The sequence below is a fragment of the Apaloderma vittatum genome, unplaced genomic scaffold (assembly GCF_000703405.1).
Source record: "Apaloderma vittatum isolate BGI_N311 unplaced genomic scaffold, ASM70340v1 scaffold10031, whole genome shotgun sequence".
In the NCBI taxonomy this organism is placed as follows: Eukaryota; Metazoa; Chordata; class Aves; order Trogoniformes; family Trogonidae; genus Apaloderma; species Apaloderma vittatum.
In genome coordinates, this window is record NW_009698495.1 from 1 (window position 1) to 61,213 (window position 61,213).

General features: G+C 37.9%; 1 protein-coding gene across 1 annotated transcript; it reads right to left on the reverse strand.

Annotated features, from left to right (window-relative positions):
- Positions 1–3,554: 3,554 nt before the first annotated feature.
- On the reverse strand, positions 3,555–50,167 carry GPR64 (G protein-coupled receptor 64). The gene is made up of 27 exons (XM_009878038.1): positions 50,053–50,167; positions 44,565–45,182; positions 33,165–33,206; positions 32,341–32,373; positions 29,617–29,649; positions 28,646–28,687; positions 28,306–28,353; positions 27,043–27,116; positions 25,669–25,736; positions 24,606–24,645; positions 24,440–24,474; positions 23,013–23,095; positions 22,307–22,367; positions 21,129–21,847; positions 20,137–20,338; positions 19,642–19,798; positions 17,201–17,350; positions 16,855–16,977; positions 15,652–15,697; positions 15,448–15,551; positions 14,753–14,877; positions 13,648–13,916; positions 12,758–12,857; positions 12,131–12,405; positions 11,264–11,365; positions 10,174–10,326; positions 3,555–3,730 (listed from the first exon to the last, which is right to left on the reverse strand). The coding sequence occupies exons 1-27, from the start codon at positions 50,165–50,167 to the stop codon at positions 3,555–3,557; spliced, it is 3,993 nt and encodes a 1,330-aa protein (XP_009876340.1).
- Between the last annotated feature and the right edge of the window lie 11,046 nt (positions 50,168–61,213).

The following is a 61,213-nucleotide window of genomic DNA, read 5'->3' on the forward strand; positions in this document are numbered from 1 at the left end:
AGCCCGCAGGGACGCTGCGGAGGTGCCGGTGCCCAAGGGACTAGGCAGGAGCAAAGGCCAGGCCCAGCAGCCTGAGTGACAAGTCAGGCCAAATTGCCCAAAATAACGGCGATTTCATACATCCTATGCATTTTGTAAGACACAATGCAAAAGACCAGAACTTTTGTTGCAAGGTTTTTTTGGACCTAAAAATCACCATTTTGAGACCTGATAGAACAAAAGGCAAAAATATACAAGACGCTATCAGGTGTCTTCATGCCCCAGCTGTAGCTTTCCAAATAAAGAAACAAGATTTAGAGGTTTCTGATGGAAATGAACCTGCTATTCCAATAGGCAAAGAGCGCTTTTGATGCCGATGTACCCTCGCACACCTTGTGAGAAGCACGTGCTTTTCATGCTGTAGCTCCCAAACACGGATCGGGCAGGAGCAAGCAGAAAGAAGGGAAGTTGGGCACAGAGAACCAAGACTTGAGAAAGATTTAAAGAACAAAAATACATACGGTTGCAAAATCTTCAAGTTCCTTCTGTGCACACGACTGTCCCCAAAACTATACAACCTTCCTGCTCCGGGGCACTGCTTCTGACAGAGAAGATTGCATCCACTTAGGGAGCAGGTTTGCTGAGCAAGGTGGTGCCAGCTGCATGCATGTCACTGCTTATCTATGACCAAGCTTAAAACCTTCCCAAGTCAGCTGCGCAGCCACAACCTGATGCACAACGCTGTGCTCTGACGCAGGGGTTCATAGAATCATAGAATCACAGAATGACCTAGGCTGGAAGGGAACATAGAGATTATCTAGTCCAACCTCCCTGTCATGGGCAGGGACGCCACTTCTCAACTAGACCAGGCAACACATGGGGACCAAGCAGGAATCGAACCCGTGACCAGTTGCATCTTTCATTGAGCTGTGGGTTGCTATGCCTAAACTACTAGCAGTGTGCAAGAGACCAAGTACCAAAAAGGATACTACAACACTCAACATGTAAACACTTTTTCAGCTACTTTAAAGATGATAATTATCTACTGAGCTAAAAATGGGTGCAAAATTTTACTACAATATGTGTATGCTTTTAAGTGGCAATGTCAGAAAAGACTTGCCACCGCTAGAAGTATATTGGATAACAATGATTAAAAGAATCCTGGTTAGCTCAGTCAGTTGAGCGTGGCGCTAGCAACGCCAAGGTTGCGGGGTTCGATTCCCGTTCAGTCCCCATGTGTTGCCTGATCTAGTTGAGAGGTGGCATCCCTGGTGAAAGGGAGGCTGGATTAAAATGATCTCTAAGGTCCCTTCCAGTCTAGGCCATTCTATGATTCCATGATATGTTAGTGTGCAAAAAATAAAAACAAAAGAAGGCTCCAGCCAGGTCAGTGACAGTAGAATATGCTTTTTCTCAGGGAGTTTAATTACTGGAGACGAACTCAGCTATGTGCTTCTGCTCACAGCATTCTTGTGGAAGAGCTTCAGCAGACCTGAGGGCAAGTATCAGCCAGACAAACCTCTGTCAGGGTTTTCTCTGCTGAAAAACAGATCTGCTAGAACCATAAAGCGTAAAATGTGTGGAAGAAAATACATTTAAGGGCTAGGACAGCATTTTCTCCAAGAGGTTACATATTGCAGCTCATGTAATCTGACAATTGTCACAGAGCCAAGCGTAATGATACATTTATCTAAAAGACAAAGTTTATACATTTTACATGTGGTACTTGATGTAAATTTATTACTTATTTTTACAGTTGAAAATATAAATACAAGAACATTAAATAAATTTACAAGAAACAGTGCAAAGGCAATTAGCCGAATAGTTAAAGCATTCACAGAAATGTCTTCCAGCTACTAGCGTTCCAGTACAGTCATTTATTAACATGCAGATAAAACCTTGTGGATAAACACAACAAATACTTTAAATTCTCACTTTAAAAGCATATTCAGAGTAGTCTTAGACACAGATGACCAAAAGAACCCATGCACTGCATATAGAACCACAAGAGGGTTGAGTACTGAAGACGTTCCATTGCTGAACTACAACACAGACCCAGACAGGAGGTATTTAACTGATGCTTCTTGTCTAAGAGTGTTTCCAGGGCTCCCTACTGAGTCCTCTAGGAAAAAAAAAAAATGCTTGCTTCCCCGCAGCAAAATTGCCTTTACAGGGTCTGAAACGCTGCAGCGTGGCACCAGTTTGCTCTAGCTCTTGCTCCAGGAGCATCCAACCTTTTCCCAAGAACACAAGGGAAAAAAGTAATGGGCACAGCTGCACACCTCTGTGAGCAAGAAGCGGCACAACCAGGGCTCAAGCTAATTTCTCTTCAGGAAGAATCGTCACATTATTGTATGGGCTTTCAGCTGTTGGGCACGAAGAGCCAGAATCTAGCTTTTTCAGACAAGTATCACAAAGGGAATGAAATTTTTCACCAAGAGTTACTGAGCTAGGGCCTCAGGATTTGGCTTGCCAACCAAGGGCCAATGTACAAGCAGAAATACTCATTTGAATAGCTCAAGAGCTGCTCCTTAAAAAATAGCCACCTAAGGAAACAAACAATTTCTCAGCTACTAAATATAGCAGCTAACATTTACTTGCTGTATTTTTTCTTCAAAAAATAACATTATCTACTTTTTTTTATCCTTCCAAATGAAAAATGGCAGTGTGTTTAATCTCTGGAACCACCACTCAAGATAAAATATTGACCCCGCTGAAATCAGTGGCAAAAGCTCCCATTGACTTACTCGAGCCACTAACATAACTTAGTTGTATTTAATAACCTAATCACTCCCTCATTCATAGCACTTTACTTTGATGATATGCAGTTTCTATCCCTCTCTGATGTACTAAGAGGTCACTAAAGGTTCAAGATCGATAGTGTTTTTATTTACAGTTCTGTATCTAGTGAATACATTTAAACCACTGTTAAGTGATTTCACTTACTGAACAAATTTTGTGTCATTCTATGTTAAAGTTAATTATCTCACTTAAAGAAAAATGCAAACTTACAATAAAAGTTAAAACAAAATACAAATTACTTTTCTATACACAGGAATATTTAAATTTATATTACAAGAAATAAATATGAAGTATCGTTAAGATGCTTAAAGGCTGATATTTTTCTGTTCATGTACAGAGTTTGCTACTACAACACACAAAAAGCTGAAGACAGTGTAGCTAATATTTTTAAAGCCAATATCGTTTGTACACACAAGTTGTAACTTCCTACATTTATACAATACTACTATGCATTATATCCAGATAAACTTTGTTGTAATGAAAAAAGTCTAAACAAAACTTTCCTTTAAGTGTAAAAAAACAACATCAAAAACCCTCTAATGAAGAATCAAAATGAAAACATGACAGCTGTAATCTGACATCCAAGATACCTTGTCAAAATAGTAGCTTCAGGTTTTTTGTTAGTAATTGTCCTTGCCAATCCATTGCATGGCTGCCTTGAAGTTCCAGTACAATATATTAAATAAAATCAGTTCTTGGTCTGCTCACATTATGTAAAACTGTTAAAGTAAATCTCTACTCCACACTGCAAAACAATGTGCTGTTTAGGGAAATCACATTTTCTCAATGAAAGTTAGGCTTCCCCTCTTTGAAGTCCTTCTATGGCTTTTTTGGCTCCCTGTATCATCCTTTTCTTGAAGCACAAGTTGTTTGCCTGAAAAGTCATGGAGACACACATCACCATTCTGTACACTGAAAGAAACACCATTCTTCTCACTGGAAAGATGGCCTGTTGAAACAAAAAAAGGGCATCCCCTATGAGAAAGGTTCAGAATCAAGTTTCCCATGTTTTTTCAGTCACTGTAGGGAGTTAATGCACTCTCGTTTAATCCCTGCAATGATTTCAAAATGTGGATTTCTCTGTACATATTCTGTATATATTTCTTTTCCTGCATGAAATCAGTAAGAGATTTCAGAGATGTTAATATATTTGTATGCATTAGGATTCCATACTTTAAGCAGTGAAGATCACAATCCTCCGAATGTAGACTTTGACATGGAATAAGTATCACTAGATAAGATGCAAAATACTTCTCATTGGAATGGACTGCCCAGGGAAGTGGTGAAGTCACCATCCCTGGAGGTTTTAAGGAGAGGCTGGATGTGCCGTGGTCTGGCCAGTGGGGTGGTGTTGGGTCATAGGCTGGACTTGATGACCTCAGAGGTCTTTTCCAGCCTCAACAATTCTGTGATTTTGTGATTCTAGTTTTGCTTTTACAAGTTAAGTTTAAAAGGTTTAAAAGGTTTGCCATGCACCTGAAACAAGAAGGTGTTTGAGAGAACTTCCTTTGAAAGATGCTCGACTTGCAGCAATTACTTCTGGAGGATAATCAGAATATGGCCTAGGTCTAGTCTTTGGCCTAAACCATATTTAGACTGAGAATCTTACACATTCAGGTTAATCTACACTGAACATGTACAAGGCATTTGCTGCTGTCCCACACAACATTCTTGTCTCCAAATTGGAGAGACATGGATTTGATGGATGGACCACTTAGTCTTGGTGGATAAGGAATTGGCTGAATGGTCACACTCAAAGACTTGTGGTCAACAGCTCGATGTCCAAGTGGAGACCAGTGACAAGTGGTGTTCCACAAGGGTCAGCACTGGGACCAGTGCTGTTTAACATCTTTGTCAGTGACATGGACGGTGGGATTGAGTGCACCTTTGGCGAGTTTGCTGACAACACCAAGCTGTGTGGTGCGGTCAACATGCTGGAGAGAAGTGATCCCATGCAGAGGGACCTTGACAGGCTTGTCAAGTGAAGTTCAGCAAGGCCAAGTGCAAAGTCCTGCACCTGGGTCCGGGCAATCCCAAGCATGATGAGTGGATAGAGAGCAGTCCTGCAGACAAGGACTTGGTGGTGTTGGTGGATGAAAAACTGAGTATGAACCAGCAATGTGTGCTCAGAGCCCAGAAGGCCAGTCACATCCTGGGCTGCATGAAAAGAAACATGGCCAGTAGGTCAAGGGAGATGATTCTCTTCCTCTACTCTGCTCTGGTAAGACCCCACCTGGAGCACCGTGCCCAGCTCTGGAGCCCCCAAAGAAGGACACGGCCTTGTTAGAGTTCAGAGGAGGGCCAGAAGATGATCAGAGGGCTGGAACTGTACTAATGCTATTGGAGGGCCTGGAACTGTACTGGAACTGAACATCAGAGGGCTGGAACTGTACTAATGCTATTGTTCCATAATAAATAACTGTGAAATTGCCAAATATGCCTGAGCTTCCTCGGTGATAAACAGAGCTATCTGGTAATAAAGAAGGCAATTATAAAGAAATTCAGACCTTGGATGTGTATGAAGCAGAAGTCAATGTTTGCTGCTTCAGTTTCATGCCATGTGTAAGACAGGCTAAGCCAGTGCACCACATCTGCTTTCTTCCAGCTGCCCATCTCCATGGTTCCTTCTCCCCTTTCCACATTATGTCCTGCTTTGTACCAGCACATCTACTTGTGTGCCCACACAGTGACCTGGGGTTGCTTGCAAGGGTGGCTTTCACCTGGTTTTGTGACTTGGCCCAGGGGATGACAGACCACATGGGATCCTTTTGCAGGCTGAGAGAGTTGGGTTGTTCAGCCTGGAAAAGATAAGGCTCTGGGGAGACCTTACAGTGGCCTTCCAGTACCTAAAGGGGGCCTACAGGAAAGCTGAGGAGGGGCTGTTCACAAGGGCTTGAAGCAACAGAATGAGAGGCAATGGTTTTAAACTGGAACAGGGTAGATTTTGATTAGATATTAGAAAGAAATTATTTTCTGTGAGGGTAGTGAGACACTGGAACAGGTTCTCCAGAGAGGTTGTGGACGCACTCCCCCTGGCAGTGTCCAAGGCCAGGCTGGATGGAGCTTTGAGCAACCTGGTCTAGTGGGAGGTGTCCCTGCCCATGGCAGGGGCAGTTTGGACTGGTTTATCCTTATGGTCCCTTCCAACCCCAACTGTTCTATGATTCTATAACACCACCACTGACTGAAGTCTATTAATGAAATGCTGCACAAATGCTCGTTTCACTGAATAGCATCTCCTACCTCTATGCATCACATTATAGATAATTTTGATGAGAATAAGGTGGGTTTTTTTACAGTAAGTATTTGTGAAAGTGTTTCTGATTGGATTTTTTTTTTTCAAGTCAGGTTTAAAAGATCTGCCAGGACCCTGGCACCATATGTATCATATCAATAGGAGCAAAATACAAGGAATACCATGATGGGGAAACAAAAACCAGAACTAGTATTTCTTTTAGTAGGGGATCAGTTTGTTAAACACTAAGAAATGAGTTCACAAACACAGATGCAGAGCTGTCATTTATCATTTATACCAGAAATAGAATTAATAAATACATAAAGCATCAAAGTTTGCTGTTTGTGTTAATATTCACAACACTTCATATACAAACATCATCACGATTCAGTAGATTTCAGTAAGTCTACTGAAAAGACATAACAGTGAAGGTAGAAACTGCTTGCAGTTTATGGTTTTAGGAGGAAAAACACTGATGAGAAACCTCTAGGCATTGAAAGATGACTCTTATTACAGGGATCAAAGTCTGAACCTCTCTAGTACACCTGGATTCAGTCCATCAAATACCTCAAATATCTTGGAGCAGCTTTGGCTCTGTCCTGCCCTTTTACTCTCTCACTACCTCAAGCTTCTGAACCCTTCCCGAAGGAGCAGGACCACATTATAGGATGCTATTCAACTGTTTCTTGTTGAGGTCACCACAGGGAGAAGTATTTGGTGACGTCCCTTCCCTGTACTTAATCCCTCTGCAGAAAGGATCCTGCTGCTTGAGTGGCTGGGCTGGACTACTTTTGGGCCCAAGCCCACAAGTACACAGGTTTACTATCAGTTTACCCAAACACTTCCTCTAGAAACTAATTCTCCACTGTAGGCAGACTTCATACCGTTCAGCAGTTATCCTGCTGATTCAAGCAGATGTCAGCATATCAGCTGCATTCAAGTCTCACTGGCAAACTTTTCTTTGGAATGAGAGATAGTGGGTTTTTTAATGGGATGCAAACATGTATTTCTACCTCATAAAGCTTACTACAAGTTTGAAAATGTAATGAATATAACAAACATCTCAGCATGGTAGTTTAAGGTAGTGGGTTTGTGGTGATGGCTGTCAAAACAAAACTCACAAATTCCATGCCAAACTACTGAACTGCCACTGAACTTTCCACAAAATGGAAGCAATGACCCAACAAATTTTGCAAAATCTCTTAAATATAAAGTCTAATATTTAATTATTAATCTAAAAGGCCATCAAGGACTTTATGTAAACATGATAGGATAAGCAGAAGAGCTTTGTTAATCAATTCAAATCAGACAAAGACGGACGTGACAGAAAATAACCATACTTGCTGACACTGTAACTGTGCATATATAGTTGTTTAACTCCCTGCCTGACTACAACTGTATTATTTTAGGACTGTTCAAAATAGCTATGCCCTAGTGTCAGGGCAAAATCTGAGAAGAAAATAAGGTTATTCTGTGAACAAATTCAGAAAGGTGGTTTCTGTTCCTCAGTGAGGAAATCTGCAGGTTCGGCCATGTGATACCTAATGGCAGTTTCCCAAACATGCAAACCTGTAAGAAAAAACCCGAAAACAAGGGAATATTAGTATGCCATATAAAGATAAAGTTACACAGTCCAGTAGGCAAACAAAGCCACAGGCTATGTAGACACTCCAAACCTGACCATGGCAAGTCATTCAGTGCTGCATCTGGAATAACATTTCAATGAAAGTAGTGAGGCCCAAACCATTAAGTTTGTACAGCTCAGCACATTTATGACATAGGTTTAATCTCTAGAGCGTTTTCTTTTTGGATCTCTTTTTAAAATGAAGCATTACAGTGTTATTTCGAAGTTCTAGCTGTGAGAGCAAGGAAATCAGGTACAGCAAATTAGGTGGTCTCATGCTTCCATCTAATATGAGTCAACTACCTTCTGGAGGCATTTGCCCAGCTCTTCTGAGATATAGCTATCTCATGTTTGGAAGATGTGTAAGGAAGAAGTATAAGGAATTGCCCCAAAGAGCTTTAGTGTAAGGACCAACTTGATCCCAGCGTAAGTTTAGCCTAATTTTGTGGAGATGCTGGAGACCCAGAAGAATTATTTAGTGAAACTATGTAGGGAAGGTATCTTAGAATCCTTTTGAATGAATGGAGGATGTGGTACAGGTTCACAGCATTCCAAACATACAATACAAGAAGAGATGAGGTGGGTCATCGAAGACATGAGTTCATGAGTGCACAGGAACAAAGTTCTATCTAAGTTCTTTCAGCTTCTTTGAGAAGCTGTTGGAACAGGCTCACACTGGAAAGTTCTAACTATGTGGATAAACTAGCACCAAACTAAAGCACATCTCACAGAACTGGCATTGCTCAATGGTTTAGACCATCAATTTTGCATCTCATTCTAAAATACTACGCAAATCAACAAAAACATGTTCCAGAAAGCCACAACAGGACCATTCCCTCAGTTTCTACAACAGACAAGTTCAATAGAACATTTCTCTTATCTTTCCTTCTGTTGAGGAAAGTAGCCAAAATGCTTTTGTAGCTGTATATAAGCAGAGGTGTATATAAGGAGAGGTGGCATTTTTCATCAAAGTAACTAACATAGCTGGAAAAAACCCCACAACACATGCAGGCTTTTGTGCCTGAAAATGTCTCTCTTGGAAAGGTATTACTTCTACCTAAAAAGACTGCTTTGCTTTGTATCTGATGACAGTGAGAGTTAGTGGATTCTGGTTCTCAACTGACCTGTTAGAAAGCCATTCAGGGCATGTCTAAATGACATTTTCCTGAAGTGTTGTGATTTCTTTACAATATGCAGCCAGTATATCCCAACAGACAGTAACCTACTAGGGAAGCAGCCCATATGATTTCCATAGCTTTTACTCAGTACATCTGAGAAATTATCTGCTGAGAGTATCCCACCGATTACCTGATGTCTTCTGTCAGCATATGCCACGAAACAAAGACAACATAGCCTCTGTGAACGTGTTCTACAACTTCATATTAAACATTCTAGCTGATGGCATGACTTCTTAGCATCAACTCCTGATCAGTTGGGGAAAATACCTCAGGCATACAGGAGCAATGTCCTGTAAATTTTGCTCAGTTTAGGCTTTTATAAGTTACAGATTTAAAAGTTATTTTTATCTTTGAAAAACAGGTGGTCTTTATTGAGAGCTCAAATCAGCAGCATGACACATGTCCAGCGAGACTGTGAAAAACTAGATTATGTCCACTGAAAAAAAGTAACTTTTTAGTAAGCACATTCAGTGGCGATTCCTATCTAGTTTCCTCAGTAGACAAATAGGTCACACCAATTTTCAAGTGAAATCGATTGGAGTGTTACATACACCTGCATTTCAATGTCCCAGGACAGAGCAGAGGGCAACAGTTCAGAGGACAGTACTGCATTAGAACAGGAAAGATAGAGAATGTTACTTCTGAAGAATTGTTTCCTGCAACAAGGATATATGTCTGTTCGGCAATATTGGCCTTAGAAACCCCAGAGGGGAAATACAGAACTCTAGAGAAATACAGTTTCAATAAGTACTCCATAGTCAACAGTGAGGCAGCCCTCTCAGCAGCACTCTCTCTTCAGTGAGGAGACTTTATAAGTTACAGTCTCTATTTTATCTTATTTCTCCTCTCATAAGCAGCTTCCATGTGAGCATTCTATTAATGTTCTTTCTCCTCTCATAAGCAGCTTCCATGTGAGCATTCTATTAATGTTCTTCCTCATATTACCTCCTACATGATTTCTTTCATACTTTCAAACTATATTATTATCCTGCATTTCTTTCTTCTTCAGGCATTGTTTGTTTTAAGAAGATTTAAAATATAAAGTGTTTTAAAACATGCTTGAAGTTTATTGTCATATATCCAGGTGACAAGAAAAGCGTTAATGGCAGCTTTTGGTATGTTATTGCTCTAATAACAAGTATTACCTACTATTTGATATATAAATCAAACATTCCTACTGAGTAGGAGAAGCCTAAAACAGATGTGTGTTACTATTTGCTGGGACATTCTAAAATATTCTGACCCTATACTTAGGAGTAGTATTTTGTCAGCACTTAGCATGAAAGAGTATAGTACTTCTGTTTTAATACATGAAAAAAAATAGCTTAAGAAATAAAGTTTTCCATTATACATACCATTTCCATTCGCATGCAATGAATAATCATTATTCATTAGCAGTGTTGTAGAGTTAGTGGAGTTACTGTTTGATTGTAAGGAATTGGAAGAACTGGATACTCCTTGATTTACAGTCTGCTTCTTTAAACCATTAGTAGCAGTCCTACTCCAGTCTACAATGCATGTTACAGAAAATAGCACAATTCATACAGGCAATATATAAAAATGTAGTTAATAATGCAACTGAACTAAAATAAAACCAAGGCTTTAGCCACTATCCTCACAGTATTCTAGACAGAATTACCTTCTCCTAAGAACTGCATGATTCTTGATTTTTAAAAATATTTAAATCTAGTTCTTTTTTCTCTTGTTGCTTTTTTAATATAAGCAGCGAACTATTAGTTTTACAACTGCAGACCAAATCAGAAAAAATAACTAAAGTATACTTGATACTCTTAAGTTAAAATGTATACAGCTTTATGAGGTCAGCTATTGAACAACAAAATAACATAAAATCTTTTTTTTTTTTGGTTTAAACTATGCTTCACCTTGTTTTTGTGAAAGTCACTGGTAAAACTACTGTTGACTCAGAAGCTGGAACAAATTTTCCAGCTTTTTTTTTTTTTCTTTTTTGAATGGCCTAGGCTGGAAGGGACCTTAGAGATCATTTATAATCCAACCTCCCTGTCATGGGCAGGGACGCCTTTCAACTAGATCAGGCAACACATGGGGACTGAATGGGGATTGAACCCACAGCCTTGGTGTTATCAGCACCACACTCTAACCAAGTGAGCTAACTGGCCCCCTCATCAAAAGTCTTCTGCAAAGACAGGCCTCTATACTGCAGTGTAAGAGATCAAGTGCAGCTAACAGCTTCATGCAACAGCACATAAGCATGTAAGAACTGCATCAATTGTCACCTTTAAAGAGTATAGTAATTGTGGAGGTTTATTATACCTTGGATAATAAATTAGAACTGCAGCAACATGATTTATTATTGTTTTTTTTCTTTTAAAGTATTACAAAAATACGAGGAACTTAATACCGGGTATAAGTATTCGGAAGTAAAAAAAAATAAAAAAAAATAAAAAAAGAAATATTCATACTTACCAGAGTTTTCAGCCAGCCTGAATTTCCCACAACAGAGATACCTTCTCCACTGTTTACGGACATTTTCCTTTGTTACACAATAGAAAATAAAAATGAAGAACCCTGCAAAACAAAGCCGTAACGTTAGAGAATGTTGCAAAATTGACTTTTACTACTTCTCAATGAACAATGTTTTGGTTTTCTTTCATTTCTTTTAGATTTCTAATCAAAAATAATGACACCTTCCTTTGGTGAAAAAGTTTACAACTGCAAACACTGAGGAGTACTTTTCCCTTACACAGATAAGAGGTATCATGCACACAAACACAAGAACAACACATATAACCAAATCAACAAAGTGCATATAGTTTCCTTTACACTAAGGGTAAGTTTTTCACTACATTAACTGCATTATTGTATGTACAATTACAGTAGCTGAGTATTTACAACTGCTCTGTTGACTAGAGAAATACAGTCACTTCCAGTGCTTTCTGGTTTGCATACATTTTTAAAATTTTAATATTTATAGATGTCCTAGTTTGAGCTAAAAAGAACCAATTATGTTCAGTGATTGCACTTTTCAGCTCAGTCTCTTCTAACATGCTACTAACTTCAGAAAGTGCAGCCTCTTAGATGATTGAGCTGAAAAGTAAAATCACTGAACAGTACCATACAGAACTATAACTATAAATAGTAGCCAGCTTTCCTGTGCCTTACTGTAGCATCGCTGTAACTTAAGACTAAGGTAGAGCAGTATCATCTCTAGTTTGACATGTTAAAGCACACATCAAAATTACATCTTTATTGCTGAATCAAGAAAATGCCATTTCCAAATGTTTTGTTCATTTTATTATATGCAATGGGCTGCCAAATGAAGGAAAAACTTACCTTGCAAAGTGTTGAAAATGGTAAAGAGGTAAGTAAATACCTCATTTACTGTGAAGAACGCAAATCCCCACGTAATTCCCAACAGGAACGTGAGGCCGGCAACACTCCTAAGGTCCTGAATACTGGTTTTCCTTTGAGCACCAAGCTGTTTTTTCTTTTTGATTCGACAGAGCTGGATCAGCACAACAATGAACATGCTGATGTTTATCAGGAATATCAGGCAGAAGTATCCCACAGCGGTAATATAGAAGACAATTCTATTTTTAATCCAGCAGCTAGAACACAAGAACAGTCTGTCAACCATTATCGGGAACAGAAATTAAGTAATATAAACATGAGATAAAGATGTGGCTTGTTGCAAAGATGTAGCTTGTTGCACATGCAAACCATTTTTCCTCTTCAGTAAAATGTATTTTTCTGCCAAAGCGTAAGAGCTTTCATATAGGCAATAACCACAAAATATGTGACATACCAACCTTAATGATTCTATATTTCTGTACTGCAAAGCTACATCATTTCAAAGCTCTCCCACTGCGTCCTTCCCTTCCCCACCTCTACTTTAAAGAAAAGCAATTTTGTAGGACCTCCCTCCATCCACCCCCCAGAAAATACCTCCCTTTAACTCACAATTCATCAGGTCTGCTTATTGAAATCTTTCCAGTGGTTATAAGGCCGTAATTATCTGGTGATATTGCCAAGACAATGGACACAACTACTGCTGGTAAACCTAAAAGATTATGAACATACATGTAGGTGAAAATCATGACAAAGACAGTACTATGAGGACTTGAAATAATTATGTTTTTCTGTGAAATCTACAGCTTGTTTCTGAAATTTGTCAAATTCTGTTGACTACTAGGTGTCTGAAAGAATCTAAAAACTGGAGCAATAGGACTGCCCAGGAGCACAACTTGTAACAAAACAAGATTTCTCCACAGCTAGCTCCAAACCTTTCTGAATAAGGCAACAAATTGTTCAGGATACCTGATTTTTTTTCTTACATCTACTTTAAGAAAACAAGTCTCTTGATTTTAGTCCCTTCACTCATGTTTACTAAAGTGGCCAGAGAGAACAATCAGGTCCAGAATCTCTTCATCCCGTATCCAGCTAGATCTGTTTTAGTGCTTTTTGTTAGCAACTGTGCTACCCCAGAAATGGAATATATATACTTATTGGCATTTATTTTCAAAACACAACATGGTGCCATCCCTTTGGTTAATGGAAATGGAAATATGAACATTCAAAACTGGTTCTACTGTCCTTGCACAAGGAAAATTCATTATAAATTTGCACTGAAGCAGCCTCAGTGCAGCAGTTAGCAGGGAGCTCCCTACCTCACAAAGGTGGAATATATAAGATCAGGTTTACTGAGAGTTAATACATGTCCACTGTAAGGTCATAACTTTTAATGACTGTGCTTCATATTAATTTCTGAACTGTGTTGCATTCACTGAAATACATCGTAAGAGGATTTATCTATTTAGCATTCAAAAAGAAAAAAAAACCACAATACATACCCCAACCAATAATGCAAAATTTAAGAATGTATTTCCGTACATAGGTATTAAAGACTTTCACAAGGGCCAGATACATGTGGAAAGCTTCTAGGCCCATCCAGGTGAAGGAAACCAAGAGGAAATAGTGAAGAAATACTGCGACTGCAATGCACAGGCCTCGTGTATCATACAGTGCAATCCATGAGTCAAGCAGGAAAACTAGGTTGAGTAGAAGTAATGCAGCACACAGCTGAATAAGGATTTTGGAGGGGTAGTCTCTCCGGATTTTCCTCAAAAAAAAAACCAAATTAGTGAGATGACATCAATTGTCCATGGATTCCTGGCTTACTTCCAAAAATGCCAAGAAAAATATTATTTAATGTATTTTCATTCGTATATGATGCTTCATATATTGCATTTGTGCATGGAGAGAGTAGTTTACAAAAGATTTCCAAATTAACAGTCTGTATGAATACAGTTAGTTATAACAAGGTTACATAAATTCAAACAATAACTTAGATTCTTAGAGTTTAGTACCATGATTATTTTTTTACATTGTATGTTGGACTTCTTGCTATGGTACTTTCAAAAAACAAAACATGATTGTTCTTCATTGCTGAGCTAGACTAGGCTTTTCCTGGGCTTCTAAAGCCTTGATAGAGACAAGTCCTTGATGCTAAGATAATGTGAGAATAAATGTATGCTGAATAACTTCGAGGAGGATTTCCAAAACATAGTATAGAGGATTCAATAGTTAATGCTCAAACCTAAGAAAAAGTTCTGGCAAACAATGAAGAATACAAATGCATTTATAAATGCTGTAATTCTGCATTTCTCTACGTATGCTGTATCTTAAACACATTCCTTCACACTCCTATTATGATAATCCATTATAATCCATTATAAAATATTTAAGAGTGCTACTTCACTTCTTACTACACAGAGCCTCACGATTAATTCACTTGGCCACTTCTGTAGACTGAATCAACATCCTCCTGGTAAACTGGACAAATTTGTGCATTATTAATGGAGACAGAATCTGTAATTATTGGAAAGAACTTCGCATTGAAGACTACAAGCAATAATAACTGAAGAATAATGGGAGGTTAGTTGAACAGGTACTTACTCAAAGGCTATGTAAGTCACAAGAGTAACAGAAAGAAAAATTGCAGAGAGGCCACAGCCTATATAGGATATGAAAGTCAGTACCAATTCTTGTGTGGGATTCAAAGGAGGATTTCCGTACAAGTTCTGAAATGGAAACAGAAGTTATTAATTTCAGAGAACGTGTTTATTAAATGGAAAAAGATTTTAAAAAAAAAAACCCACCTCAAAATATACCTTTCTCTCTGCAATTACACACTCACACACACAAAAGACGAAACAGTTCTTTTCATCTTGGATCTTATAAAAGGTTAACTGAAAAAGAGAAAAGCCAGTCTAGTCCTTCTAGGAGCAGTGACTTGGACTCAATGGGTCCCTTACAACTTGAGATATTCTGTGATTCTAATTGTAAAACGCCATTTGATTGAAAACTTGGTTCAAATGTGATTTATCTTAATTTTATTTCCTACAACATGAACAACTGCATAAATGTAAAAGCTGCAGTTTAATAAGCACTTAAGGAATTTTTTACTCCAATGGAACTCATGGGTCCTCGTTCAATAAGCAGTTTAAGCATGTGACTAATTGTATGATGCTATGTACTGAAGTAAGCAGAACCTGAGTAGTATTTCATAGGTGGCATGTGCTTACTTCGTTTGCTTAAGATAACATATGCTTAAACTCAGGGTAAGATAGCATAATTTTTAAACTAATTACCATCAAAACTGCAAAGCTTGTGAGGTGGTTGCATGAACAGACTGTTTCATTTACTCTACTTTCTTTAACTATGCAGCCTTCATATGACCAGCCTCCATGTCCACCTGTTACAGAAAACAACTTTGTTATGCATAAAAGAATTTATTTATATTGATTTAACATAGCTAAAACAGCATGATAAATTGGGTGATATCAAGTACTTACCATTTTTATTAAAGTCCCAAAAAACACATCTAACTGTTGAATTTTCCTGTTTAGGAGGTGGGGGGAGGGAAAAAAAAGATGCTTTACTAAACTGTGATCTTATGATCAAGGAATTTATGAATTATGTACAAATGCAAGCAAGAATAAATACTATATCCAGCAAATACATCTGGTTTATATGAAGGCAAAATGAATTTAGGTGCACAGAACAGAATAATATTGCACATGCATGTGAAAATATGCTGAAGAAATTTGAAGTCACCACACAGGAGATTGCACTTATGCTTATGCTAAGATTCTGTTCCTGGTAGAACATTATGAATGCTCTTTCATTGTCTTCCTGTACTGTACAAGTTCTTGGGATTTCCCATACTTCCTGGTTTTCTAAGTATCAAGAATATGACCACACAAAGAAATGAAAAAACTTCTTTCTTTGCAAACATTTGATCACTTTGTATTACTATGATGTTAAAGATTTACATATAGATTGCCCATATACACATAAAAATCCTAAAAATAGTAGCAGTAATACACTATAATTCTATAATGCCATGAATACTAATACTTCAACAGTTATATCTCAAAATTCAGTATTTTATCAATACAAGTAAAGATTACACTAAGCTTCAGGTGCATTAATGGAATCCCTACATTTTTAGTTTATATTTTAGTATTTTAAATTAAATTTAGCATTTTAAATTAAATACTTCTAAGATATGAGATGGAAGATTTTAATCCTTGATGCTCAATTCGGAAAGAAATGCTGTATATGAGCCCTAATACTTCCAGATGACACATTCTCGTGTTCCAGTTTAAGGAACAACATTCTCTCTAATAAAAAAAAGATTTCTATTGCTTTCTGGCCATGCAGCATGTACAGATGTCATGGCTGCAACATCATCGTAGCAACCCTCACTGTCAGGCTTTCATCTAGGAGTTTATATTCTTTGAAGAATAAAACAGAAGGGTAGGTAGGAAAGATAAAAAAATGGATGAGTGAGTGAGTGATAAAGCAAAATTACCTGAAACCATTTGAGAACAAAAATTTACGCCAGTGATAAATAAGCAACGATGAGTGATTTTTGAAAGTCCATAGAGAGATGAAATGTCTACATTAGTAAAGCAGAACCTGTATTCTTAGTATAGTACTTGTATAGAGGCAACAAAATTTTACTTTAAAGTCTGCCAAAATGTAAATCATACCTGACTGGGTTTGATATTCTGTAAAGTGACTGTAACGTTTGCTTTTAAGTTGCTAATCGTGAGGTTAGCAACACTTGATGATATGACATTGCTGATTAAAGATGCATTCTTCAAGGACAGATCCTGCAATGACAAAAAAGAATCAGATTCTAAAATCTTGAAGGAAACAATAATAGAATACGCCATCCACAAGCTCAGTTGAGCTGAATGAGCCCTGGACGAAAACAATTACTTCTTTAAATCAGGGAGTTTCAAAATGTGTTTTGTGGGAAAAAACTCCATTCATATTTTATTTTACTCTAGGCCTGAATTTAAAACCCTTAAGAATGGAGGATCAAAAAGATACCTGGAATACAGTGGTCTTTTTAAAGAAGTTGAATATAATTCTAGAAGCCGAGTCCAACTCTTCAGGTGGTAAATCTGTCAGCAACGATGAAGGAAGTGTAATTGATCCGAGATTATTTAAATCATGAATGGCATTAAAGCCTAAAGAGATCTGAAAAATAAATGCAAAGATTATGCTTCATTTCAGTCACTAAAGAAAATTAAATGTTGATTTATTTTCAGTTTACAACTTAGAAATACGTATCTCTGTAACTGAAAATACTACGGCTTCACCCATTTGCTTACAGGGACAGAACACATCACTGTGGTGGATAATATTGATTTGAAAAAAGTGAACAGCAACAACTCTGGCAGGTCAACATAACTGTGGAAGGAGAATAACATTTCATGGCACAGAAGCCTGCAAAGGCAAAGAATTTTTACAGTCCATATGGGGTATGTCAGAATTCAGAAAGGCTGTAAATAGCCATGATTGGTCAATAGGTTTTCAAGTACAGTAGGTTAAGCAGAATCTAAGAACACAAACCCTAACTTTACAATTGAGGGAGCTGGGACTGTTCGGTTTGATGAAGCGGAGGCTGAGGGGGGATCTCATCATGCTCCACAATTACTTAAAAGGACGTTGTAGAGAGGTTGATGCTGGTCTCTTCTCACAGGTAATTAGGGACAGAACCAAAGGGAATAGTTGCAAGTTGCAACAGGGCAAGTTTAGGCTGGACATTAGGAAGAAATTCTACACAAAAAGAGTGGTCAGACACTGGAACAGACTGCCTAGGGAGGTGATTGAGTCGCCACCCCTGGATGTGTTCAAGTGTCGTTTAGATGTGGTGTGGGGTGATATGGTTTAGGGGTGAACTTGTAGTGTAGGGTTAATGGTTGGACTCGATGATCCCAAGGGTCTTTTCCAACCTGAATTGTTCTATGATTCTATGATCATCTGGCAAGAATGACAAAAATAAACTGGATAAGCTGCAATTCAGGTATCTCAAGAGCTTAGTGTTCTAACATTATAAAAAAAAATCTGAACCAGTCTTCTGTGATGTACTTATAGGACAGGGAGCTTTGTTTAGTACAAAATCTCTAACATTTTCTTGTCACGCATTAGTCACTTTCCATACAAATATCACATCAGAGTTCCTGAGAGACATTAAACATCAGCAGAACTGAAGAAAGAAACTATCTGGGTGGTATTCTAAGAATGACTGTAGTAGGAATAACAGCTCCCCACAGTTCTCCAACACTATGGTTTAACTTTTCTGTTTAGACTTGTGGTCTTCAAATGTTTTTGATCAGGAACCCCCTAAAATTTTTTTGAGCATGCACTTCAAAATATATGTTTATAAGTTACATGCACATACTACTGTACCAATACATTATGCACGTTATAAAATGTAGAAAAAAAATTAAAAGAGATAAAGACTAAACATTATATTTTTAAAAATGTAATTTTTATTTATCAGTTATGTAGAAAAATATGTTCTTCCTGCACCCCAATGGACTGTCATGTGCATGCCCTCGGGTACTCCCAAATCAATTCGATAAAAATACTCCTGCTGCTCTGGTTTGAAGTAGATGATATTTGTTGAAAATTCTCTGTATTTCATTGCCAGTGCCATGACATTTCCAGAAAAATATTACTTAGCAGATAGCTGTTTTTCAGCACTTCCACTTCCTAGTCACCTCATGTTCACACACCACATTTTGTATTGAAAACACAAAAGAACTCAAATGTTAGCATTTTACATAATTTTCAGTATCACAGAACAGTTCCAGTTCCACTACCTGTGGCTCACAATACATTAAGCTATTTCCTTCTTTGAGAGGACAGAATGTGCCAACATTTGCCCAGAACTTTCCATCCCTCCTTACTTAAGCCTCCAAGTCTGGTGTTTTCCCAATTATTTTCTCCACCAGGAGGAGGGTTCTGAGTGAGACAAAGTGGACCCAAACTTTCTAAGCACTTGTTCTTGGCAAGACCAACTAGCCATGAGCGACAAATATATGAATGTCATTATCCAGCAACATAATAGTTCTTTCCTGTAACCTCCTGCAATTAATCTTCTTCTAACAGATTAAGCCATCTGGCAACACTACTTGACATATCTCAGCACTGTCAGGGTGGGTGGTCACATGACTCATGATTCAGGGATTTTGAGGCCAAGCAGTCTGTCTATTCTGGTGTTCTGGCTGTACCCTCTCTAACAGCTTATTAGCCAAATGCCAGTTTATGCTAAGTCTGTTGTTTATTTACACAACAGAAAAGGAAAAGAAATACTGTGGAGGGCTTAAAAAAACAAAGTATTTTTCTCTGAAACTAACATGAACAAAAGATCCTGCCTTTGTGACATAAATACAGAACAAACTCATCTTACATACAAATACAAACCCGTAAATATGAAATGTTCGAGAATTTTTAAGTATTTAAACTTATCAGTGTTTAACCTGGAGATCAGGTGAGTCCTGGACAGCAAAAGACATTTGGTTGGAGCGCATGCCGTTGGTTTTGACAACTGCCAGAGCCAAGGAAGGGGAGGCAAAATCAGCAAACGTTTCTGAAAAGTTCAGTTTTAATCCAATATAATCCACCACTTTTATAATTCTGTTAAGAAAAAGAGATACTCAGTATTACCAAGCACATACATTCAAAATTCTCATGCAAGTTGTGGTTAAGGAGCAGCAGTCCAAACGTAGTGTATAATACAGCTGCCTCTGCTCACTTAATGTTGTGTCAACACAAAAAAAATACTGTCTGCCACGGCACTGTATTACAGTAGAGCTGGTAATGTTAGAATGATACTCCTTCCATTTTGTGTAAGTACATTAAAGAACAAGAAGTATTCTCTTGGATTACGGTTATGAAAAAATGAAACTTGCTGAAGCCAATTTATCAAGACAGTCAATACAAAGCACCTTTTATCTACTGCCAGACTGACCTACCTGTTAGAAATTCGAGGTGGTAATGGCTGAGAAGCAGTCAGGACTTTGCTAACCTCACTAACCATCCTTTCTACATCTTTTGGCTCCACTCTTCCAGCTGCTAAATCATTTTCTATTTTGGACACGATTTGCTCAGCTGTGGTGATACTAATGGTGGTATCTACAGAAGCTGTGTGTGTGGTAGTGGAGAGTATCTTTCCTGTGACAAAAGAAAAGTTGTGCAGCAAATGAAGTAAGTTTTGAGAAGCAGAAAAATTCAGCAGTTTTCTTGACCAACAAACCTTATCATAACGTTTAAGGTCTCTTTACATGTTCTGTGAGACAGAATCTCTTTTTCTCCCTATCAGCTACTTTGCAGTTAGCAATACTTTAAATCTTAGGAAAACATAAAGCAACGTTTCAAGTGGCCATCATTAATTTCACTTTTTATAGATTACTAAGTTCCTCACATCAGACCATTATTAAATAATCTATTATTTGGATTTTTAGCCACTGGATGCCTGAAAGGAAAATAAAAACAAGGTAAGATTAACAATTTAAGAGGAAGCTTGTAAAGATGCATACAATCTTCATAGGAAAATACATAGCCACTAAGAATATTCCTAATCAATAACAACATTTTAAGGAAGATCCATCACTGATGTGTAATATTTTAAATACTAACTTAGTATAAAAAGTAGCCACCTAGCTCTGTGATCTATTTTTTTCTACCAAAGGAACCTGTTGGGAACATAGCACAGTACCTATCTATCACAGTTACCAACTAATTTTAGGGTGAGATATATCACTCATCGTGGCCAAAGGCATCAGAATGCATTTTAAAATAAATATACAGCTCATTAAAGTTGTCTCAGGTTTTTCACAGTAATTGGAAGGTCACAGCTTCTATACATAATCTTGTTTAATGAAGTTTAAAAGCAAAGTAAGTATGTGGCATTCAACTTAAGAAAACCTAATAAAACAGTCATATTTACCTGTGCTCCTGTTAGGCAGGCTACCATGTCCATCAGCAGTAGAATGAGGATGAGAAGCTGAGACAGAATGGTTGATAGGACTAACAGTAGGGGTCAAAGTTATTGTGAAAGGAGTAGGGGGAAGAATAGGTGCTGCAGTAACTGCTTTGTTACCAGAAACAGGTTGGGTCGAATCTCTAGGAGTATGAATTTGTGCAACAGACTTAGTGGTAGATTCAAAGGGGGTAATTGCTACTGAAGGTTTGGGGGGAAGCTCAGAAGAGGAAACTGAAGAATTTTTAGTGAAACCTACAGAAGGAGAAATTGTTTTCATAGGCTTGCTAAGATATACAGCATCAGACTTAATTGAGAAAGCAGCATTGGTGACAGGTTTTGTTGCACGTGTGACCATAGTGATAGATTTATTAGAAGCTATGGAAGGAAAAGTTGTCATGGTAGGTTGAGCAAGAGACTCAGAAGAGGAAAGCGTGGTGGTATCGCTGGTGGAAGACACAGAAGTTTCAGTAGTAGACACAACAGAAGTTTCAGAGAGAGGAATTGTAGTGGGAGATGTGGAGAGAGTTCCAGAAAAAGAAATTTCTGTGACTGGTGGGATCAGTGGTCTAACTGTGGGGCTTTCTTTGGTAGAAAGCATAGTAGGGGAAAGAAAAGTATTAGATTTGAAGAAAGTCTTTTTAGGGAGAGAAGGGGGACGAGGGGAAGGAACCCATATAGAATGAGTTGGCACTTGTATAGTACTGTAAAAAAAAACAAAGGCACAGAAATGCATGTTAAACTTAACATTGTTTATGTTTTAAATAAAATGAGTTACAACAGAGGAATGTATATGAATGACATAGATATGCTACTAATAATGCATAATTTAAAATAAATCAAATTGGATATTTATGCTCTGGTAATAAATACGAATTCGGTAACATTTTGGGGGTTCTTACATTCTATTTTGCTGTAGTTGTTAACTAGCAAGTCCATAACTACCACTATAGCCTTTGCTGCCTATTCTGTAGCAAAAAACTGGAAGAGAAGGGAGGGGAAGGCAAGAGGGAGGAATGGAGAGGAAGCTATATACAAAAATGCCTGTTAGGTTGTTCTTGAGAAGTCCTTCCTGGCTACCACACTGCAACATGGAAGCTGACTCTACTAATGCATTAGGAAACTTAGGAAATAAGCAAGTTAAATTTTGTATTTATACTTACTACATTTTTAATTCATCAGCAGTCAAGGAGCAGTAATCCAGTGAAGAACAGCAGCACCGTTCTGAGATGACAAAGAAGCGTTAACCTTGTTTATCCTGAAGCATAAAATTTGCTAATACTGTTAAGTAGAATACGCAAATAACCACGTGTTTTATGTTTTTAAACAATTGTGTGCTTGATTTTTTTATGAAACAGTATTTGCAAAACATATCTTGACTGGTCAGAATACTGCAATACCCCCAGATTTTTGCTTAATGCCTGACAAGTACAGCGTTCTCCTTCAGTTTTTGTTAACAAGCCGCAATCCAAAACTACATGTTTTGAAACAAAGAGAGAAACGCTATGAATCATCACTTCATACTATCATGACATCACTAAGAAAGCTTGGCTACTTTACAAGCTTTTTAAATAAGATTGCCATTTTAGTAACACATTTACATTTTCAAGTAATTTTGCACCTGATCCTTTCAAATTCTGCTTTACTAATGTAGTTGACAATTTTATAATAAACTTCTTTAAACCTATTTCTATCTTCCCTCTCCTCACCCAAAAATCCCAAGACTGCATTTTTGATGTATTATATTGTTAAAAAAAATAATATCCAAAGATAAGTAACAATCTCTTAGCTACTTGGAGGTCACATGCAAAGATACGAAATTTAATCTGAAAGGGTAACTGATAAGACGCTGTTCAAAGCATAACTTACGAAGTTGGCTTTCATCTGCTTTGTCTGTTAAACTGCTTATATTCTCTTTCTCAGCCACCTTGATTATGAAATTGCAGTGTACACTATAATGAGAAGAAAAAGCTTCAGACTTAAGAAACATATCTGCCTTATCTTTACAGTGCATGAAACTAAGAAAAAATGCTAAGTGAAAGCACATTATCACAAATCCTAAGTGAAAGCACATTTTTTCTCTGCTCTTTTCAGATTTGGGAATATTTTTAATGCACATAAAATATTATGCAAGGCTAAACACAAGAGTAATACATCACTTCGTGGCAGCTTATTTTCTCTTTTCTCTACAGACACTGTTGATTCTTAAATGGGGTCCTCCTAATTAATGTTAGACATGGAAGAGTTGATAATTTTGAAACGATAATAACGTAATCTCCACTGGTACGGTAAAGAAACTCCAGAGAAGAATTTTGTCTTAGGTGGCTGTGTCGGTGTATATGAAAGCTCCATCACTTGGGGACTTTAGAGAGAACTTAAATGACTCACAGAAGCATGGAATTACACATTTACAGTTATGGTTTGATAATTTCAAACCCTGCCTAAAAAACCTAAGTAAGAATTGTTCATGTTCAGCAAAATCAAACACACAGATGAATGAAAAGACAACACATCAAAGATGAAGTGAAGCTTCTTTCCAGCTAATCAGAATGAAAAGAGCACCATAACTACTGCCAGTACATGACATTAGTACATCTATTACTATTTGAGTGTTTTGGACTTCTCTTTCATCCTAAGCCAGGAAGACAAATCCCAAATTCAAGTATTTGGGGAAATTGAATTCCACATTTTTAGAATACAGTGTTTCCAGGCTGAACAGGTTAAAGGGCCAGCAATTTACTGGTGAGTAGCAATTAGATTGACAGACATTATCTACATTTCAGGGTTTCCAGGACCACCTCGGTGGAGCACCATTCCGATACCCCATGGCTCCCAAACTCTGAACTGTTTCCCTTCTCAGGCTTCCCCTACCCTGAGGATGTCTGCGTTCCCAAGCCAAAAAAGAGCAACTTGGGACATCTGAAGCTATTTCCTCATAAAGATTGCATTGTATTCACAAGCTCTGGAATTTGGGTTGTCCCAAATCCCATAGCCTTACTGGTTAAGTTGCTGAGTGACTCAGCTAATACAAAGATGCAGAAGAAATATGGCAGTGCTTCACCAGAAGATTAATGAAAAGCAATACATTTTAGTTAAAAGTAAAATCTAAAATAAAAAAAAAGTCACTAATGCTAGAATAATGGGATCAGAATGTCTTTGTCAGCCTATACATATTTCTCCAGCCTGTTTCTCAAATTTACCTTCCTAGAAAATTTGGGTTTTCTTATGTTACATAGCCATTCATACGTGACATATCACAAGACAACATATGAGCATTTTAAAATTTAACAACAAACCTCTGGTTTTCAGCACTGCATTCCATAACAGAGGACTGTAATGACAAGGCAAAATAGAAAAAAAGTTGTTTTGTCAGGAGAAAACAGGACCGATACTTAGATAATGACATTATCAGAAATGTTGGAAAAAAGTTTTCCAAACAGTAATAACAATTAATAATCTTACCTCACTTACTGCTTGCAGAGTTTTGTTGAACTCTGAAATGCTTTAAAATAAAATGTTACCATTATGGAGGATTTCTAGTTATGTTTCTAAAGACAATTACAACAATATAGTGAAAAGAACAAGCAATTACTGAGAGGAAGAAAATAAATTCCATTTGATTAATAATTTTTCAAATTCATGCCAGTTCTAACATTGTAAAACCACTTTTCAAAGGATTAAACATTTTAAAAGTTGCCTTTTATTAGTCACTTCACATACTGTCATCACTTATTTTAACAGTGATCCACTTCTTTATTTTAAAGAGAAAGTGATAAATCTTAATGATGCCTTTTGGCAAGTCAGCATTTGTCACAGAATTCTAAATTTATAAGAAAAACCACAGAAGTAGAATGAGTTAAGAAATATGGATTTCTCCTACAAACAAGAAGACCTGCTCACCAATTACATCCTTTTGATTTTCAGGTTAAGTTTTGGGAACAGCACTAAATATTCATTCATTTGAACCTCTCCTTACAAAGATTGTGAAGGAAGAAACTACACCAAAATAAAAATACAGATAAGGTTCCAAGAATATGTATTAAAAACCATGCAGCTATGAAAGTTCTCGTAGTAATTTCCTACAAGATAGACCAAATTCCTGAAATTATAAAAATCATTTACTCATGAAGATCAGCAGCCAAACTGGCATTCTTGGTAATCCCCAGCTCAAGTCTTCAGGCTTGGTTTATGATTATGACTATGATCATTATTTACTATTACTATTATTAAGATCATCATTACAAAAACAAGGCCTTCAGGCCTTGTTGAGCCCCATGGAAAGTGAAAAGCCTGAAAGGAAATCTGCAAGTGTAGCATTTCCTAAAAGAAGCCCTTAAAAAGCCTCTAAGACTATCATAACCAATATGAAGTTATGTTAAAGAACAATAACTTACAGCTTCTGAAATTTTTAATTTATAAAGTGCAGGAATAATGCAAAGTGAAGAATCTGCTAACCATATAGAAGGTCTCACTTAATTCTCTTCAAATATAACAAAGATTTCAATCCTTATTCAAAATTACTTACCTCAGTTCTTGTGGGGTAGGTGCTGGAATCGCAATTGATTTTGTAACTTGACTGTTAGTGGTATTAATCTGTTTGAAGCAAATATTACACAGCTAAGTAAAACTTGTAAATTTTAGCCCTAAAAGAAACATGCTCATTTTACAGATTTTAAGAGTCTGAAATTCCAAAGATAAGAAGGTTATTTTCTCATGAATACACTTTAACAAATATTTATCATGACATTGTTGTCACAGCTTATGGAAGGAATTGGTCCATGTAGTATATACCAAATAACAGGATCTAACTTTTGAAAGATATGGACGAAAGGATATTTCATGTTGGAAAAAACCAAATTTGGCTTAGTTTGCAATGCAGACAGCTTAGACCAGCCACTGAACAAACTTTCTAACTGTAAGTGCAGCAATGAGACAAGCTCCATAACAGACATAAGCAGCAGACAACATAGAATCCTGGGAGTAAGAAGAACTGAGGTGAAAGACATGGTAGGAATGATGTAAATATATATGATCTAGCCTTAGGCCTGGGGGATACACTAAGGTTTATCTAAAGGCCCTTTATAGGCCTTTTATGTTCTGATTGCTGCCATTAGCACTTATTTTTACTTTCACGCAAGCAGCAAGCACCATGATGAAAATATCCTTTAATACACGTTGTATTGACAGTACCTAAGTACCTTAGTACCTGCTAAAAACGAAAAGTTTCAAGAGACAAGGTCCTTTACAAGCCAATATCCTTTTTTATCTCCCTTCAGTTTTCCATCTATATTGACAAAACATTCTCAACCACATAGTACTATCTCAATACCAAATAATCTATATGGTCCTTGCTTTGCATGATACCGTTCTCTTAAACTTGTGTTGTGTTGGGTAAGGGGGACACACGTGTGTCACACAGACCTACTGCAAAATTCGTAACTGATTAACCACATGCCAAAAAGCATAGAATGATATCATTTTTATGAGCGTCTCAACATGAATTATTCTCAGGATGCAATCCAACTTAATTTATACCCACACTGCAGCCTACATTAATCTCCAAAGGAAGATCCTGTATGCTGAAATGTAGATTCTTAATTAGGCAGTTCCTCTCTCCAGACTTCCCAGTGTTTCCCTGTTCTTTCAGTGGCTATCTAGAGAATACAGGCCCTTACTGTAGGAAGTTTACTTAGCTGGAATTATAAAATTTAGCTGCAAAGTAGCTGTTTTAGAGAGTAGATCCATCCACTGCAAATATTAAGTTGTACTGCAAACTATATGTGAAATAAAATAAAACTATGAAAAAACATACTAAGAATCATGTATGTATCAGTATTTTAAATGTAGACAAAGAAACACATTTCAACCTTCCTCACAATAAAGTTTGTGAAGAGACAACACTTACTATTTCTACATGTAATGATGTATCACTTTCTTCACGTGCCTGGAGTTTCACCTTGCCCACATAGAACACTAAAACCGAAAGGCAAAAAAGTTAAGAAAAACAATGTTAAACCACATGGTTTAAAGTTGAGAATTAAAAAATTCACTGTTTTGTGCTACAATAGAAGGAAAGAACACTTAAACTAGCTGTCCTGATCATTCACTATTTTTGCAATTCTTCTTCAAACTCTTCACTTACTATTTCCACAAATTAACTAGTCCAACAGCTCCATTATTTTCTGTATATTTAATTTTGCTGGCTGTCTATAAATTCCTTCTAGTCCTTTTTTATTTATTTCCAAATCAGAAAAATTTCACATTGCTACTAAGACAAATCTGACTCCTACAACAAGAATAAAACGTGTCGGTAAAGGGAAAGTGATACTCTGCAAATTATTCTCTTGGAGATTAAGGAACTTTCAGGATACCATAATTTAGAGCATCATTCAACAGTCTTTGAGAGGTAGTAGGCCCATTTTGAAGATAAAAAGGAACTTCTGCAGCACTTCTCTCCCCACAGCCACATAGTCAGTGCAGGCTATAAAGAAAGACCCTGACAGGAATGCACACATGACATCACCCAAACCATCCAGCAGTTTATACTGTCTCCACCACTAGGGAAGCTTTATAGAGAGGGGGACAGATATTTATTTTGCCTCTTTCTAATCTATAAGGTCAGCATATGGCTTCTTGATAGAACTGACTTGATTTTCTTAAGTATTTCTCACAGCAACATGTAACAACAAAATATCCGTTTACTACATTTTTGTTAACATACAAAAAGGGAACATCGCAGTCCTTTCCTTTTTCCTTTGTTGGTCTGTTATGTAATATTACACTTTTAAAATACATGTGCGCTTTAAAAATAGGTCTTCAGAACACTGTTTCAGCTTCTACCTCTAATACAGAGTTAGGCTCAATACGGCAAATGTTAGGGTCTACCACAGCATACTTTTTTTCTCAGGGTTTGTAAATCGTATCAGAAACTTTGATAAGAATCCAACAATCAAAACTACATAGGCTAAACGTTACTTTTAAGTAAAAATCCCCACGTTTTATACTAATATTTAGAAGTTACACAAAATCTCTCTAAATTCTTATGAAAATTTATTACAGAGGTAGCTTTTACATAGGAACTAGAAGTTGCCTCATTACTCAGAAAAATAAATTGCTGGACATGTGTTTTATGAGTAAAAAAATGACAAGGAAAGCCACTAACCTGAAAAATTACAGACAGATGTAGTGTTGCATAAAATGGTTCCTCCTGCTATAACTTTTTCTGGGAAAAAAAAACACAAAAAACATCTAGTGAGTAAAAAAGTTGAACTTTCAATCCAGTACTGAAAAACATACATGTCTACAGTAATTTCAATATTTTAATTGTACAGATCTTTACCTTTTAGAAATATTTCACACACTCTCTTCTCTAGAGCACTTACCACAACAGTTTCCAACAACATAGATCCTATTAAAAAAATCTGGGAGTAGATTTCCTGAACTCACATGCACACTTAAATTTTGAGAAGCATAAAAGACCAGTGGTGATAAACGAATCCTACCTGGGGTTATGGTCGAGTAATAATCAGTGGCATTAAGAGCTTCTGAAAAAAAAAAAAAGAAAGAAAAAAAAACAATTAAACCCAGAAGTTTTAAAATTAAGTTTTCGCATTTTAACTTAGAAAGCCTATGAAATATATGTCACAAAAATAAGTTTCCTGATTTCTACTTTAGACTTTGTATTCCCAGAATTGTAAACACATGACCATTTATAAGGGAATTGCGTTCTTTTCTGCATGGGAAGTGAAAAACAGCATTGAGAGTGAGATTCATCCAATCAAATGTGTATGTCCCCATAAAGAGCCAGTTCCTCTATGCTCAATATTATACAGTGTAGAATGTCGTGCTTTTAAGATGCAATTCCATTTAACCTGTTCTACATGGGCACTTCAGCAAAAGATGAATCATGTTCTGACAATTATTTCTGTCCATCAACTACAAATCTAGCCCATACAGAGACACATTGGAATCTGTACTGGTATAGATGAATTTAGTCCTTGTTTTCAAATCCAAAAAGGGGTACAAGTTCTTCAGATGTTCTATACTGGTATTATTTAGCAACTCACTGTAAGAACATGCATCATCTAAGTGTCTTTAAGGAATGGGGTGCACATTTTAGTTCTGTAAACTAATTTAAATAGTATCAGAAAGTATAGAAACCATCCTATCTATAGATATACCAAAAAACTACATACTTGCTAAAAATAGTTATGGTCCATTTGGGCTTTGGTAATCAATGGAGTATTTTTTTAAAAAAAAAGGAAGGTTAACAGTTGAGTGTCAATCAAAAGTGCTTAAAACCCTAACCACTCAGACTTAAAATATGGATTGGAAAAAAATACAAATCTTAGGAACATGTAAGAAAATAATTTAGACTAAACAAAAGCTAGTTATTAAAAAAGAGAAAAGCAAACTTCCATGAATGCAACAAACACCTCCCTTCAGATCTTACTCTCTTCATGCTAATTCTCACCTGTAGTTTGTGTAGTCTCCTCCGATGTCATACCTAAAGAAGAAAAATTCATAATGGTATAAACAATAAAAACAGAATACAAATCTAAAAAATCTAAAAAAATCTCAATCTAACAAAATCCAAGTAAGAGAAACATTAATAAAATCTTGCCTGAAGGATTAATAGGATAAGTGATAAAAGTAACAATAGAGGATTTCAGAAAAAAGCCACAAGAGAAAAAGAAGTAAAACCTGACTTAATATAATGTTTTATTTCTATAAATTTTGGAGAAAAATGATCAAGCAGGCAAAACTTCAAAAAGGACTTGAATGTAATTTATCTAAGTTCCATTTTGAGAACAACTGCAGTGCTTGTTAAGAATTTTCATATTATTTCAATATAAATACTTGAAAATAATGTTCACATTGTTGTTATACTATTCAAACAATGTGTTCACATTGTTGTATTATTCACAGTATTTTGAAATAATGTTATTTTTTCAAAAATTTGAGTATCTGAATACACAGACAGATAAGTTCCTTTTTTGGTTTCATTCTTTTAGAAGATGCAGATGAATTTCACATATCCAATAGCAGTATCTGCTTAACCTCAAGGACCTTTTCCTGCATGAACTCACAATGCTCATGAGAAGATAAAATACACTGGGTTTGGCAAACTGTCTCTCAAAAAAAAGCTATTTTTGCCAGTAAAATAGCTGAATAAAATAGAGGGAGGATGCAGCTTTTTTTTTTTCAGCTACATCAAAAGAAAAAAAAGGAAAACTGCATTACGACAATAGAAGAAAATTCAAAGATTGCTCAGGAAGGATATGCTTAGTAAGCATTTTTAGGTGTCAGTGCAGGAGTACAGAGTGGTTAGACGACCACGTTTTATCACTCCAATATGACATCTTAGGGACTTTTTTTTAAATAGGCCACTGCAGCTTCATAGCAAAAGAACGTTATGCTTTCCAAAACTGTTTACTAGAAGCATCGCTGTCATTAGTAGAAGCAATACCTTAAGTATAATAAAAAATTGGTGGCTCTGCATAAATATAGTTGTGTATCAAGGGAAAAAAGGAATGTAGTTCACAGAATCATAGAATCATTCAGGTTGGAAAAGACCCTTGGGATCATCAAGTACAACTACTAATCCTGCTCTACAAAGCTCACCCCTAAACCATATCACCCAAGACCACATCGCAACGACCTCTAAACACATCTGGGGAAGGTGACTCCACCACCTCCCTGGGTAGCCTGTTCCAATGTTTGACTACTCTTTCTGTGAAAATTTTTTTCCTAATGTCTAATCTAAATCTACCCTTTGGCAGTTTGAAGCCATTCCCTCTTGTTCTATTGCTAATTACCTGTGAGAGAGACCAGCACCAACCTCTCTACAACGTCCTTTCAGGTAGTTGTAGAGAGTGATGAGATTTCCCCTCAGCCTCCTCTTCTTCAAACTAAACAGACCCAGCTCCTTCAATTGCTCTTCATAAGATTTATTCTCCAGGCCCTTCACCAGCTTTGTTGCCCTCCTCTGCACTCGCTCCAGCACCTCGATATCTCTCTTGTACTGAGGTGCCCAAAACTGGACACAACACTCAAGGTGTGGCTTCACCAGCGCTGAGTACAGGGGGACAATCCCCTCCTTACTCCTGCTGGTCACACCATTTCTAATACAAGCCAGGATGCTGTTGGCCTTCTTGGCCACCTGGACACACTGTTGGCTCACGTTCAGCCACTCGTCCCTGGCTCATATTCAGCTCCAGGTCCCTTTCTCCGAGATAGTAAATTACAAGGAAAGGGAGCTTTTCTTTCCGATGTTTTTATTTCAGCCAGACTAGCCATATTGAGCCTCTTCAAAAATGCCTTCCTAACTCCACACTCAGAGTAAAAGCTAAGCATATTTGGTTCTTAAGCAACAATCCTGAAGACAACTGATTTTCTGAGGCAACTAACAAGCAGAAAAAATAGGAGGAATCGGAGTGAAAAGTAAGTGCTGACTTCATCTGTATTGTTTGGCTTGGTATAAGCTACAGCAAATACTGAATTGGCTGCAGTTGTTAAAGATGAACCATTCCCAGAGAAAGATTGTATTTATGAAAGAACAAAAAGCATGAGAGTTTGTGTCTGTGTTATTTCTTTTCTCCAGAGCACAGTATGTCAGAATATATTAAGCGAGAAAGCAACTGGCTTTCGCACAGCTATTTCTGTGTGTCTACATTCTTCATTGTTTAAAAATGCTTTTATAAATGATGTTCATTCCCCTGGTCCCAGAAGTTATTAGTGTCTCGTGTGTGTGTGTGTGTACCTGCACGAGTGCAGCACAGCACACGGCATGAAACGCCATACGCACATCTAGCTGCTCAGGTGGGAGGAGATGCAAGGGAGCTGTCTCACAGCAGTGCTCCTCTGCCACCTCTGCAAACTGGTCATTCTTGAGTTTACTGGGCAAAAGGCTCCTGACTGAGCGACTTACAAGTACTTCATATCCCCAAGAATCACTGCCACAAGCCATGAGTGATGCTGTAAGGTAAGCTATTTCATTACAAAGTACAACAAAGAAATTAGTTTTCTCTGCAAAAACTAAATAATGAAAACATCAAATGTTGGAACTCATTTACATGACAACTTTTCTGCACTACCTCACTTAAAAGCAGAAGATTTATCTATTATATTTTCTTACTTATATATTTACAGGAAATAACAAACATCACAGTAATCAGTGAAGTCCTGATTTTCTTACCAGAAACGGTTGTTTCAGCTGACTCTCCTGAATCTGCTGCTTTTGTTTCAGACAAAAAGAAAAAAAAAAAAAAGAGGGGGAAAAAAGGAACATAATGAAGTTTCAGACACATACATAACCATTCTCAGCAGCCCTTCCTTATATTATCAAAAGTTGACTGCATTCACCAGAAGAGGGCAACACTTGCCTATCAAAGAACACTTCCAGGTTGTCAAAACTAAAGACTTTTCAAGAAACACCAGTTTGCATTGTATAATGTTAAGAAAACAAAAATCGTTCACCCAAGATATGTACCACACTAGCCTGAAAGCCACATGCCTCAGTAGTCTGTTCTCTTTTCTATCCTGCAACATTCTATAATGTTGCTTACAACAAACTAATTATATTGTAAAGCCATTCCTACTGTTGTAGACAAGTCAGAGATACCAAAAGCCTCTGTGTTCTTTTGATTAAACATAGTAAGTAAGGAGTTTCTGAAATGCTAATCACTCATATCACTCCTTACTCCGACTATTTTTCTTGCCTTACTGAAAACTAGTAATAGCTTCCTTCCAAAGGATAAACTTAAATGTATTTTCTGCAGTGAAAGGGGAATTAGAGTCATCTCAGTGACCTTATTGGCATTTTCTCTAGAAAATTACTGATGCTATTTACACCACGAAATATGCTAATAAGCCACAAAAATTATGGAAAATTAATTTGCAAATATTTACAAATTCTTCACTAGCTCCGTGAATTAAGAAGTAACAGTAGTAGCAATCTTCCTACACGCTTTCTAAAATACAGGAACAATGGGAAAAAAATTAAACAGAGCCCTCAAATACCTGTCATCTGTTTTCTGCCAGGCAATGTAGCAGCAGTTTCAACTACAAAAGAAGAAGATGTTTTAGGAGAAGAAATTTTTGTATATACTTGAATACATGCATATATACACACACTTTTTAAAACTTAAAAAACTTAGATGTACAACTCACCTGAATTCAAACTGGCTTGCAAAACTACTTTGCATTCACTGAGTAACGGACACAGATTAGGCCAGAAGCCTCTCCATTGCCAGTGTTTTCAGAAACCCTTTCAGCACATTTGCTTGTGTGAAGATGAATTAGACTAAATAGCAACTAAAAATGTTACAGGTACATATAACTGTGCTTTCACACAGCTATTTTTGCAAAAATGTGGAAATGCTGATGAATTAGTCAAGAAGTTAAATTTTATTCATAAGAAGAAAAACAGAAAAATTAAACCAAAAAAAAAGCCCAAAAAACCCCAGGGGGCAGGAGAGCTGGATGACATGGCGATGCTGAGATGTACTTTGAGAATACATCTACAACATGACGTGCACATACATCACACAGACACTCACGTGCCCAAGAGTTGCACCACCAAAGAACATCACAACAGTGAGCAGATTGATCAGGCTGCCAGAAATGAAGCAGCTCAGGGAGACCTGGATTGGGAATGAAAAGATGAGCTATTTCTAGCTCAATGGGCCCATGAAACATGACTCAAGGGACACCTTGGGAGAAATGAAACATACAGATGGGCTCCTGATCAAGATGTGGATCTGACAATTGAAGTCATTGCATAGTCTACCCATGAACGTGAAAAATGCACCGTAATCAAGTGAGCCAAATGACAAAAGTCTCCCTGGAACAGAAGGTGGTGGTTGGGCTATCAATATGAGGCCTAGCAGATCAATTACATAAGACTGCTGCTGTAAACCTGCCACCAAGGCAAGTGCTAAGTGCTTCCCATGGTGGAGGCAACTAGCAGGTGGCTAGAAATGTTCCCTGCAGTCTATGCCACCCCCCAAAACATCATCCTGGGCCTTGAAAAGCAAGTGGAAACAGAGTGCAACACACCAACATAGAGGGGAGGCACTGTCACCTACTTCAGCACCCTTGATAGCTGAGACCCTGGCTGTTGGGGCAAGGAGGAAGAGATATTCTCTTCAAATCACTGAACCTAGTGGGACACACTAGCTACAACCAAGATGCAGGGCCACTACCCGGTTGAGGAGGAAGAGATACTTTATTTGAACCATCAGAGCTGGTGGGACAGTTTCTCCACAGTTAGCCCATCATTACCAAGGTGTTGGCATATTACACTGGTGCATACTGTGCTCACCTCTGCCACATGGCCCACAGGTCTTTGGAGACCTGGTTGTTGTCTAGGTTGCTGTAGAGCACCTTCACCACTGCTAATTTCTTCAGATACTGGACAAACTTTCTTCTTCCATCAGTGGTGGTCCACTTGCATCAGCGGTCTACAAGACCATCCTCAAACTCTGAATACAGCAATCAAAGTTCAAATCTCTGGGGGTCCTCCAGTAACCAAACAGTTTGGGGATGACACACAGAAAAGCATTCTGAGGCAGCAAATTTCTGGGTAGCAAGGTGTGTGGGAACATCTGGCCAGGTGCCTAGAGTTTTCACCTCTGAGGGCTGAGAGTTTACACCTGAACAGGCATGGAATCCAGTTGAAATGGCAGATCACTTTGCTTACACCAGAGAATCACAGAATCATCACAGAATGCTAGGGGTTGGAAGGGACCTCTAGAGATCATCTAATCCCACTCCTCCACCAAAGCAGGATCACCTACAGTAGGTCACACAGGAATGCATCCAGGCGGGTTTTGAAAGTCTCCAGAGAAGGTGACTCTACAACGTCCCTGGGCAGCCTGTGCCAGTGCGCTGTCACCCTCACACAGTGAAAAAGTTTTTCCTCATGTATTTTGTGGAACCTCCTATTCTCCAGCTTGGACCCATTGCCCCTTGTCCTGTTACTGGACATCACTGGGTGGAGACTTTTGCTGCTGTGTTGGGGCCTGGCCTATGCCTACCAGGCCTGTGCCCAACATCCTGAAAAGAGCAAGAGTGTCTCTGGATCTAAGAATATACAAATGGATGCTGTGGCTAAACCTGAGACACAACCCCAGCCATAACAGTCACTCCTGCAGTCAAGAGGAAACACTGGAAGTGGAAATTGAACCAGTTAGTGAAGGAGGAAGATCTTGAGGGGATGCAGGAAGATTCAAAAGAGGCAGCCTGTTCTGCAGCAGGACAGCCACAAGAACAGTAGGAGGAAGTGACAGACGTCATAAAAGACACAGAAATCACCCAGTATCTATTCCTGAGCAAGCTGTGAGATACGCACAGAGATTCTGGCTGCCCGCCAGGTAAGCAGATTACTGCCTGGTTGCTCCAGTGCTGGAATACTGGGGCAAATGATCAGGAGCAAGAGTATGTAAGAGCTTGAAGAGATGTAAGGAAATGTCAGTTAATTTTTGTTGAGTGTCATAGACTGCATGAAGCTAAAAGCAGCAACTCTGAAATATGGCAGGATGAACACATGGAAATCAGATTATTTGCACTATGTTTAATTTTTTAGGTATTTTCCTTGAAATTAACTGTTTTAGTTGATTTACATCCTGGATAGAAATTCTCTCTCAGAGAGAGAATACTCTAAGTAGAATAATATACATCCACTAAGTAAAAAGTGTAAGTAAAAAACTATACCTTCATACATATCAGCCCAGTGAATTTAAACTATTTCAGTAGAGACAAAAACAAGTTACATCAAACGTCTCATTCAAGACCGGATGCGAGATTCTGTAGGATCTCTGTAGGATTCTGTCTACAGAGAAATACAAATGGTCTTTCAACATCTAGCACTGTATGAACTTCACAGGTCATGAAAATTTGCCTATAACCTTAATTTTTGCTGTCAATTTTAAGGAAAATTAGGACTTCTCACTATATGGTAAGTCTGGTTAAAATACATGATCTGGTTAAAATACATGATCCTATAAGGTATGTGTTCTAGAGCTCTTATGTAGAAGTGTTCACACTTCAAGACTGTACAGTGATTAGGTATCCTGGCATCTATAAAATTACCTTCTTAATCTAATGGGGGTTTAGGGAAAACCCTTAAGATACTGACTTTAAATAATATGCAGAACTGAAGCAGTAGTCATGAAACTGTTCTGTATTGTTTAAACAGTCAATAGTTTTTTAAGGTAGAATGGGGTGAATAAAAATAATTCAGTCAATTCTACATGAAGTGGACTTTCGTCTAGAGAAGAATGTATCCCTCCACATGTGGGCAAACTGGCTTTCCTACTACAGGAAGTGAAGTCGATCTCTAAAAATTTACCTGCCACTGGTCCTGTCTTACTATGTGGTTAGCACCTTGTACAAAAGCCTTTCACGAAACTAAATTCTCAAAAGGAAGCCACCTCTCCAAGTATGCAGCATTTCACAGAGAAAACCATCACAGTACTTCTTCTCCCCACTAAAAAAAATTTAAAAATCGGCCAGAGGAATCTGACCTTAAGGTCTTTCTCACATACTCTTGAGGAGTCAGTGTAGACATAGCCACTGTAAACAAACTGCATTTCGCATCTTCCAAAGCGCTTCAACCTGTTTTCTGAATTTTTGAGAACACAAGCAGTATCCTGAGGCAGGTAAGAAAACTGTCCATCAATATATTTTGTACTGTAGGTTAGTACAAAGACAATGAACTCTAAAAATGCCAAATGTTTTTAATAACAAACCCAGCAGTATAGGGAGCAAAATAAGCTCAACACAAGCCATGAATACAGAGCTGGGAAATGCAGCAAGTGATGATGGCACACATCATCTGAGGGGCACTCTTTTCTGGACACACATCTAACCATGACGTCTCCTACAGCACAGTATTAACATGCATACAGGTGCTAGAAATTATTTCTGAGAATGAGACGTCACCAATTAAGGTGCAATATTAAGTTCATTAATCAAGTCTTTTATCAGAAACACCTCTGTATACAGAAAGGGGGAAGGAGGAAAGGCTGTCACATATTCTTGAATTTCGTTTACATCTGTCAACCCTCCTCCTTTGTTGTGCTTATGAACTACAAAAGGAAGTGAATGGGGTTTATTTGGAGAAGGATTAAAGTGCAATCTAAAATATCCCTAAAGCTGACATGTGAAAAGGGAAGTAAAATAACTCAAGGTGTGCTAGTTACAAGCTGACGGAAAATTTATTTCCTTTAGGTGGCTTACTATCAATAAGAACAAGGAAATCTTTACTTATATGAAACTTCATTTTACATGTTCCATGCACTTCTGTCTGCAACACTGTTAGCAAACGCACATACCTAATATCCCATTCCAAAACAAGCCATTATATACTGTAGTAATACTTTTCTACATTTTGTCTAGTAGAGAACATCCCTGAGGATCCAAACAGCAAATAAATAGGCAACTAACATTATTCATTATTTTTCTTCACTTTTAATGAAAGGGAGACAGAACAGGTTGCCATAAGAACTGTTCTTTTCTGTAGGAAAAGGCAGCTCCATTAAATGAGATAAGCACCAGTTTCTGTTACTAACATACATCACTAGAAACAAGAGCAGCAAGCCCCTTATTGACTTCATATCACTTCATACTATTGCGACAGAAATAGCTAGCTAAGTCAAGACTGGAGAATCCCATTGTGTAGGCAGAGAAAACTGTTCCACTGGTATGAAATCTGCTTAGCAACTGTTGCCATCGCTCCATACCACAGCTGCAGAAAGCTTATCTGGGAACCAGCATTTGTATTGTGACAACCTTTACTTCCCATAAAGACTTTGTATGAGAATGGAACCAGTGTAATTTTAGTAGCTCCAGTCTGGTAGCAGACTAGATCCATTAATAACAGTACTTAAGGCTAGGTCCACAGACCAATGTACTTCTAAGAGACACCAGGGCCTGGCCTTGTCTACAGAAGAGCCTTGTGTTACAGCATTCCTTAGCACGACAGAGCTTAACAGTCTACCGGCTCTTTTAGGATGCGATGGTTTCCACATGACCTGCTGAAGTTGTTCCATCAAGCAAAGCATAGTTCAAAAATCAGCAAAAGGGAGAGAGAGAAGGAAGCTTTTTAACACAGTGGTCAAGACGGGATGGATGGTTCTGGTCCCTGCACCAAAGGCACTGTCACCCAGAGCACACCTTTGGTGCAGTAACTTAGACACAGGACACAGAGCAAGCCCTTAAAGCGTGAACAGCGTACAATGTTCTGCTTCCAACTGCAAGAACAAAAAGCTTCATTTTCTTCTCCCTACCTCCAAAATAACTTATGATCAGTATATCGGTATACTCTTCCTTAAAATTCTTGGAAAGGCAACACCCTTTCTGATTCACCTGTCTTCAGGCAATCCACTCTGCCAGAAGCACTTCAGTTTTTCCAGGGTGGAGGAGTGAGAGGCAGCAAGAACCTGGGGGCAGATAACAACATCGCTCAAGAACTAAATTACTGGCAGCTGCTTCTTGCTCCCCTGTCTCAGGGGAACAGTGTTGCTGCTGACTAACACCGTTCTAGCTAACACTTCATGATCGGCTTTACATTTTTGCAGAAAGCATCCTTTTGAGCAAGTGTCAGACAGCAATTTGAGGGCGTTCTTAGGAGAAGAAGAGTCTGAACTGTAGTGACCTAGAGTCTCCATCCACATGGACACTGACCCTGCCCAGCCTGTGCGATGCCAAGGAGCCGGGGATGGTTACAGCGATAAGGGTCATGCCTGAGGGCCTCCTGCCGGCCTCCGCGTCTCAGGAAACACAGCGAAATGATGCAAGGGGCAGTTACTTTCTAGGTCGGGACATGAAGTAGGGACTGAACCCTTAAGGAGCAGCAACAGCCCTGGCAATCGCTAGATGCACAGACAACATTACTGGCAGAAAAAACACACATTAATGGATTTACATGGTCTAGAGCCTAGATGACAGGTTTATGAAATGAAGTGCCTAAAATTTTACCTCTACTAATTGAAAATTCTGCCAAAAAATGAGAACAGTTGGCATTATTACCCAGGACTATTCCTTCAAGCTAAAGGTACCCTCGACCATGCCAACTCTCACAAATACACAGCAGAATCAGAACGGAAGGATCCCAAGGAACACCTCTATGGTTATGTAATAAGGTCTAAGTTGCATCACTTAACTGACATCAGAGAATGGCATGGTCACATAATAACCAAGGTCACATATCGCTGATAAGATCAGTTTTGACTTACACAGACAAAAAATACCAGGAAAATATAAAAATTAGATTTTCTAAATAAGATGCAATAGCAAACATAGTGCCGAAAGATTTTTCACCAAAAATCCAACTGATTCAGGCAAGGGAATTGATGTGTACTAAAAATTTCCATCAGAAATGCCAAAGTGGAAGCTTTCATTCCAGATAGATACATACTGTTTTCTGGATTTAAAAAAAAATTAAAACCATTTTACATTGAAATGTCCACACTGCATTTTTAAGTCTATACAAACTCTCTTCTAAACATTCTTCCAGGCAACAATTATCAGTACGTACTATATCAGTTACCAGAAATGTGCAGCAACTACCATCCACCTGTATTCAGTGTTACTAGGATACAAGCATATGAAAATGTCTGGCATTTACACATTGCATAGGACTTACTCATGAACAAAACTGAGTAACCCAAACAGCAAAATTTCGAAATGGTAATGTTCTAAACCCAATCTATTTACAGAAATAGGCACCAAAAATATGGCATTCGATTCTCATATTTAAATTAAATCCGTATTTTCCATGAAGAAATTGGCCCCCTTTAAAACTTAATAAACCTTTCAGCTGGATAAACATTCTGCTAAAATGAACCATCCTGTCACATCAGGCATTATTATCAGTAGCGCATAAAAATTCTCCCCAACAGTTCCACTGTAGACATTAGCTCATATTGCCTTTCTATGTAAGTTAGACTTTGAGACACATTGTACATGTTTATAGCATAAAACTAAATGCAATCTCAGTTTTAGGTTTTGGTGCCTCTTGTGACACCTCATGTCTGTTCTGACTCAGCAGTGGCACCATGGTAGGACAAATGAAACAGCACTGGCTCTTGCACAGAAGCGAATGTGAAGAAAACAATGGAAGTGCTTGTTCGCATCAAGCTCTGCCACTTTGTTCAGTTCATTTTAATATCCTTAACAAAAAATATAGGTGCAATAATTTTAACTCGTCTTTGATGTTACCGGGTTTTTTATGAAATTAAGTTATCAATACAATTTTGTTCTGTATAAAGTTGTGCATTATATACTGAGGTGAATCAAACCACCTCTTCTCTGGCAGCATGATTTTCAAAACGCTACTTCCTTCGGTGTCAGGGAAGAGGGAGGCAATGAGAGCAAAGAAAGGGAAGGTCAAACATGCATTCTGTTAATAGGTACAAAGTAGACCGGTACATGACTCACCAAATAAGCACTCCAGAGTTAGGTACTTTTTTCCCCTTTCATATTTACTTCCTTTAAGAGCTTCTAGAGGTTTCTATAGTATTCTGGCCTTACAGGCTTATACAGAAAACGATATTGGGGCAAATAATTTATTTTTTAATCTCCAGCTTTCATGATCCCTTCAGTAAACATAACAATACAGCCCAAAGATTGGTACCCAATCTACTGGGATGCAGACTGGATGAGTGGCAGCTGCATTTCCACACTCTGCCTGAGGAGGTAAAGCCTTGAGACTCCTTCCAGAAAAACTGATCCTGTCATCAAAAGTGCACATAGCTCAGGAAGTCTTTAAAAAGGATTACATGAGCCTAAATTATACCGCCTACTGCCCACAAGTGCAAATGAGAACAACAGCCCAAACTGAAGTTTTCCTCTTCCTTGAGCATATAAAGGCAAGAGTCACACAGGGCACCAGTCACTTCCCATCTCTCCTATCAGCATTATATTGCTTTGTTTCCACAAGCCTGGAAGCTCCTCCAGTAACACCACTACTGGGCTCAGCAATATCAGAAGTGGAAAGGATACTTGGAAAAGAGGGGGCAACATCTCAGTCTTGAAGGTTGGACAGGACAATTTAGAAAAATCTCAAATGCCACAACAGAAACACTGAATTCTATTTACACAAAAAACCTGCAACCAAAAGCAACAGATGCTGGACTCTTGCTAAAAGTAACGGCACCAGTAACAGAGATGAGATGACAGTGTTTTACTACCAGTAATACTATCTACAGTTACGCCATAAATCATCTATTTTACTTATTCATTGAATTTTGTGAAAGATATCCCATCATCTCTGTGCTCCTTGCATAAATACACAGTGTAACAGTTTGGATTTATATTTGGATTAAGAATGGTACAGTTTAATGTGTAACTGAAATGATTAATGTTTAAACAGTACATTTCTTCCAGTTATCAAGTTATTATTAAAGGCAACTTGCAAATATCCCATCTAAAAATGAAAACTGAAGAGCCGATGCTCACAGACTAAAATTTCTTTTCAAGTATTTAGCATTTTAAACTCCTGTGGTTTTTCCTGTGGTTTTGTATTCTCTTAAATCACCCGTAGCTTTTATATTACTTAGTCCATGTTTTTCTTGGATTCTGCTGAGACAATAATTCTATCATTCATATTGTTCACGTTACCGTATATAGCTAAATCGGAATCACTCATCAAGGAACAAGATAATTTTTCCAAAGCTGGCATTTGGAGCAGTGAGCACACCTTTCTTCACTTACGTATTTTTAAATACCAGGAGATGACCTTTAAGTGTCATACATTCAGCCTGTGGAACTCTTTCTCTGTATCGCAGCTGTCAGACGTGTTCTTTCTTGCAAATCTTCAGACACAAAAGATACATAGCTACTGTAAAGGTAATCCCATCCACTTGTGGGGAACAAACTACTTGGTTCAAGTCAAGCATGCCTTTCAGTGTTAAGCATGCGTGTAAATCTTACCAGAATCAGGATTCTGCTCCTTACTACAGCTCACATGGTCAAGAAAAAAACTAAATACATTTTTTGTAACCTGAAAAATTATTATAAAATAAATAATAAACCCTCCCAAAAAATGAATCTGAAGCATCAACAAAAAGAAAGGTGGGAAAAGGAGGAAACACAAGCTAACACTATTACATTAAATAAATCTAGACTTATTAATGGAGTACACTACTGCTTGTGAGACACCAATTAGATAATGACTGCGCAAAGACTTTGAGTGGTTAAGCAAAGGAAAAATCGCAGAAATTGTGGTTTTATGAAAAAAAATCTCTTTTTATGGAGGCACAAAATGCTAACTAGGTCATAAAAAAACCGAACAAACTGCAACTTGTCCTCCGGCACAATTACGACTGTAATGAACCACTTCCTTTTCACCTTTTGTGCTCACACAGGAGGCATAGCCTTTCCCAAGCTTTAGCCTTTTGCCAGTTATGTTCTTTGGAAATGCAAATTCAGATCTTTCTGAAAACTTACTACTCAAAGTCCTTCTATTGTAATAAAACCAGAGAAGCTCCCAAAATCAGGTAATTTTTCCACTACTGTACAGAGGAACTTACAGAAAGAAATCAGATTATAACACTAGTAGCATCATCACTTAAAATTGCCTGACATTATTATATGCTCCTACTGTCAGTGCTCTCTTTTTGTTTAACTGTTGGACTGATATTTGCTAAATATGCACCTTTACTCACAAGGTAACTTGGAGGTGGAGGACAATCAGCTAAAATGCAACTATTTTTGAAAACAGGCAAATAAACTGTTAAAAAAATCCCAGTGAACTTTACTTTGAAATGCTGTTATTCTTCTAAATTAACTTATATTTGGCAGTAGAGATGGCCTCTGTACTAAACCAAACCTCTGTCAGTATAATTAAAGTTCAACTTGGCTAAGTAATAGAGCTCTGGAAACTATGCATCTTACTAGAGAGCTCTTTCAGCTAGATAAAGGATGCCACAAGCCCCTAAATCACTAATTCTAAAATCATTAATCGGCTGGGACTGGAGTTGGGCATTGCCTAACCAAGCTATCCTGCGATGCTCAAGGATACTCTATATTCAGGGGTAACATGACGGAACTGAAAAAAAGAAGGTTGTTCTTTCTGTGCCTCAGTGAAAGGTAATGGGATGCTCTACTCTGATCAGGATTTAGCTCACTACCCAGACAGCTATCTCTTGGGCCTTTCCTTGTACCAAACTTCTGTCTCATAGCCAGAATAATGCCCCTTTTAGTCCTAGGACTGTTCCTTCAGAGGCACACATGAGTAAAAGAAAGGCATTCTTTCTTTATCTCCTCTCCCAAATCACACAACCCAACAGAGATGCGCTCCAACTACAGCACCAAGCCAGAAGAGGTATTTCACTCATTATAAACTAATGCTAGAGGCATTCTCCATGTGTCCTGGTCTGTCAAAGAGATTTCTTTCTCTCCCAGAAAAAGAAATCTGGCTACCCTATTTTAATGCCCTTACTAAGACACACTTAATCTACCCAGTCACGCAGTGATTATAACATTACATAGCTAAAAGGTATTTTTCAGTTTGCACAACACAGATAAGCACATTTTTTTAAGGATAAAGGTGATGGAGACTAAGATTGGTGTCACAGTTTAATTGAAGTACCTATGCCACATCAGAGTTTTAGGAACCAACTGAACTAGTCACCTTAAAATCTCTCAAGGTCTTAAGGTGTAATGTCATTTACTATGGTAGAGAAATTGGATCTCACCCAATCTTAATTCACATTTGTCTTTCTTGTCAACACATAAGATAGCGAAAGCTAGAAAGATCATTCTCTTGCTTTCTCTCTATTTGTCTAAAAATACAATTTTGTTTTGCTTTGGTTTAAAGTTTTTTATGGTTCTTTTCCAGGGCAGAGAGGAATTATGAGAAATGTGTGAGGAACCATTTGGTCAGTTTAATAAAGGAAGACATGACTGATACAGAAACAAGAAAAAAACAAAGCTTCCAGCTTCCATAGATGTAGATTATATCAGCTAAAGATGGTGTAGTGTGACAGTGAAAAAGTTGCACTCATTGAAGTTCTGGCCCAGCAAATGTGCAGAATGAGGATCAGCAATGCTTTTCTCCCTATTTATTCCCTGAATAGAAGGTGTGTAAATTAATTGAGATGATATTGATAAAAAGCCCTAATACTTGATGGAGTTTTGCTTCAATTCGTCCTTCTCTCATCACCATTACATGGACAGTAGGCAGACACAAAAGTTGAAGCAATTTGAAGGCCTTTAAAGGACTGTTGCTTTGCTTTTTACATTTGGATAAAAGCTGGCAAAAACCACAGAGCCTCACATGCTCTCATTAGGCATTTAGTTAGAAATGACTAATAGACAAAGACTATGTAAAATTTGGAAGAGAAATGTTAGACATGTTCAGATCAACTTTTAACAAAAATAGTGTTTTAAAAACAGGGGTTCAGTGGTACTTACCACATGGCAAAGAGCCATCCTCTTCTATTGTCTTATTATATTCCCAATCCTCCTTTCTCCAGCGTATAACACCAGTATCTTCGCAGTCCTGAGACTGCTTTATATTTGCTTTATCCCACATTCTGAACATGTACAGCTCCCCAGTCATACCCTGGTTAGGTGATGTAGCTGTACCTGGCAGCTTTGAACATCCAAGTAAGAATTGCCCTTTCCCAGGGAGAATAACTTTCCTAGGGAGCTTTTCGTTTACTTTTTTTGTTCCGTTTATGAATATCTTCATCTCCGCATCTTCATTCTTCCACTGGATACATATGTGGTTCCACGTGTTTTCATGAAGTCTTACTGTTGTATTTATTTGATTTCCAAACAACCATACCCTCAATTTACCGTGATCTCCTGTAAGTCCAAGTTCGTACCTATTTGCAGAGACGTTGGTGTGCAGTGTTTCTTGATTGTATACATACACTGTCCAGGTACTATTTGAGGAATATAGCTTGAGGTGCACACAGACAATGAATTCTTTCAAGGGACGCAGAGAAATTCTTGGTGACATAATCCAAGGATCTTCGCATGCAGTCTTAAAGACGGCTTTATATTGTCCTAGGAAATCCTCCTGATCTAAATAAAGAAAAAGTGATTTGTAAAATGATTTTGTTGTAAAAGGACCTTCTATATGAACGTTATTCTTCCATGTAATACTGCTTCTAGGCATTTACCAATGAGTTTTCAAAAAAACACTTTAAGAAACTACACTGAATCCTTCTCATTCACTTTTTTTGTGGTTGCGAAGTGGCAAATGCGGAGGCAGTCAAAAAATCCCGGCTGCTCATGAAAGCTTTGAAGTAAAACTCATGCACAAGTAAAAGGATGACCACGTTACTCTCTAAGGAAGCACTCAAATCACTCCTACTCCAAAGTGGGAGGCAAAAAAGAGAATCACAGATTCTTGTTCCTATTCCCAAGACTGCACAGGTATTTTTCATTTAATACATATTGAATAAAATACAAAGACAGAGCTAGAAGAAGGGACTACAGCCCTTACTGCCTTCTCACATCCCAGCCTCCCATCTTTCTTCTGTAAACAAGATCATGCTTCTCCATGAAATTTTTTTCCAGCACTGAGATCCTTAAATCTTCTGCTGCATACTGGTAGAGTTTCAGCAAGGAAAGTAGAAAATAGCCATAATCTAGAAGAGAATGAGTTTAGGTAACTTTCAGGAAATGTGGTTTGGAGACATTGGTTTACTTTAAATTTAATCCCATCCAGCCCACATCCTCTGTTTTCTACGAGGGCAATTACTTGCAGAGACATCTGGTCTGTGAATCTCAAATCTATTGAGGCATCAAGATTGTGGCAACTTAGAGTTCAACTGTGACAGTTGTGATAGTAAATAGAATTTTATGTGCTAACAGTAAATGAAGGTGTCAGGCTCTGTCAATGCTGGTAAAACAAGCAGTGCCAGGGAATGCCCCAAACACTGGAAATTGATCATACTGTTAAGTTCTTGTAGATGCTTAATTTCCTCCGTTGTCCCACTACAGCAAAGTACAGAGGTTTGTGGCTGTAGATGTAAGCTCTTATCTTGTGGAAAAATGCACATTCCAATCATACAACCATTATCATGACTGTTTGCTTTATGATGCACCCATCAGCAACAAAATAAATCCAAAATAAGAAAAACTCCTGTGGGACATGAAATGGAAGTACAGCCTAGTAGAAGCTCAGACAGTGCAAGAGAGCTTATTACTGACACCTTTAAGGAAACATTTATTTATCAACACATGCCGATCTTTTAGGTACCCTCCAGGGGAGGTAATGTTATTAATCATGACTGGTCAGGGTTGGATACCACGAAGAAAACTCTGCCATTATCTCCCCTGTGATAAAACAAATTTCAAGGCAACTTGGATCAGTTCTTGTTTGGGGTTTTTTTCCACAGTAGGTTACATTCATAGTCCTAGTTAGCTGTCAAGATCACAGCCAGCTCTTTTGTGATCTTCTCAACCAAGGAAGAATGCCAGCTTTCATCAGGCCAGTTCTGAATCAGGAATGTCTTCAAATTTTTTTTCTTGACAACAGGGATCTCAATTTTCTTCCTCAATAGCAAGAAATGAAAAACAGGAAGAACTTTCTTTTATTCCTAAACTTCCAAGTGCATCTTGATACGTACAAGCTACCAGAAAAAGTTCAAAACACAAAATACATCAATCCAATTCATGGAAAGTCATTGATAAATATTCTTGTTGCATAATCTAGCTTTGAGATACCCTTTGTGATGCTAATTAGCAGAAACCTGTAGGCATCTTGCACAACCCTAAATTATTCCTGAAGTTCAACATGTATCATGAAAGTGCCACACAAGACAAAAAAAATTCCTCTCAGGGAACAGGCTGAATTAGGTGAAAATTAGTGAATTAATTAAAGGGTTGCAAAATCCTATCACATTCTTTAGGGGAGTTGACACTACAAAGTTGTCAAGCCAGCCAGAGTCAACAAAAACTTTCAAGTGAACAGCCTTAAGGCAGGTAACCATGAGAAATGATGCAAAACGAGATCAATCCTGCTGATGAGTCTCCTAGTCTGCTTTGTGTCGTTCAAAAAAACTGCTGTTGATCACCATGCAAGGCCTGATACATTAATTTAAACTAACAAAAGTTTACTTAGAGAAGTCTAGCCTTCTGGGAACTAGAAAGTCTGGCCTACTGTGTTCTAAACATCTTTTTTTTAAAAAGTGCCAAAAAGGGATGCCAAAATTAAGAGAGCAAACATCAGTACTATCGGAATTGTTACAAGAAAGTCTTGAAAAATTTTACATGGTTTGTCCACCCAAAGAATCCTGAACAAACACAAAGAAAATAATAACCATAGTCAGAAAATGCACCTTGCTGTTCAGAACTTACAGTACAGCATTAAATCAGTCAGACATTAATTATCAGCATATCAACATGGCTAAGTCTGTTTGATATGTGGGTGGATGCAACGTAAGCAGGAGACGACATTACTTTAAAGCTTTTGGAAGTTCTGTTAATCATCACATTTTTTCTAGTAATGGCACTTGCGGCCTACAGTCTACCCTTGACCACAGAACAGAGGAGCTGGAACTGGCTGTGCCCTGACAGTGGCACTCCTGGCCTACAGTTAGCTCCTTTTGGTACAAACAATGCAAATCACATTCAGAAACCTAGCCATGAGCAGACCTTTATCACCACAGCACAGAGAAGGTAGTATAGTAGAAAGAATGCTCAAAACATCTCCAGGGTAAGAAAAATAAGCGAATAATCACAATTTGGAGTAAAGGTGACTCCATGCAGTAGTAATTATGGGCTGACTTTTCAATGTCATTTGACCCAACTTCACTTCATCTCTTTCAGAAATGCACATTGTTCTGTAATATAATTGTCTCTAACAGATGCAAGAACTGGGTTTTTTACCCTTAATAAGTGTGTTCTCTTAAGCCCTAAAATAAATCCTGACGTGTATGCACATACTTCCAAATGTTTAAAATAAACTTTCTGAGACCAACAACGTAAAGCAAATGTAAACCAAAAATCTAATCTTTCTTTTTCCAGATGTTTTCATATAGTAATAAATGACATCTTTACAAGAGGAGAATTAGACATACAGGACCACATCCTCTCAGTACATAAGCAGCAGTGTTATTTTCCTTACATTATGAATAGCTACTGTATCAGTATAGTTGAGCATTAATAGAGCTGAGCATTCTCTTGAATAAAAATAGTCACAACTTTATGTGTCTGCACAATCTGGCTTTTAACCAGTAACAGCAATAGTCATTAACTTCCATGCAAGTGTTGGCCACCTGTAACACATTTGGCTTGCTACAGTCCATTAAAATGACATCACAAGAATCTCGTATCCTAACGTATTCCGCCTAGAGCTCATAACTGTTCTTTACAAAACGTTTTAAACTCTAGGCTTTCTACACCTGGGTCACTTGTTTCTGCTGAATGTTTTGGAAATCTGAAGCTTAGAACTATTTCCTCAAAATAAATTCCATCCCTCCTTTTTATTCACAGTTTTATTTGGATATCTGAGGATAAACTACACCACATTAGCTAGAGTATCCCAGACATTGGAAAGAACACAGGCATTTCTTTCTTCATATTTCTTGAAGAACACAAACATGCTTTGACAATTTAGATAATGAAAGAACTGAGTAGAGATGCTGCTGACAGTACTAGCAGCATAAAACCAAAAAAAAAGTAGGGTGGAACTGTAAATAAAGCCTTGCATCAGTTTAGCTTTTCTTGAAGGATTCCTGAAACTTGCAACTGATACATAGGTGAAAGACAAAATCCCTCTTTGTTTGCTCCCTCAGAACTCTAGATGCAGTTGAATCTTCCCTGGAAAAATTCTTGTATGACATCTGCCCATCCGCTGAGCAGCCCTGATCTTCTTACTGCTCAAAGTACATTAGGTTAAAATCTCACCATCTTAGTAACAGTTGTATCACCTAAATCTCAAATTCTGTTTCAGTAAAAGCTTCATTTTACCAAAATTACTACATCTGGAGAATTAGAATCAGAATTAGTCTAGTCTGTAAACCTATGAAATTTCATTGCTAGTACAATGTATTAAGCAAGCGTACTTACTCGGTATATTTGAACTGACGTTTTTAACATGCCATGGCAGAGGAAGCAGTTACTAAAACTAGCTGTTAAGGACATGGCAAAAAATACTTCTAATTTTTATTATTCCATGCACATTACTAACATGACAAATGTATTACACACTACTGATATAAGGAAGTTTTACAAAAAACAACCTCTATTATCTTTATCAATTGAGGTCCAGTGTAGTGACAGATTTAGGTCTGCCAGCTTACAAGTAGTGAATAAAACACAAATTGCTAATTCTACTGTAACTTTTACAAAAGCATCATCATGTCAGTTACCCAGTTTAAACAATAACCTTATGAATTCATTTTTCATTGACTGTTATATGAAGAGCATAGACTGTCAAATTAAAAACACATCATTTCTGTTATAAGTTTTGGACCTTACTACCTACTCCCTAGCCATATTCAGATCCACAACCATGAACGATGCCGGATATGTTCTATGCTCATATACTAAGTAGAGTGAAGCTCAAAGGATCTTGTGGTGCTTAAGAGCAGTGTAAAATATTTAACAACACGTTCTGAAAATAGTAACACTTTCACTTCAAAAAAATAAGAAGAAACTAATTTGTCTGTTAGTACATATTGTGTTTATGTTCTCATCCATAGATGAAATGAAGTTACTACTGATGATTTTTTATGAAAACAAATACTGTAAACACAGGTTTTGTATATCCAAAGTGCTAAGCACCAACTGTTTTAGTTCTTGTTAACGGAAGTTTTTCCTCTTTAGTTCAGGAAAGCAGAAACCTGCTTGTTCTGAATATATTCAAAAGCTCTATTCATCAAGGCTAATTGCATTTATTTTGAATACTAATATTAGATAAATCAGGAAAAAATTGTCTTACCTTTGCCTGTAGCCAGGAACAAATGAAGTAAAAGGACTGCTAGAACAATCCTTAATCTCAAGAAAATCTCCTGTAGTCTGCCAACACAGCAGTGCTGTTTTCCCCAGGCAACCATTCTAGAAGAAAAAATAAATAAGCTACAGCGACTAGAAAAAGCGCTGGTGTGCAGATGACAAATTATATTTCAAACTCAAGAGCTTAAATCTTTTCAACGCTGTTATACTACAGGGTATAGATCATAAACAAATGCACAAAAAATTCCGTATATTTCCAAGTCACCAAGAAAGAACAAGTTGTTTGCTGAAAGGAAAAAGCCCCAAAGCAAAAAAACCACTGTTGGGGGGTTGGACTAGATGATCTTTCGAGGTCCCTTCCAACCCCTAACATTCTAAGATTCTATGATTCTAATTCTCCAACAACTCAAAAACACATCAGAGCATAGCCATGAGTCCTTGTACAAAGGCTTTCAATATTTGAAAAACAAACATATAGAAAAAAAACCCAAACCAAATCAAAAAGCAGCCAGAGAGCAAGCTTGCAGAACTTATCCAAAAACTGTTCATCTCAGCAAGTATACAGAAAACACCTCTTCACTTCCCTAACCATAAGTTCTGTCATCTGACATTTTAATAGCAACACTCTGAACTCCTAAGGAAGAAGGAAGAGTTAGATTCCTGATCCTCATCTTGTTCTCAAGGCAAGAAGCTACTACCAAAAAAAATAAGAAATGCCACAAGTTGCTATGGACAGTTAGTTCATTAAGAGTATCACAAAAACCTGGTTTGTCCGCATTTCTTCCTAGCCATGATTACCTAATGTAACCAACAGGACACGGTGGTAGAAAGAGAACATGCCTCCTACTATAAGAGATAATGTTCTATGAAATGATACATTTTAGAGATACATATTTACAAGAGAAGCTAAAATTAACTGGTGAAATAAATGCAAAGTAGTAAACTTTATGTATTTTTTATCTTCAATGTATCAGCTTCATGGTAGACCAGAGCATTCTGCATGACACCAGAAGTTTAACTTTGCCATCACAATTTCAGTGCATGTGTGAGTGTAACGGTTAGCACTCGCACCGCTCGCAGCATTTTTGCTGTATTTTTGCATATGCTGTGCCAGGCTGCAAAACAGCCCTTTCGTTTCAGGGACAATCAATTGTGAACACTTTCAGGAGTTGTGAATTCGTACTAAGGTTAGGGGTAAAAGATACCTTTTGCAAGCATTCACATTAATGTAAATATTTATGAGCATAAAATGGTTACTATGGGCTGAACACTTCAAGAGAAATGATAGAGGAATAAACTGAGAAGCGCTGAAGTTCAGGTAGTTAACTTTTGGAAACCAATTAAACCTACATACAAATAGATATACACATATAACAGCATAACATGGAAAACAAGGCAAAGGCTTTTTTAAAAACTAGAGCACTGTAACGCTGTCAAACAGTATTTTCAGTAATCACATGGTATGTGATATTTCTAGTCGAAAAATAAGTTCATACTGATTGCATTGAGACAGACTAATCTCAATGATGACACATACTGCATCCCCTTTGCAGATTCTGGATACAAAAAATTGAAATATACTAAGGAAGTAACATTCAAATTAGGGCAACATTGTGAATGACATCTACATGGGTGCTGCAGGTATTAACCATCAGGAAGAATAGCTATTGATAAAAGGAATACAAAATCAAGCACACTGAAGCTAAGAGAAAATAAAGGGTATGTTGAAACAACAGATATAACTAACACACACAATCCTATGCAGGAACAGACAAAACCCAAACAAAAACAAGTAAAAAAAAGCAAGAAATGTCAGAGGCAGGCTAGCTTTCTAGAGAGACACAGGAAAAATCCAAACCTGTCTTCAGCTTGCTTCTCTTGAACGCTTAAAAATCAAGTATTAATGAAGTTGTTCAGTCAACAAATTAAGTAGCAGAATTACAATAATTATCTTAAGAACCTGACAATGAAAACTGTCGTGCTTAAACATGTTTGACAACTTTGACGATTGTGCATCTACAATGTTTGGTGTGGCAGCCCTAATTAGACATTCAAGTTAATGCCCCATCCACCAGAGATCCCAACTACAATGCAAGAGTCTCAACTTGACGGCAGGACCAGAGAATTTGGTGGTTCTGATTCCAACTCTGCCTCAGTGCTGTGTAGCCCTGAGGAGTTTGAGTAGACCTCCTGAGTAGACTCAGGCATTCCAGACTGAGCTTTGCTAATATTTGTCCAGTGCTTGAATGAAAGGCTGTAATAAATACTTTCAGCACATTTAGATTTTTATCCCCTCTGGGGTTGTTTTGACATTGTCCTCAATTCCTGAGATGGGCCCAGCAAAGACAAATGGGGACAGAGGCACAGCTTCTTCCTGACAGAACACAGATGCTATTCTGAGCCTTGAATGCAACTCAGTGGTGCCAGGGATAGCAATAAAATTCTGATAGCAGAAAAGTAAGGAAATGTATAAAGCGAAATCCTGACATGGTCACATCTCAGTTCACTTTTCACAAGATTTTGGACATTTATGCCAGCTCAAGATTTATTCCAATGTCCAGATAAAAAAAAAAACAATTAAAAGAGTTAGGAAAATAATGTTTCTTTCTTTTTGCAACAATGGTGATGTATTGGGATTCCATGGCCAGGCTGTTGTAGTGGGAGGCTACAGGGGTGGCTTCTGCGAGAAGCTGTTAGAAGCTTCCACTATGGCTAAGAGAACCAAAGCCAGCTGGCTCCAAAGACAGAACCACCACAGGTCAAGGCTGAGGCCAGCGGCGATGGTGACAATGCCTCTATGATAATATATTTAAGAAACATGGAAAAACTACTGCGCACTTGCAGAGAGAGGTGAGTGAGAGTATGCGAAGATGGAGGGGAAGGAGGTGCTCCAAGCACGGGAGCAGAGATTCCCCTGAGTCAGGGAAAAACCCATGGTGAGGCTGGCTGTCCCCTTGCAGTCTACAGAGGTGATGGGGGTGTAGATGTCCACCTGCAACCCATGAAGGACTCCACACCAGAGCAGGTGGATGCCCAAAGCAGGCTGTGACCCCATGGGAAGCCCATGCTGGAGCAGGCTCCTGGCAGGGCCTCTGGACCCGTGGAGAGAGTAGCCCATGCTGAAGTAGGTTTGCTGTCAAGATTTATGATCCCACAGGGGACTCACTCTGGAACAGTCTGCTCCTGAATGACTGTACCCTATGAGACATTGGAGCACTTTGTGGAGAACTCTCTTATGGGAAGGACTCACTAGGGAAAGTTTATGAAGAACAGTCTTCCACGAGAGGACCACATGTTGGAACAGAAGAGTTAGTCCTTCCTCTGAGGAAGAAGGAGCAGTAGAGACAACATCTAATGAACTGACTGCAACCCCCATTCCCCATCCCCATGTACCGCTTGGGGGGAGGAGATGAACAGATCAGGTGCAAAGTTAAGCCCAAGAAGAAGAAGAGAGGGAAGAGGGAAGATGTTATTTTAAAGGTTTCATTTTATTTCTCATCGTTGTTCTCTAATTTGATGGCGATAAATCCAGTTCATTCTGCCAAGCCAAGTCTTTTTTGCCCATGCTGGCAATCACTGAGTGATCTCCCTCTCCTTATCTCAACCCATGAGCCTTTTTGTTTTGACTAGTGACAATCTTGTAGCATTGGTACCCAGATTTCACAACATTTCATATCATGTCATTAATTTGAAAGTGAAACTAGAATTGATAGAACTCTTCTTGAAACAAATGAACAAACATACTTTGAAAAAGTAAATGGCTCTTTTGTATGTCGTGTTATACATGTTGCAGTTCTGCACTAATATCACATTCTCTGGAAATTAAAGAAGTTACTTGAAATGAAGACAGGAAGATGGTATTAACAGAAGTCTGTATTCTTATCATTAGAATTAATTAGTTTTGATTGAACAGTCATTGAACACACTGGGAGTTCTACCTGCCTGAAGAGCACAGTTTCTGCAGGAGAAGTTACTGAAACCTAACAGGCTGACTGAAACAAACACTGTGACAGGCAGTCTACTGCAGAAAGATGGGCAGAATAGAGGAATGAAGGCCAGTAAGATGGCATCAACTTACAAGAGCAGGCAAAGAAAACTCAAAACCATGGCCTGTAAGGCTTTTACAATTTTCACTCTGCTGTAACCAGCCTTACACCTCTGAAACATGAGTAACTTTATTTGCAGCTGATGTTTTCAAAGCCCTTCAGCTAGCTAGTCAGTCACAGGTATCCACAGTGAGAGGACTTTGAGGTGCCCCAGGAAACTGGGCTTGTGTTACAAACACAACCGGAAGGCAAAAGAGATGGAGGCCCTGCCTCTGCAACCAGCCTCAGGGGGGACTCTGTGGTGCAGCTCCACTCCAAGTGTGAGAAATCTGGACTGCTTTCCAGGTCTGTACCCACAGGTGACATACCAAGAGGCTTACCTTGTATTACAGCAGATACTGGGCTTGCCTTATATTATAGCAGACATATTTTCAATAGGCTTAAAGCCAAAGAAAGTGCAAAACAAATACAGCTGCTCTGTGCTGTAGTGTACTTTGTTAAATCACTTTTTGAAAAATACATTTAAATTTCACAATTCCTATTGAATATATATATTTCCTTCCAGTCTTGTTCTTTAATGCCAAGTTTTAGCCACAGCAGGTTGTCACTGCCAAAACATAAACTGTTGGTAACAGAAATTTAAGTTGGAAATCATGACCCAAAGTAATCAATTATTTACTTCTAACCATGCTGTCTACTGCTATACTTCAGGCTGTTTTGTTCAAGTCACACTTACTTTATCCACAGTCTTTGGGGCTCATTCCATCTACTTTTGTAGTTATTCCTCATTAAAATCTTGGATATTGTTAAAAAGATTTCCCAAATTTATAAAATTTACTGCGGAGGAGGAGCGTAATAATGAATGGTAAGCTTCTGGCTGTGGTTCTGTGACAGTCTGCATTATTCAAATCCAAACCAGGTGATAAAAGGCAGAAAAGAGCAAGAGGAAACATCATACTGCCCAGGTATGAGAACTTCTTCTTGCCTTAATTACTTTCAGAAATGTTAGGCTGTAGACTTCTTCCATCAACCCCTTATATTTTCCAGACTGGAAGCAAAACACAGTAAAGTTTTTTATGTTATTTTCAAATTTTGGCTAAAGCAAGTTAGATGTAATAGGGAGGACGCTTATGTTGGAAAGTCTTATGTCACTGTGAATTTTGGCACATACAGTATTCACTGACTTAACAGCAGAAGTAGCACCAGTCGTTTTAAAATGTTGTTCCATGGGGTTTTTTTAATGTGTTTTTCCAGAAGACAGTAATAGGATTATTACTGTCCGATAATAGCTTGGTTTTCATTAATTACCTCGAGTGTTTATCAAAGACTGTAAAAACTGGCATACTGTGTTCTACACATAGTCACTTTATGCAGAACACCAGCTTTTTCTAAAACCACTGTGCTAATGTGTGGAGCCAGTTCAAGGACCTTCCAAACATGTCCTCCTGACACAAATCTTTCCTATTTTCAAAGACACTAAATATTTTAATTTTTATTATATTGGCTTACAGAGAGCAACAAGCCACTTAGTTATAGACTGCAGAACTCACAGCTCATTGGTTCAGTTCTTAACAGAAATAAACAGGAGGAAAAACTCTCCAAGAATTCCATTCTTCTGCTCAGTCTTTCAACTGCTGCAGGACACTCATACTAGAAAGATCTATTTTATTTTACAAATATCAAGCTGTGTAAGCCAAGGTCTGCCCTCAGTTCAACTCAGAGATCTCCCCTTAGATTAATGTAAAAGCATAAGCTTAATTACTAAGATTTTTAGAAGTGGATTTATGAGTGTAATATGCTATTGGATGGGTCTCCATTTCAGATCTCAGTGCCAGAGAGCACTTTTGGTACTTAATTCTCTCATACAGTAACTTTTGTCAGTGTATATAGTGCAAAAATGGAATGGGTCAATTTAAAAAAAGTTTTTGTTCCCTCTCACTCAGGTTGGTAACGTTTCACCTCATATCCAGCAGTCACCTGGGAGATACGCAAACAGCCTCTTTCTAGCTCTTATAAAAGTTCTACACTACCCAGGAAATCCTCTTCTGCATCGTGCATTCCCTCGACAGAACATTATTATCCATGCACTCTATTAAATCTTCTAGAGCAAATTAAAAAGCTCTTCAATGGCAATACCTGAGCAGGTTTATCCACTTTAAAGAATTAACAAAGTAGCAATGAAGCATAAGAAGCAGAGATGTAATAAAGTAGTTATGTTTGTCGTAAGTCTGGTTACTTTAACTACAGGCAGGTTGTTTATATTTTCATTAATAATACTTTGCAGTATAGAGGTATGTAGGTTTCATGGTGGTGAAATAAAAGAAGTGCTCTTCAGAGCAGAAGACTGAAAGTACAACATAGACTGCATTTAATTTGGCGTGTGGAAAAAGATTAAAGTAATGCTAGACACGCACCCTGAACCATGTAAAAGGGATGAGGAAAGGTGTATAAAGACATAAGCATAGAAAAGTAGATCAAGTTTAGCAAAACCTTTATATTCGGTAACAGGATGTGAATCTGATGCAAGGAGAAAGAGAGAAGGACAAGACTTTTCTAAAGCTAGAATATTCAAACCAGTGAACAACGATGCCTCAAGTAAGAGCCAGGCATGCCAGAAAGACGGTTCAGCTCATGCTTTCAACTCTCCTACTTTTCAAAAAATGAGACCTGAAAGTTTTTTCATTTTACTCTAAGTGGGAAAAAAAAAATCCAAAACCCAGTTGTTTCTGCTCCGTTTACACTTTTCTTCCTCGCTTTCCTTTCCATGCTCTCCTGGCTTGAACAGCAGTATCCTAAAAAAGATAGTATATTGTGATTTCATCCTATGCTTCACTTTATGGACTTAACAGGTCTCTTGGATCTTGCACTGGGACCTGTTAAAATTTCTCTGGAAGGTAAGAAGCACAATATTTGGTGGATATTTATTTACTTATGTAGTTACTTATTTATTTAGAAGCACAATACTTGGTGGACATTTATTTATTTATTTTAAACAATCTTTCAGATCATGTTAATCAACAGTCCGACAATCAAAAGTATTAGTTTGTACCAAAGAAATAAAGAACATCAGTTTTGAAAGACAAGCATCTTCCAGCATCCCACTACAACTATGATTAGGAATATGGCATCACCAGCCTATACCGCCTAAGGATACAGAGTCACTTTGGCAACTCAGTGTTCACTGAGTAAATTGGGGTAAATATTTAGGCATCCATTATTAAGGCATTCTAGGAAATTAGGTTACGCCAGAACAGCATTCTGAGCTTCTTTTAGCACTGCTCCTCCTTAGGGTACAATGTAAGTCTGTGGAGCACAGCAGAAAGGAGATGGTACCATTGCCAGGGCAAGCCCCATAATAAATCATTTGGGAAGAAGTGGGGGCAAATTTTCAGCTGGAGTCCACAGTAAACTAATACAACTGAAGCAAGTTCGTCAATAGCAACCATTCCTAAATACTTGAAAGTTGTCACGCAAGAGAGTAGATTACTTCAAAGCAGTTTTAGAATAATTTATTTAAACCAGCAGTTTCCATAACATATCAGCTCTGAAAAATTAGTTTGTACAACTATACTCCACATGGACCATCACCACCTCTGCAAAAAAGTGATTAGCCTTCTTACAAATAAAACCACACTACCCACAAGGCTGACTTGCTGAAACATGGATAAGGGTGAAAAGTCCAGCATTTTTTGATTCAAGTTATATGAATACTTGGGCTATGCTACAGATAAGTAACAATGGAAAAAAGTCCCCCGGACTTCAAAATATTAAGTGACAAGTCTTATTAGAAACACATTCAGTCAGCTTATGTCCATAATTAATTTGGTGCAAAAGAAACAAAGATATCCAAAGTGCATTGGGAACTCCAAAGTTAAATGTGGAATTTGGCAACATACACAATCAGGCATGCCCAGATGTCTATTAAATCCAGGCAGAGAGTCACAGTAGATTTTTCTCTAAATGATATAAAAGTGATTTTTAAAAGAATATTTAAAACACTAAAAGCATGAATAAAATTGTTGGGTTTTGTTGCATGTGCACAATCATGTTTCCATAATCAGCCTACTCCCATTAGTCATTTTCTTGTCAATTCTACCATTCCTAAATGTGTCACATCTTGTCAAACGTGATGACTAATGACAAATTTACTCATGGACCTCTTCTCTGCCTTAACACTTCAGTGACTGCTTTGAGGAACACCATAAATGAGAACATACATAGTGCTTAATTTATGAGTGGTTGTTCTTTTTTTGGCAACTAAGGCATCACTCATAAATTTCAGAAAACAGAAACAATGACAAATTTTAGTAATTTTCTCTACATTCTATGGAGTAAAAAAGTATTTTAAGTAGATTGGGGAACATTATAAACAATTTCTTTTCCATACACTGTCTCATCTAGTATAACTGACACTCTATAGTTATCACTTGCAGACAAATAAAAATTAAAGAAAAATTGATTTAAATAAAACAGAAATAAGCAAATCATGTTACAAACTACAGTTTTTCTCTGAGATATTAAGAACAGTGTATTGCAGTAGCCAGCAGAAGACAACCTAGAATGGAACAACAAAATCACTCTTTTATTAAGGCACTAGCTGAAAAGCAGTTTTGTGTCAAACAATAATTAAATTTCTGGACCACAGCGCTCATTGCTAAGAAAATCAGAAACTGCTGAGGCTGGGACTTTAGCTGCCAAATACAATAATCTTTTATCAATTCCACTACATATAACCTTCAACAGAACTGTCCTGAAGCCGATGTAAGTAGGACTCACAGATTGAGCACCTGTGGTATACAAGATGTTCTGCTCACAGCTGAAGCCAAATCCATGTGACTCATACAGGGAGGAGTTTGAGATTCGGTTTTTTGTCTCTCATTTAATGTCTACTACAAAGGATCCTTTGTCCACCCTAAACAACAATAAATTTCAAAGATATTTTGGCTCAAAAGGAATGTAAGACTCCCAAATAACTGAATCCTACTAATTACCGTATAGTGACACAAGCCCATGTTTTCACAGAGCAAGTATAGATCCTTTCCAAACTGTAATTCCACCTGGAATTTATGACTGGAAAGAGTAAGATCCTTATAATCACAAGGACCTATCTAATAACATGAAATTATTGACTCTGCACCTTTCTTGTTCACAAGCTGAGTAGCACCTACCAGTGGTCCTGCAATAAATCCATATTCTCTAAATCTATGTATCTAAAAAAAGAGCAAAGCTTTTAACTGAACCTAGGTAAAGTAATACCACTAAACTTACCATTTATCAGAAAGCTAACACTTCATGGCATATTTGGCATGCCTTATTCATGCCAAGTCTTCCACCGAAGTCAACAAGATTAATTTAGGAGCTATCCTGATTTTGGACATCAAATAATCTAACCTACTACTCCACTGAAAACAAACAATTCCAAACTCAAGTGTAGTGATCACACCATAATGTGTTTGCCAAAGCCACTGGTGATGTTACACATTTTAAAAATAGTCCAAATGTAATAAGTTATTCTCTCATCAAGTCCAAAACTTTCTTAATCTGCCAACATTATACGGTTATTAGTGGAAGACCTGACTAAAAGCATTCACAGCACAAATACTGTATAAATTGAGCAATTAAGTTGAGAATGGGAATTTAGTGCTTTATGTCTCTCCAGCCAACCAATTTCTGTTGATGTATCAGAAACAGAAGTTTAACACTAAATTTAGAAAGCACTGACGAGAAGAAACATGCTCACAAACACCTTTAGCATTACCTTAAGACACTAAAGCAGCATTAATAAAGATACTAATAACATTAGTTCACTTGATGTCTGACTGCCACAACAGAAATAACATCACTAGTTTCAGTGTAAATAGAAAATTTTGTGGCCCAAATTCATATCTGAGCAAACTTTGTTTACACACAATTTCTTTCTTGCATCTTCTTTGAAACTATTTCACTTCTGTTCATCAATACACTGTAAGTGTGCTTCTTTACCAAAGACAAGTACTTGGAGACCCTCCTAAGGAAAGAAATGTTTTCTGTTCTTTAGTTTAATTCAGCAAACACGTTTCCAGTCACTCGAAAGAGGATCAAATCCTGCTCATTTCCCCCATGCAAGCAGTTACAGAAGTACAGTTTCCAGCTTAGGAAGGAAGGGTTAAAGCCATAAGCTTAAAGCTCAAGAATAGGAATATCAATTTGAACAGCTCTCTTTTAACGATGATGTACGTTGCTAGCTTGTGCAAGCAAAAGAAAGACATGTGTTCTCAATAGGGACACATAATGCCAGACTTACTGTTCCAGCACAAGTGATAGAGCGGAAGACCCAACTAATTTGCTACGGGGCTGAGTAACACTTAGATCTGCATACCTGAGGTTGTAAACTCTATTTTGGTACCATGCTGAAGCTCACTCTATCGTATCTCCAGCACTACTCCAACTGATTTCACGTAAGTCAAAACCAGACCAGACTTGTACAACCACACGTTTAATTTGCTGGATTGGCGTGCCTTTAAAAGGCTAGCGCATTAGTTTGCAAATATTTCTGCAATATTTCCGCATAAATCAGTGCAAGACAATCACAAAGTAACATAGTTCAGTTCTGTTGCAAATGCCATCCATGAGTGACAAAACCTAGATATTTGCAAAGCAAAGTAAAAAGAAAAGGCAGAAAAGGATGCTTCCAGTGCACTTAGCCAGTGTAAAGGGTCAAGACAAAAAAAATAGACCAAAAAAACCCACTCAAAACACTTACTGTGCACAACAGGTGATTTTGAAGACATTTTACTTTCGGCGTGTAAGCAAGCAGCAAAAAAACCCCTTTTGAGCTGAACATACTCTCAACGACCACTCTCACGGAAAACCTGTGTGAGAGCAAATCCTGACCCAGCCTAGAAATACAGTCCCAAGGGGACGCTGCCCCGGCTTTTCATCGTAAACCCCATTCAAATCTTACTGACGCCTCGGTCACAATCACTCACCTTTTAAAGCCGATTTAAACACGTTACCGTTTGTGGGGGGTTTTAGAGCATCACCGTTGTTTAAGCGCTTAAAATAAGGCGGGAGACCAGAAGGAAACCCTTCCAGCAGCAGCACCGGGAACTGTACCTGGCC

Excerpts from the sequence above, each read along its gene's own strand:
- GPR64 (XM_009878038.1), bottom strand. The coding sequence starts at position 50,167 with ATGGTTGCCTGGGGAAAACAGCACTGCTGTGTTGGCAGACTACAGGAG. Across the intron at positions 15,698-16,854 it reads AGAATATCAAACCCAGTCAG|GAAAATTCAACAGTTAGATG; the intron begins GTATGATTTACA and ends CCTCCTAAACAG. Across the intron at positions 12,406-12,757 it reads ATAAGCAGACCTGATGAATT|CTGCTGGATTAAAAATAGAA; the intron begins GTGAGTTAAAGG and ends CTTGTGTTCTAG.